The 58,410-nt window shown below is 33.1% G+C and overlaps 4 protein-coding genes and 1 pseudogene across 4 annotated transcripts; 2 read left to right on the top strand and 3 right to left on the bottom strand.

Moving 5' to 3' along the window:
• Positions 1-5,056: 5,056 nt before the first annotated feature.
• On the bottom strand, positions 5,057-7,070 carry LOC11408885 (vicilin-like seed storage protein At2g28490). The gene is made up of 5 exons (XM_003597114.1): positions 6,767-7,070; positions 6,248-6,429; positions 6,076-6,153; positions 5,529-5,957; positions 5,057-5,446 (listed from the first exon to the last, which is right to left on the bottom strand). Exons 1-5 carry the CDS (start codon positions 7,068-7,070, stop codon positions 5,057-5,059), a joined length of 1,383 nt encoding a protein of 460 aa, XP_003597162.1.
• Positions 7,071-17,952: 10,882 nt separating this feature from the next.
• Positions 17,953-20,961, bottom strand: LOC11413242 (LOB domain-containing protein 1). Its single transcript, XM_003597111.3, has 2 exons — positions 20,638-20,961; positions 17,953-18,610 (listed from the first exon to the last, which is right to left on the bottom strand). The coding sequence occupies exons 1-2, from the start codon at positions 20,872-20,874 to the stop codon at positions 18,251-18,253; spliced, it is 597 nt and encodes a 198-aa protein (XP_003597159.1). The 5' UTR covers positions 20,875-20,961; the 3' UTR covers positions 17,953-18,250.
• An 8,739-nt stretch (positions 20,962-29,700) lies between these two features.
• Positions 29,701-35,166, bottom strand: LOC11418051 (carbamoyl-phosphate synthase large chain, chloroplastic). The gene is made up of 4 exons (XM_003597108.4): positions 33,697-35,166; positions 32,705-33,397; positions 30,466-32,027; positions 29,701-30,087 (listed from the first exon to the last, which is right to left on the bottom strand). The coding sequence occupies exons 1-3, from the start codon at positions 34,990-34,992 to the stop codon at positions 30,516-30,518; spliced, it is 3,501 nt and encodes a 1,166-aa protein (XP_003597156.1). The 5' UTR covers positions 34,993-35,166; the 3' UTR covers positions 29,701-30,087; positions 30,466-30,515.
• A 10,044-nt stretch (positions 35,167-45,210) lies between these two features.
• Positions 45,211-48,042, top strand: LOC11418050 (interactor of constitutive active ROPs 3). The gene is made up of 2 exons (XM_024776298.2): positions 45,211-45,485; positions 46,501-48,042. Exon 2 carries the CDS (start codon positions 46,642-46,644, stop codon positions 47,764-47,766), a length of 1,125 nt encoding a protein of 374 aa, XP_024632066.1. The 5' UTR covers positions 45,211-45,485; positions 46,501-46,641; the 3' UTR covers positions 47,767-48,042.
• Positions 48,043-51,082: 3,040 nt separating this feature from the next.
• LOC11416065 (interactor of constitutive active ROPs 3-like) lies at positions 51,083-56,811 on the top strand (annotated as a pseudogene).
• The last annotated feature ends 1,599 nt before the right edge of the window (positions 56,812-58,410 follow it).

The following is a 58,410-nucleotide window of genomic DNA, read 5'->3' as shown; positions in this document are numbered from 1 at the left end:
TATTCATCTACCCCATAACCTCCACTGCATAGACGAGAATCATCATGTAAGATTCCATGACATAACAAGTTATCCTTAGTTGGAATTCTATTGTAAAAAAAAATTCACGCAAAACCGACATTTTCAACGGAGCTCTCTTGTTTCACGTGATTTCTGTAAGAGTAGGGCACCTCCATCAGGATCTAGTTGCCAATCTCAAACATCTCTTCAGTTTTCCTGCAAAAATATATTATACTACAACAAACAACACTCATCTTACTTCTCCTCCTCCCAAGCATGGAGTCTCATACGACACCTTTACCCATCACCTTTGACGCCTACCATAAATCACACATCTTCTCAACTGACACTAAGCTATTATTAGCTATTTCAAACAAGCTCCTAAATCTTAAACATAAAGGTCCTCATTTCAGTCAATGGTCTAATCAAAATAAATTATTAGCTTATTGTCCACCGCCCTTAACAAGTTATCAACTTCTACCTCGACACATCTTCTGACACCCATAATATCTTTCAAATTATATCGAGCCGGTAACACCTTAAACAACAACCCATAATTTTAATATTTCTTTTTTAACAAAAATAAGCAAGAAAATTCATCTTATACACCAAAAATTATACTCCTACCCAATTACAAATCATAAAAAAATTATCAATTTTAAATATTTCCAAAATCACACTCTTTCACCTCATCATGCTTTTCGGAATAGAAAATAGTGAATAAGTTTTCCGAAATATATTGATGTACCAGAAGGGTTAAAGGATATGTTTTTCCGGAATTGTAGTCGCAGTTAAAATAGTGGTTGTTCTCACATATCTCTCAAAGCTCGTTGGTTGCTACTTCATTTTCTCTGTCAAATTCAATGGATACCCATTTTCACTGAAACTCCTCAAGATCATACACATACACTACAAGATCCATAAAACTTTTGATAAGTAGAATGTGAACCATAATTTGTCTATCAATCACTTGATTTCATATCATCGATGGACAATGAAGCAACAAAGTGAAATTTGATGTAGTCGGTTTTATTTCATTTAGTGCATAGTTAAACATTCACCACCTCCACAAGTTATATTCTTCCGATAAAAATGTTGAAATTATTAGGTAGAATGTTTTGATTGGGGTTCAAACTCCGTAGGGATGACAACGGGTACCCTTTGAGCAGGGTACTATAGTGTTCATCCTCATTATCGCCTTTATAAAAAATCCCCGTGCTCGAGCCCATACGTGGGCAACAAGTTTGGTGTTTGTCTCTGTATCCTATGGGCATCTAAGCACCCGTAGTTGCGCTCATTACCTGCACTTTAACAATAAAAAGACAATAAATAACAAAAGAATATCACAACTTAATTAAAATATGATCTAAAATATTTTAAATCAACTTATAAAATATTGCAAATTGTAGTATTTAGCAAAATAACTAATTTTAGTGTTACATCTATACTATATATAAAGAAAATAGTCCCACTTTTTTTTTTGGGAAAAAAAGGGGCCTAAGCCCAAGAAAACTAAACAGAGATGACTCTAGGGGTCGCTATCCCCATAACATTAGTTAACACCGGATAACTAAGCCTAACTAGACACTACTCATACACACGCAACCTAGGAGCATGCTCACAACCCATGTTTGCAAGAGTGTCTGCACACGAATTCGCTTCACGATAAGAATGACAATTTTTCACTTCCCATTCTAGGAAAATAGTCCCTACTTTTGGATTGATTTTTTCTCTTTCCCAAATTACCCTCAACATTAAATATAAATAGCACATATATCAAATAGATAAGAGTAAATTCAAATATTAAAAAAAAAGTGTAACAAATTCAATCTTTATTGTCCACGATATATCAATTTTTTTCTTATCCTTTATTCTTTTAAAAAATAATTGATGGAAGTGAATGCAAAATTAAAAAATATATATATAACAAACACAATATGAATAATTGATGGAAGTAAATTCAAAATTAAAAATAAATGTAACAAACACAATATAAATATATCTCAGTTTTTATTCACTATGCTTTAAAAAGTGAAACAAACATGATTGAATATATATATATATATATATATATATATATATATATATATATATATATATATATATATATATATATATATATATATAACAATAATTAATAATTGTTCTAGTGGTATTAATTGTTTGAAAGCAGGAAGAGAACATGGGTTCGAGTCATCTATTGTACTATATAATTTATTCTTGGGGGATACCGTGGCTCCCGCCGGCCACCAAAGAGATCCGCCACTGAATGCATGTATTTATCCGTCCATCGTTGGTATTTTTGCAGATACTCATTGGGCTTGGGTCTAATCGACATCCCTACTTTTGCTCCTCTACTTATAAAAAAGGACAAAAAAGTTCCAAATTAAAAAAGAAAAATCTTATATTTAGGGATGGGGTAGGACAAGCCGTTACTCAATTATTAATGTTGGATTGGTTCAAGTGCTAAAAGGCTTAGACCCTTAAGCAAATAGTCATAAATTTAATTTCTGACTCTTGTGTAAGAAGAAGATTTAGTTTGAAGAAAAGAATCATGTATGTATGTGTGCGCGCGCACGCACACACATTCAGTAAGCTGCCCCTCGATAAAAAAAAAAAAAAAAAACTCTAATGAATGAACATAATAAGTGATTTGACCATATCCATATGAAGATTTTAAGATAAACATTTATTTTATAAAAAATAAAAATAAAAATTGTTAATGGTATGTTTGGATCAAGGGTTTTAGGAAAGACGACTTACTTTTCTCTTTTAAGTTATGGGCACAGTAAAATGTTTAAATTTAACTAAATGTGATATTGAAGTAATATATAATCATTTATCATATTTTTCATTATTTATATTTTAAATATCAAAAATATTTTTAAGTACAAACTTAGCACTCTAAAGTCATCCCTTTCAAAACTCTACCAAACAAACAGTAAAATAATTTTGGTTTAAATGATTGTTATTTATTTACTTAAATCAAAATTGAAAAATAAATAAATATGAATAAATTTATATGAATATGAGGAACAAATTCATGTTTGGACAAAGCCTCAACAAGGTTGAATCAAATGCAATGTCGACGCGGCCATCTTCAATGGTAATGCGATCTTGGGTTACATAATATGTTTCAGAAACTCCATAGGCAATTTTCTATTTGGTAACTCAGATTTCAACTACTCCTATGTCACTATTTTGGAAGCTGAAACTATTGATCTTTTGGAATCCATCAAAATGGCAATCTCAAAAACTTTTCACCGTGTCATGTTTGAAACAGACAGCGGGATTCTGGTTGACTTACTAAACTCGACAAGTCCTCCAATTAATGAAACTGGTGATTTAGTTTCTAAAAGAAAAACTTTGTTGCTTAGTAATTCCGACTATATAGTGTCATTTGTTATGAGACAAGCTAATAAAGTAGCTCACGGCATTGCTAGAGCCCACATCATGTTTTTCTTGATATACCTACTACTTTGTACTCACTGATTTTGATTGAAACTTACCCTAACCCCATGTTTTTCTTGATGTACCTACTACTTTGCACTCAATGATTTTGATCGAAATGTAGTAAAATTGCCTTAGCTAAAAAAATGAGGGGAGCACTTGAAAATTTTCATAGATAAAATAATTTTACTTTATAATAAAGAATTATGCAATTACATACTCCCTTTGTCCCAGTTTAACCGAGTCAGTTGACCATTTCTCACAGATTAAGAAAAATGTATAAATCAAAGAGAAAGAAAAATGGTTTTGAGTGCCTTTGTGAAGTATTGGTGCATTCTTCTTTATAATAAATATAATGTAATGTAGAATATATTGAATTGGGAGCGATGAAAATAGTATTAGTTAGAATTATAGTTGAAAAAAATAATTAATGTTCTATTAAAAAGTGAAATGGATCAATATTCTTGGGACAATATTTTTATTCTTGGGACAATATTTTTTCACAATTGACTCAGTTATTATACGGAGGGATTAATAGACATTTATTTGTCTCATCAAATAACTAAAGAGGTAACAAAATTGTTTGGGCTCCAGTGGCAAGATGCTCCTTACAAGGACGTACCCGGGGAATACCGGGTTCGATTCCCAAGAGAAACAACGTTTGGCCAGTGCGCATGCCTCTACACACGAGTCGGATTAGTCATCCACCTTTGGTGGTTCATAAACCGGTGCGAAAGTCATAAAAAAATAACTGAAGAGGTTTTTTGGTATCCTCAAAGAGGTATACTCGATCAAATGCAATACCAATGGTGTTGTTAATCACAACCATGGTCCAACTGTTTATAACTCAAAAATTCATGCATAAATTCCAATGTGTAGGGAATAATGGAAATTATCATGCTTCTGAGATTGAAAAACAGGAATTATGCGGCAATCATTCACCTCCGCTTCGCGTCTTGTTCAGCCCTCACTAGAAGCTCGATCGCATCTCATCTCCCTGTCCTCACCAAATCGCGTACGAACAACAACATCCTCCATATCATTTTGTTCTCTTTGAAACTGTAAGAATATGCTTACTCCCTCAACATTGTTTGTTATCGATGAATGATTACAATCATGTTTTGGTTGAAATTTATAACATAATAGTATCAGACTATCAGTTATAATATTGATTTTTGAGCTGAGAATGTCAATTGATGGTTAATTTTATGGCTATTCATTGTGATGGAGAATATCATAAACATTATGTTAATGATCATGATCATGAATCATAGACAACATGGATTTCTTCCTCACTGTAGCTGATAAAATTGAGCCTTGTGTTTCGTTTCATTAATTGCATAATCAAAATGAACACATAATATGAGCCTCTAGATTCAACAACTCTTAAAAGTTGAAGCATCTATCATTCAGTTCATTTATATTTTCCTATCAATAAAAATCACATTGTAATAGAAATTCTCTATCTCTATTCTCTTGCTCCATTTTTAGCAAAAGCAAAACTAATAGTTTTCACATCAAGCACCCATCAACCCTTGTGCATATGAATCATTATTCATTAAGATTTCTTTGTGGTTCAAAGAAATTAGGAATTTTATTGTCCAGCTTATAGTGCAGGTGCAGCCCGTGGGGCAGGTACTATAACAGACTCCTGTTGTGCATTAAGGATGTTTTGCATTGCATCCTCACTCACTCCAAAAGCAGCAGCAAGTTCAGGTCCCATCATGCTCTTCATAAGTGACGTGGCACCGACCAAAAACTGTGGCTTATTCTTCTGAGCTGAAGTTGTGAACCCAAAGAAATCAAGTGGTTCATTGCTTGATGCTATTTGGCAAAATGCGAAGTATCTTGGTACAAAGAAAACATCTCCTTGTTTAATATGTGTGTCCATTGCATTGGTTCCATTTGGAAACACTATTTGAATTCTACCAGAACCTCTTATCACTATGCCATACTCTGTTGCCCTTGGATTTACATGGGGTGTCATCATGGATCCCTGCCATATAAATTGAATTAATGCTGAAGAATTAATTATATGTGTTATGCAGTAAAAATTTAACAATACTAAAATTGCGTACTGGTTTGAGATTGACGTGATAAATGCCAATGCCGGAACTTTTGAGTGGAGAATAGTCAGAACCGTCTAGAGCAACACTCCAACCATAACTATTTTGGAAATCTGGTTTTCTATCATAGAGGTTGCAAGAGTGAGGGGATTTGTGGGTAACTTTGTCGCATTTATTATTTTTTATCTCATTGCCAAATACAGACTCCAATAACTTCCTCCAAGACCACCTTGTTTTTTGCATTACTTCATCTTCTTCTTCTTCTTCTTGCTCTTGGTCTTGATCTTGCATCATTTTCTTCATGTGGTTTAGTTTCTCATCCTCTTTTAGTTGAAGGAATTTTGTCCATATGCTTGAAGAACTTGCATGTGAACGGCCCACATGTACAATTGGACCCTCATTTTTCCTTGTGAAGAATTTCATCAACTTTGATCCTGATACCTGTGATGAGTTAATCATTTAACACATTAGTAAGTTTGCTAGCAATGAAACGCTGACAGAGACAAGGACATCGAACACAATGCCGACACGTAGTGAAGTTGTTTGTTAGTTTCCTTACATTAAATGCAGATTCAAGGATTCGAGGCTCGAATCCGGAAAGTACCGACAGTGGGGCTCCACCTCCAATATAGAAAGACTACAACATATAAACAAGCCATATTAATTTATTAGAAAGATTGATCGTATTATATATAAAGGTATTGATTGATTATACAAATGCATATATATACCTGGAAAATACCAATTCTCAAACTCTCGGATGGGTCAATGCTACAAATAATGTGAAGCTTTTGAGCCTCCCCAGTATTCAACAAATAGAATGCAGAACCAGCAGGAATTTGATACACATCTCCCTTCTTCAAATCCCTCTCTGCCAATTCATCCTCATTTACGAATCCCACCTTTGCTTCTCCTGAAATTCATTTACAAGTTAACTCATAAATTTTCAAAATACATTTATAGCTGGGAATTACATCTTTCACAAGGGATCTTAAGTTTCTATTTTTCACTATCTTAAATTTTAAGTATCTAGCCATGTTACTCCTAAGTTTTTTAGTCATGCAAATTGTACATTTGAATTTTTAGTTCATGCAACCAAAAATACTATCAAGGTTTTTAAATAATGGCAAGGTTTTATAATTTCAAAGGCTGGAAAATGACCAAGATTAAATTAGATGTTTCAATCAACTGCGGTTCTCAGCAATATTAAGAATCACATTGCTATTGTGATTGCATTAATGATATGATACCTGTAAGGACAAATATGATGAGAGTAGAATCAAGATATTGAGGAACAAAAAGTGAGCTTGGTTCCATAGTAATGAAACCAACGTGTAAACGTCTTTCAGATATTCTACCACCATGACTCTTTAACACTCTCATCTCTCCTGCATCAGTCTTCACTACAAGCTTTGAGTTTTGCAACAAGAACAATTTTTTGTTTGGAGTTGAAGGTCCATTTTCTCTATCTTCTACCTCCCACATTCCCATTGTCATGGACACACCATGACAAAGAATCAGAAGCATGATCAAAAGAGGCGCTTTGTTTCCCATGATTTTTGACTATTTTTGTATTGCTTACAATATGAAGCTTGCTTGAGTGATAAGGAAGAACAAGGAGAGTTTATTTATAAAAAAAAAAAAAAAAAAAGATAGTGAGAACATGGTTTTTTTTAGGAGACACTTGTCAGACATGTAGAACTTTAGGATCTTGGTGACCATATATGTTGTGCACTGTTGGTGAGAAACATTCGATCAAGGACAGACAAAGTCTTATGATTGAAAACTTTTACTATTTCAGCATTGGATGCTTTGTGGTTTATATGACTTCCATTCCATTGCAGCATTTTCCTGCTTGCTTTAAAAATGAATTCGTAACCTTACTAAATGAGATAATTTTTACTGTAAATTCGGAAATTTGACGTGTACCGATATTTTTTTTCTTTTAGAAGCCAAAATGAAATGAAATGAAATTAAACAACTATCATCTTATCACAAGATGTGCATATAATAGTAACAAACAAAAGTCATACAAAAGTACCAGAAATCTAAACGGGTTAAACAAAAATTATTGAAGTGCTGAGTGGGCATCTCATAAACTAAGGGATTTATCCATCAGACATGCATGCAAATCAAAAGATAAATTATAAAAATTAGGTTTAAGCCACCAAAAGACTAACATTTTCACATTATCAAGTATATGAATCAAAAGCCCTTTATCACGAAAAAAACAAGCATTTTTCTCCATCCAAATATTTCAAACACTAGCAAGTCAATTAAGACTTGCATGTATCTCTTTAGAGCATAACACCGAGCCACCAAACTGGGTAGCATGATCAGAAACATAATTAGAGAGAATGCTATAAATACTAAACCAATTTAAAACTAGATCCCAAATTTCACCAAACCAATCACAATAAGAAAACAAATGATCAACATATTCTTCTGCCACATGACCTCCAATGCATAGATGAGAACCATCATGTAAGATTCCAGGACGTAACAAGTTATCCTTAATTGGAATTCTATTGTGAAAAAATCGTCAAGCAAACACCGACATTTTCAACAGAGCTCTCTTGTTTCACGTTATTTCCTTAAGAGTAGGGCACCTCCATCAAGATCTAGTTGCCAATCTCAAACATCTCTTTAGTTTTCCTGCAAAAATATATTATACAACAACAAACAACACTCATCCAACTTCTCCTCCTTCCAAGCATGGAGTCTCATACGCCACCTTCACCCATCACCTTTGACGCCTACCATAAATCACACATCTTCTCAACTGACACAAAATGATTATTAGCTAATTCAAACAACCACCTAAATTTTAAACATAAAGGTGCTCATTTCAGTCAATGATCTAATCAAAATAAATTATTAGGTTCTTCGTCCACCGCTCTTACTAAGTTATCATTAAACAAGGTATCAACTTCTACCTCGACACATCTTCTGACACCCATAATATCTTTCTACCACACCGACACACACTGCCCCCCTTCAAACTATATAGAGCCGGCAACCCCTTAAACAACAACCCCCTAATCTACGTACCTCGAAAAGAAAAGAAAAAAACCTAATCTACATGCATATCCAACATCATTATCCTAATAAATAAAGGTTAAACTCCCTAACCTTTGGAACTCCATTTGATATTCAAATTAATAGTTAAATGAGTTTTTGTGTTGAAAAAAAGAATATTTTCTATTTTTTTTAATTATAATAACTAGTAAATATTGTTTATCGAAAGTGCGGTGAGATAAAATTTATTTTATCTTTTTAATTTTAATTACTAATAATATTACTATAAAATGTTTATCAACAAAGAAATAAAAAAAAAATCTTATGAATACATCATTCCTAAAATGCGAAAGTTGACAAATCATTATTTGATTCATAAAAATTAATTGTTAATCTATTGATTTAGAAAACATATATATCAAAACATTTCAATTTGCAAATATATCGTACAAGACGCTTTATTTTAATATTCTTAATTCGACTAGCATAACGAATATCATTAAATAACAACATCTTACATATCTTCATTATTGGAGCCTGCGTTTTTTTAGCAAACAATATATAATTTTAATATTTCTTTTTTTAACAAAAACAAAATTAAGCAGGAAAATTCACCCTATACACCAAAAATTATGCTCCTTCTCAACAAACCGTCAAAAATATCAATTTTAACTATTTCCAAAATCACACTCATTCACCTCATCATACTTTTCGGAATAGAAAATAGTCGATAAGTTTTCCGAAATTTATTGATGTACAAGAAAGGTTAAAGAATATGTTTTCCGGAATTGTAGTCACAGTTAAAATAGTTGTCATTCTCACATTTCTCTCAAAGCTTATCGCTACTTAATTTTCTCTGTCAAATTCAATAGATACCCATTTTCACTGAAACTCCTCAAAATCATACACATACACTACAAATTCCGTAAAACTTTTGATAACTAGAATGTGAACCATAATTTGTCTATCAATCACTTGATTTCATATCATGGATGGAGAATGAGGCAACAAAGTGAAATTTGATTTAGTCCGTTGTATTTCATTCAGTGCATAGTTAAACACACCTTCATAAAAATAATAGATGGGTGTGTTGTAGCATATATATATATATATATATATATATATAGGTATGCCCCCTGTAATTATTGTATTTTAATTCAAAATTATATTTTTCCAAAAAAAATTAATACAAAAGGTCAAAGATCGATAAATTTTGATTTTTGTTTTGATAAAAAAATTGGACTTTATGTGAGTTGAGAAATCGAGCCGAACTGTTTGTGAATCTTAAACGAGCTGAACTCGAGCTGAAAAAAGAGTTCGTGTCGAACTCGAGCCGAATTTCGAGCTGAACTAATTCTTCTCGAGTCGAGCCGAGCTCAGATGAGTTCAACTCGACTCATATCCAGCCTTAGCAATAAGAATAGAGAAAAAGTGATTGTCACAAAGGTTGTACAAAATTGGTTGTACAAATATCACTTCTCTTATAAAAAGCTACTCCCTCCGTCTCAAAATATAAGCAAATTTTAATTGAATGAATTTGCTTATATTTTGAGACGGAGGGAGTAGTAATTTCCTTCACACGCATGTTGAGTGTAAAAAGGTTTTCTGTTTATAGACGAGAAAAAAAATGGAAAACATCAATGAGTTGCCGACAGGTGACATTGTAATTATTGGTTGGTTGCTTCGAAATCCGCTCACGTGGTCAGCACGTGATTTTATTTACTGCCTCCTCCTAAATTTTTTGAGAGAATTGCTGTTCCCACATATAGTATGGCTGTGCCACACGAGTAAAATATCAAAATGCCCTTCGGCAGTTAACTGCCGAAGTTTTGATTAAACCGGCGGCAGCAAACTACCGAGGATTTCCTCGGTAGTAAACTGCCGAGGAAATTCTGCCCTACAAAATCTGGCAGAATCTCCTCTCCTCTCATACATTATCTCAATAATTTCTTCAAATTTCTCTCAAACTCTCTCTAAAAAACACACCCAAATCCAACCAACTTTTTTCAACAAAATCACAAGTAAGTAATTATAATGCTATTAACTTACATTTTAGTTGTTATAAATGTTTTGATTTTTTAGTTTTTGAGTACATTTATTATTTGTTAGTAGATTTACATGTTATAATTAATTTGTAGGGTATATGTTAGTTGATTAATGTTGTTAAAATATTTGCATGATGTTTATGTTATATGATTAATTTTTTTATTTTAGTAAGAGTATATGATTTATAATTTTAGGGTTATTTTTATGAATTTTAGGGTATAATGTGCACATCAAGTGTTTGATGAAATGTTTGAATGAGTTTTTGATTCATTGTTTTTAGTTTCTTATTGTGTAGATTAAAAACAATGGCCGGATGGATCGACGTTCATGCGCAATTCAACGGCGGAGAACCTCAGAGGTTGAAGGTTCGGTGCCTTGGTGTAACGTTAAGAGGTCTCAAGGATAAACTGACTGAATTCAACCAAGGAGTCAACCCCAAAGACACAAGGATGGTGGAACACGTTTGGTATAAACGTCCAACGCTCGACAAGGGGAGAGTATCATTCACTTGGGTGGAATTAACGAACGACGAAAACGTCACGACCATGTTTTGGGAGCACAGCATGTTCCAGTGGATCGATATGCGGGTGAAGTTGGTTGGATCTCCGCCAGAAGATCGTCATTAGTTAGGGTAATGTGCATTCCAACCACAACAATTGTCTTCCTTTGAATGAGATAAATTCAAACCTGCCAAACAACAGGACTCGAGCATTTCGCTCGGCATTCATGTTTTTCCTTTGAAAAGATTAAATTCTTGTTAGGCTGGTTTAGATGTAGGTATTAAGTGTGAAGGAATGAACCTCATTTCGTTGGCACTTGAATACCAGCGTCTAAAGCACGCCTAACAAAAATTTATTCTTTTCAAAGGAAAACATGAATGCCGGGTGAAATGCTTGAGTCCTGTTGTTTTGCAGGTTTGAATTTATCCCATTCAAAGGTAACACAATTGTTGTGGTTGGAATGCACATTCCAACTGCAACAATTGTCTTACCCTGGATGGGGCAATTCAAACTTGTTAATCGGCAGGACTCCAGTATTCGATGAGCATCTTGGACAATGGTATTCAAGTGTCAAGGAATGCACCTCATTCTTTTGACACTTGAATACCATCGTTCAAGATGCTTATCGAATACTGGAGTCCTGCTGCTTAGCAAGTTTGAATTTGCCTCATTCAGTGGTAAGATGATTGTTGCAGCTGGAAGGAAAATTTCAGAATCTAATGTGTAATGCAATGTAATGTGATAACATATATTTTGTTTTGAATGGAACAATAATTATCTTATTTTGTTTTCAAATTTATTTATTCCAAATGCAATTTTATTCTAAATATCATAATGTCAAACAAAATGTGCGCGACAGAAAAATAAAACATAAAAAAATCCAAAACAATTAGGCATTAAAAGCCATTACATTCATTCTTCCTCGTCACACAAATCAATCTGCTTGTCCGCTACAGTTCCTGCGGTACCTTGTTTTGGTTGAGGACCGAAATAGCATGTCCTCCCGCTCCTCCTCAACCGCGAGTGATTGTACACTGGCACCTTCGAACCATTCTTTTTTTCAGAACCATCGCAAACAATTCCATGCCACGTCATAGGAGATTTTTCTTTTTTCTTCTCATCACCATGAACGTTACCCTGATTCTGATTCTGAGACATATCTACATTCAAAATAAAAAGGCGATCAATTCAACCTTTACTAACCTAAACTATCCTAACAATTCTAACCTAAACTATCCATAAAATATCATAAAATCAACAAAATCGAACCTATGTAATCGAAATTTAACAAAAAATAACATACAATTCGACCACAAAGCAACAATGCAATAGGATTCAAAAAACTTACTTGTTTTTGTGATTGAAATTGGCTTGTAATGGCTTAAAATGATTCAAAATCGCAACTTTGATACTCAAAAACGCAACAATGGAGTTTTGAAAACTCCTATGTTGTGTTGTTCTTATAACAATTTCCTCGGCAGTTAACTCCCGAGGATTTCCTCGGCAGTTAACTGCCGCCGGTTGCCTTCAAACTTCGGCAGTTAACTGCCGAGGAAAACTGATTATGCAGACAGTGGGTTCTGCATAATTCTAGACATTTCCAAGCCATTTTTTCGGCCAGTTTTTACCTGTAATTAAACCAGACAATTTCCAAAGGTTAAATAATTCATACAATATTGAAACTCGGTCATAATCAAGATAAATGCAATATCTTTTACAATTGTTCATAATTAAATTAAACCGACATTTTGGTTAACATTAAACAAACGTTTGAAATTCATCAAAACATTACAAAGTCCATAATTAAACTACTCATTACACATCATTAAATTAAATCTCTACTTACATTCAACGCAATTACATATGGAACGAACATACATATATAATATATTATCTTCCACCATATTCCGAAACATAAATCCGACGTCGCCGTCGTCGCGAATAAGCAAAGGCATATAGCTTGCCGTTTTCCATGCGTATTCATCTCTATCTTCTCCTAGGTCTATGCAAGGCATTTGACCAAACAAGTGACGTGTATATTGATTTTCACCAAGATGCTCAAAATAAGTGTTAAGTTGTGCCTTCAAATTGTCAAGAGAGTCCGTCGGCGTTATCATAACCTTAACCGTCTTTTTAAACGTGGAGTACCTAACCCGACCTTCAATTTGTGCAACCTCAGACATGTCTCACTTGAAAATTTTTGTAACAAAAGAATCATATATTAGAACAAAATTAAATGGAATGTAATAACGAATAAATGAAATTCGTAAACATTAAAAAGCTATAAATAAGTATTGCATTATTTTCACCACATAAAAGTCATATTATCATATATATATATATATATATATATATATATATATATATATATATATCAATATAAATTACATAATGTTAGTTATATATTGGGCACCAAAAAATTGGCGTTACAATTTCGACCCCAAAAAATACATCGGTGTAATTTCTACCAAAAAAAAGAACTAACACCGACAAAAAAATTACTCATTAAAGGCCAAGTGATTGGAGAAGATCAAGTGACATAGAATCTTCCTCATCTTCCGCAATAACTTGAAATTGTTGCTTTGGTTTTTCGGGAGTGTCCAACAAAATAGGCGCCGCGTTGTTTGACTCCTTTTGTGGTTTGGACGGTTTGTTTCCACTTTCAATAGCCATGAGCTTTCGGAACAACTCATGTTGATCCAAATACTCATCTTCCCAAGTCACCGCATCTTCTTTCTTGTGATTGTGCCACTCCGTAGATGATGGAGGTAGTGGACAACCATTCTTCAAGGAAATAAGCACAAAATGATTTGGAATTGCCCCAAGGCACAAGATGGGAGTTTTTTGATTACCCGGCGGTGGTGGCCCTCTTAGTGGGAAAAACGATTCCGACTTTCCAACTTCAAGATTTGTCAACACCACCACACACATTTTGTAATAATTAGCAACAAGGTGTCCCATGTCCGGAAAAGTCAACCACTTATCAACAAGATGTGCACAAGTTTTTGTACTTGCGGGAGGATGTAATCCGTTTAAAATGTAGTTATAATGATCCTCACCCGCAAATACTTCAACATAATCATCTCTATGATCCATCAACTCTTGAATAAGATGTGTACGGATCATGAGATGATTTTTTTTCGGTCAAGCCCATGAACTCGGCTATAGCCCGGAATCCGCAATGTCCGTCGCCGATAACATCCACCACTTTTTCAATAAATGGAAGCATGAAGCGTGGCATATAATCAATAGGACGCATAACCGGGATAGCCTTAGGCTTTGGATACCGAGTAGGTGGTGGAAGTGGGGAAAGTGATGTTTTACCAAGACGAGCACCTTTTTTCCTTTTATACGATGATGTTGTTGGTGATGGTGACGGTTGGCTATCCGGATTTTGGGAATCAACAACCTCCCAAGAAGAAGGGATCCGACTAGTCGATGTAATTTTTCCTTTAGACCTCGCAATGTCGACTTTTTTCTTTGCTCCCTTGGTTGGTACTTTTCGTGGTGGTGGAGACATCAAGGTGGTTTCAGGAAATGCCAACTGCCGCAAACCCTCTTTGACCTTAAGCTTCATTTGGAAAGGGAGTTTCTTTAGACGTTCAACAATAGCCTTTAACTCAACCTCGACACAAAAAGCTACTTCATTACTTTCTTCACCCATAGATAACCTAAGCCAATGGTGGTATATCTCATCCAATAAAATTGGCTTCTCTTGAAGGAGTTTAGTAGCAATTTCGCATGCACATGGTAGCCCGTAAGATGTCCTTTGCACACAACCACAAATGTCATTGTCCATGCACAATGTTTCCCTACAACGTGTCTCTTCCAAAGCAATGTTGTCCAAGGCATATCTAGACACATGACCACCTAACCCCGAGTACAAGCTGACATCTTTGAATCTATGTTCCAACACGCAAACACTGTGACCAAAGGATGTTTGTATAGCGGTGAATTGAAGCAACAACATGTCATGTATTTTCTCCCAACAAGTACCCAAATCACCCACACTATTGTCCAAGTATTTCTTCAACAAAGCATGGGCCGATTCGACTCTGTTTGTGGTCCTACAACCAAGATGCAACACATGGTCTGTCCATGCTCTCACAATTTTGTCCTTCACTTCATTCAAGGTGGTCATGGCATAATCTACAAAAATTGGGAAATCACTACATGAATCTTTGAACTCCACTAATGCATTTGCATATAACTATTGAGTGGGCGATTCAACCATAGCTTTCCATGCCTTCATTATCTTCTTCACCACATCGCGATTGCTCACCTCTATCCCATCCTTTTTAAAGCCCAAAGGATATTTACAATCCAAGACACACCTTTGTTTAACATTAGCTTGCACATGAAAATAACAATTCATTGCATAACTTCCCGGAAAAACATGTGCAACCGCTTTCATCAAAGACATATCCCTATCGGTAACAATCACCTTAGGCATATTCATCTTTGACGAAAGAAGTTTACGCAACATCTTTAAAACCCAAACAAAGTTTTCTTCTTTCTCATGTGTCATAAATCCAAACCCAACCGAATATGTCAAATCGGTTGAAGTCACCCCAACTACCTCAAACATTGGCATCCTATACATGTTGGTTTTGTACGTCGAGTCCATAACCAAAACCGTTGGAAAATTGTTAAACAACTTAATGGATGTTGGATGAGCCCAAAAAATATCTTCAATAGTATTACTATCAAGTTGTGTTCTTGAGTAATAAGTATACTTGTGCTCCTCCAACTTCGAGATTAGATATTGCAACGGCTTCTTGTCACCCCTATTTGCCTTCCATATTTGTTGACGTTCATTGTACACTTGCTTCACATTTGTCATGCAATGTGGTCTTTGGTTCTTCAAATGTATCAAAATATTTCTTGGAAGCATCTTGCTTTTTGTCAAGTCACGTACAATCTTCTTGTCGTCCTCCTTTAATCTACCGGCAAGAATGTGCCCTTCTAAAGCCGGCTCCATGGGATGGTTGTGAACTCCATTAAGAATGTTCAATCCCCATTCTTTTGTTTGCTTACTTTGATATCCACTAATCATGAATAAGCAACCGCATTTTCTTGACCCCGTTCCCGCATGCTTCGGTTTTTTTTTCGGAACTATGTGACTTCCACTCCTTTCACACACTAGCCGGAACATTGGATTGATCAAGCTTGATCTTTGTGTGACAATTGTAAATCCCGCCTTATTTGCTTATCGACGCACCCACTCAAGCAATTCATCTCTATTTTTCGACTTAACATCGTCTGAAAAAAACCTAGCCGTGTCGACCTCGTGGGGTTGAAGTGGGAGTACACCGGAGCCGCCAACATACTTTGAAGCTTCAACATGGACGGAAGCTCCATCTATGTTTGTTTTCGCTTCAACATTAGGCGGTTTGACATCTCCGGAATTTTCGACAAAATTTTCTTTTGTCTCTCCCGGAACATCTTTCGCATTCTCTACCATTACTATAATTATACAACATATAAATATGAATTAACAACTACATAATGTATAAACATCAATGCCATGATGAATTAAAACAAAAAAAAGAAAAAAAATTTGAAAATTTGGCAGTAGCTGCCATTTTTTCGTTGTGAAAATTTTTCACAAGAGTTCCTCGGCACCTTGCTACCGAGGTTTTCCTCGGCGCTATACTACCGAAGTTTCCCTCGGCAGTTAACTGCCGAGGATTCCCATGACAGGGTTCTGCGTAACTCACGTAGATACCCATAAAATAATACAAAAATCAATCAACTAAAATGCACAATACCTGTTTTTTTACGTCAAATGTGTGTTGATACCTCCTATGCTTGATGCTTGAATGATTTTGGATCAAGGATTGATGAAAAAAAAATGGATTTTTGGATTGGAATGGAGATGAAAAATGAAGTTGATGAAGAAAATAGAGTGTAGGGGGAGCAGGTGGCTGTTTCATCTGATGAAACATATCCTCGGCAGTTTACTACCGAGGAAATCCTCGGTAGTTTGCTGCCGCCGGTTTAATCAAAACTTCGGCAGTTAACTGCCGAAGGGCATTTTGATATTTTACTCGTGTGGCACAGCCATACTATATGTGGGAACAGCAATTCTCAATTTTTGATTGCACGTGTGCTGATCATTACTCCATTCTCTCTTCAAAATATTGCTCCAATTAGTAAATTGTTTCAAAAGCTTGGTCTCACTTAAACATAATTATAACATAAAATTATAATAGGATCTTTATAATTTGGAACTTTTGGTGCATCAAAAAAGTATTCAACTTTTTTGGAAAAAATAAAATAAAAAAAGTATTCATCTTTTTGGTTTTGATTTTTGATTTTTTTGGTAGAATGACAAAAGAAAAGAAGAAAGGAAAAAAAAACCCTAAAAATAGGGTTCAGTTTTGGATATCAAACTTTAACTCCGATAAAGGAGTCTGCAAAAAAGTCACACCTAATCTTAAAGAGCGTACAAACTTAGCAAAGAAATATGTACTCTATACTACCATAATAATAATTGACTTTTTGGAATTATTTTTTTTAATGCAACTTTTCTAACGTGTGCAAAGCTATACTTGGTTGTTGTTCAATCTCCCATCTTGATGTTGCCTAGATTTGTCTTTTCCATTGACATACTCTATATTGGAATGAAAATTTGTGTTATAGTTGAACTATAATGATCCAAATTCACAAAGTCAAAAGCAACCTTTGAAGAGGAAATTGGGCACACTCATGAGGCCGGGAGAACAATTTTTTTAATATTAGGTGACCAAAAAGAGTTTTAAGATTCAAAATATCACCAAAATAAAATATTTCCCCTTTTAATCTCGAATATTGCAAAGATTACATGGTGTGGAAAATTTTCAAAATTAAAATGATAGAGGGAACTATAACCTACCTACATAAGCTCTCCATAACATTATTGTCTCCATAATATTATTCCTCATAGAGGGAATTAACCTACTACAACATATGTTCTAGCTAACCTAGTTACTTTGATATTAGATCAAAATTGTAATTTTATTCTTTATAAAAATTGGGGAAGGGGAAAATTATTGATGATTAAAATGGTAATAATGGTTATTATACAACTATCTCTGAGAGGATTTGAACTCCATTCTTTAAGGTTATAAGATTAAATTCTTACTGTATCTCGTGAACGATTCTAAATTATAATTGATTTGCTCAACTTCATGTCCAAAGAGGCTCCCACAATGAATTTTGGCTAGTGTTGTCCTCAAAGAAGTTGAGATTATTTTGATAATCACTGCTATAGGCAGGACTTGAAATGAAGTTGTCCATTGATTGTTGTGGAGATTCATTTGGAGTTTCTTTCATTTCCATGCAAATCAAAGCTAGGAGATTGGATTGTTGTAATTGCATGTTAATAAGCTCAGCTTGTGACTTAGCTAGTTGTGCTTGAAGCTCATTGACTTCCTTTTGGAGGTGACAAATTGCACCTGCACATCCATAAACAGGGTCTCTTATCCTTGCACTGGCTTCATAAACCATGCTACTAACTGCATCAGCTCTTTGAGACTCAGGAAGTTCCTGAAAAAAATGGAGGAGAATAATTTTATCATTAATTATGAGTGCTTGAATCAATGCTTGTCTTGAACTCTCAATCGGTCACACTGTATAACTTTCACTCAAGTGGTTAATAACAGTTGTTTGAGAAAATTCGAATTCAAATCAACAAAAATTGGTCACAATATACATTTAATGTCAAAATCATTTTGATTACTACTCCATCCGGTCACTATTACAAGTAACACTTCATATTTTACTTTTTTAAAACACTTCATTTTTTAGATACAATGAATAATTAATGTATCTAATCTATAATAAAAACTAGATACATTAATTATTTAATGAATTATGCTAACAAATGTCTTTAGGACACTTGTTAAGAATTCAAAAAAAGAAATAATTGTAAAATTTTATGTAAAAAACAATTGTTTTTAATCTTTTAATAAATTAAACTTCTTATCAAATGCTCTAAAGATACTTGTTAGTATTTTTTTATTAATGTATTTAAAATGTGAAGTTTTATTTACAACAGTGACCCGAAATATTATCTATGAAATTGAATTTTCAAAGGATAAATTAAATATGTTTAAATGTCAACTATATTGTCTTGAGTATTAAATGGTTTTCTTGTTAGAATTAGTGCAAGAGGCCCACCACACGGTATATGTTAAATTTAGGTTGTTGAAAAATCATTCTCTCAAGTGAAATTGCATTCTTTCTATCGGATATTGACTATCTATAAAAAGAAGACAACCTCCTCCGATCGAGAAAGTCTTAAATAGATATAAGCATAAATAAAATTAGAAAAATGTTAACAAATGTCTTAAAGGTATTGTTTAAGCATATAAAAGTAGCAATTTTTATATTAGAAATTGTACGATAATGACTTTAACAAATGTTTGACTTGTATTTTCAAAACATAATTTCTTTTTGTGGATTCTTTAAACAATACCCTTAGGACACTTGTTAACAAGACCCATAAAATTATTTAGGCACATATATAGCAATGAAAAAAATTAAATGATAAATAAATTAATCACATCATTAAATTAATTTATCTCTTAAAAAATAAGTATTTGTGCGAGTGTGCCCAAACTTTTTACATTTGGGCTTGTCCCTAAGCAAGACTTTCTCTACTAATGAAGAAACTTTAAAACCATTATTGGTTTCATGATTATAGATCAGATAGATTTATGATTCAATAAATCTATCAAGTGATTTTTTTTTTTATAATAATGATGGAAGATAGTACATTTTTTAGATTCAGTTGCTCTAAAGTGATTGGAATGTAAAACAAGCAATTGATAAGTATGCTGTAATGTTTTTTCACAAGAGATTTAGTATAGTAACAGTAGCATTATAAGCTAAATTAAAATAAATTATAGTATAGTAAAGTGTTACTTTAATAGAGGAAATAAAATAAAATACATGCAATTATAATTATATTGATATTGGTGTGTACTATATCTATTGTGAGACTGTATTAAGAGTACCATTCAAAATTAATTAGGAGACTAGTCTTATCATATCTATTCATCCCCATCAACATTCCATATATAGAAAATCATACAATAGTCAACAAATTTTCTACTAGTCTATGCACAGTAATAGTTAAGTTTTTATCCTTTGTTTTCATCATATTGACACAAAAAGGAAAATCACGTGTCATATAAAGAGCATGATTCAGAGCGTTAGCATAGATCATGTTATATACGTGGTCAAATTGTGAAATATATATAACAAGAGTAATGATAAATAAACATAAAATATGTGACACAGATACAACATCATGGATAGTTTGGGTATTTCAACGCCATGCAGTGCATTTTTTATAGATCAAAATAGGTGAATAGTTAGGTGAATTTGACGGAATCATATGTGCTACATTAACTTTGACAAAAATAATAAAACAAAATCTAACATGTCGTTATGATTTTGTCAAATTCGTCATCATTCCAAATTCACAAGATTTTATAAGCCTATATAGCTACTGGATAACACTTGTGTAACTTAGGCTAGTGTGGTCCAGTAATGTAAAGTAAAACTACCTGTAAGAACTTGATGATGTTGCTAGCACCAAATACACGGTGAGCAGTGGTAAATTTGGAAGGTTCCGTGGGAGGGAAATAAGGTGCCAAAACACATTTCTCAGCACATCTTCTTCTTAAAATCTTGCAAGCAGCACAAGGACTCATGACTACTTGAGGAGCCATAGGTGGTTGTGAAGATGTTGGAGATTGAGAAAATGGAAGGGAGGAAATTTGAGTGTTTGTGTCATTCTCCATGTTTTCTTTTGGTGTATAGTTACTTGTTCTTTGGGTGTTTTTATGGGTACAAAAGAGGGGTTTGAGAATTTGAGAGTGAGTGTAGTGTGTGTGGGGTTGGTTTTAGAAGCCAAAAGGAGAGAGGGCTTTAATTTATAGGAAAAAGATGATGATATGTTGGGGAGTTTGGTAGCACCGTCATCTGCAGTGTGCTAAATATCGGAACCAATTAGAAAACTTCTTTTTTATTTTATAAAAATTAATCTCGGTATTCCATGATTTACAACAATCACGCACATTACACAACAACCACTTACGTTAAACATTGATAGTAAATGCAAGTGCAACATGACACTTTTTATCAATAGAAATTGAACTAAATATGATCATACTTGCATATCAATCTCTTGCATTAGACCTCAACGCTGATTTAATTACAGCAAACGACTTTTTTATATTAGAAATTGTGTGTCGCATGATTTACAATGGCTACACACTGCGCACCAATCACTTGCCCTAGATCAGAGTGATAAATGCCACAAGGGACTTTGACATTGCATTTTTACTCAATATTGTAAGGCATTGCACATTTAAGTTATATCTTTTATTTAACTCATTTATAATGGGTGTGACATTACCTAAGAAAAATATGTCACGTTGAAATTGGTTAACTTACGTAGCTGCATATTTCCTCTCTTCGGTTCTCACTTCTACGTTAGGTGTTTTGGATTGTGATGCATCACTTGGCAGCTTGTATGAAAACTCTTCCTAACTTTGAAAAACCTCGTTTTCTTCACTTCACAAATATATGTATTCTACTTGTTCCTTTATTTAATTAAAATTTGGTTTATTTATTTAATTTTAACGTACAACTTATTAATCAATCGAAACAATAACATTATCTTCCAGGGGAAATACTTGCATTATATGCCTAACTTACCAAAGCTAGTAGCTAGGCTAGGCCTAGTAAATTTGACTATTTTTTATTAGAAAATGAAATTCGTGACTATTTATAGTCTATTGAGTTCCATGTCTTGTATTCATCTTCCAGCTTTATTGGACTTAGATCATAGTAATTCCAACTTAGAAAACCACAAAGTCACACTCTTATTAACATGCTTTAAAGACAATAACTTCTAATTTGTGCTAAACAAATGGGTGGATTAGACATTAAAGGCAATACCCATATCCACTTTTGTTTGTGCTCCAATTTTTCTACTCTTATCGTCAAACCTTATCATAGTAAACTAAAATTACACTGTGTATAGCAGCCTACACGAGGATAAAGAATAAATGAAACTATTATCTCTTCTAGAAAATTACTACTAATTATAACAATTATTTTTTAAAATCCATTTTAAATTGAAATCAATTACAGGTTTAACTGATTTGAGTCATATAATTAGTTTAAGTGTGTAGTAATCGATTAATTTACTTGACCAACAAAATGAATTAATTTAGTGAGCAAGACCATTAGTGTATGGTAAAAGTCCATTTATTATTGGGTTTTTCAATTTCTACAAATTAAGAAGTTCTAAATTTGTATGCATTTTATATTTAATATATAACTTTCACCCGATAAAAAAAGTAGGAAAATTTTATGGTGAAGTCATAAGAATGACTTTTCTAGTGAAGTCAAATAGTCAATCATTGAGCATTTGTGTATTTAATCCATGTCCATAAAATGTGTCATTATATTGTTACTTACTGCAATTATGTCTCTGGTTAAATCAAAATTAAACATAGATTCTGATTTGTGCACTAAAATTGAAATTCCCCTTAATATTTCGTATGAGAACTGATTTGTAATAAGGTAAAGTTTATTTTTAGAGTGGTCCACCAGCAGGACACCAATTGACATGACATCGACAGTTATACTATTGACTAAACAAAATACTTTTTCAAAAAAATCAGTTTTCAGACTGCACCGTAGAAGTCCCAAAAAAGTAACCCTTTGAGAATAGCACTCTTCACCCAAAAGTGCATATAGCACTCTTCACCTACTCATACCCCATATGCACTTTCCTTTTTTTTATCCGTACGTGACTTGAATAATATTCTCTTTTAGTTCTTTGAACTTGTCTTCAAAATGCCCGAGTCTTGTGGCTACCTATATCTTCTCTTGTTTTTTAAGTTGTTGTAGAGTCTCGAAATCTAGTTTAAACATTTATTAATTTAAGTTTTTAAGACTAGTAAACCTTACTATGATACTAGTCAAAGACGATTTATTTATTTCTTGTGGGTTGATCCAAAAACTCACCGCCCTAAGTGGAGGAGTTGAGTTCGAACCCCTATCATAAAGTTCGGTCTAACAATTTTGATGTTTATTATTAAATTTAATACTAGTACATAAGTATGTGTACATCTAAAAATGTCGTGATTCTTGAACAACATACTCACAACCTTAGACATATACAAATTAATATTTCAGATGCAGCCCGATGTGGAACTTTTGTGTTAGTTTCAGATAGCTTAGTCTCATGAATATCATGTCACCTAGTGGTTACATTATGAAACTAATTAATCATGGTATGATCCATATGGTTTATCATGCCATGTATACACATTATATCGTACGTGTGTTTTTTTATCTAGTTTTTGAGTTGTGTTAGTTAATTCAATGGAGACAGCAAAAACATGGTCCCAACCTTATTTACCGATTTAATCAAGTATTGAATTAAGTTCAAAAAGATTACAATAATGAAAAGGTGTAAAGATGAGGAATGGCGTACGTGCATGAAGTTCATAAATCATAACCAATGCCGCGTTATGGTCTACACCAAACTATATGCTGTGTGTCAAAGTCATGTGCTTGTCAGTGACAACCGACAAGTGGCAAAGGTTTGAAAATATAAGATGGAAATCGTTTACTTAATAGCTATTTTTCTCACAGAATTTAAAATATAATTGACTATAACATAATATGGATATATGGATTTAAAATATAATTGATTATAACAAAATATGGGACTTAAAAATATATAGGTTAGTTTTTTGTGATGTCATTTTACTTTTGTAGCTACATTTTAAAACTAACGGTGTAATAATATGGGATCTCATATTATATATATATTGGTAGCAAGGATCTCATATTATATTATATTATATGTCGGTGTATAGCCAATATTCATATTAAACGTGTATATGCATTAAACTCATAATATAATAGTAGTAGCGGCTCTTAAAAATAAAAAAAATTAGTAGTAGCCGTAAAAGATAAATGAGTACCAACACATTCCTTTCTTTTTTTTTTTTTTTTTTTTTAGAGAATCCAACACATTCCTATGAATGATAGAAATTCGATTCCGACTCTTGTAAATGGAAAATATCTAATTAGGATGGGAGAACACACCTTATATCTCCTACAAGTTCTTTAACTATAATTAGTCATTGTTAAATGGTGATGAAAATTTTGTACCAATAACATGGTAATCCATCAATGACGAAATATTCAGGAGAAGCTAAATTTGATTTTTAGATTAAACAATTTTTTGTCAGACTTTATTAACCTTCTAGAAGACTTTTCTTCCCTCTGATTAAATAATGTCAAATAGATATTTGTAGAGATATTTTACGGTTTGACTAATAATAAAGGTTGTATTATAGAGTGATTAGATTTGATGTATCATACACTTGTAAAAAAAATTAAATAAGTAAATAGTCTCATAAATATACCAGCATTTAATTTTAGTCCCCCTAAAATATTTTTTAGAATTTTGGTCTTTTCAAATTTTTCATGAAATTAGTTTATGCTCTACATTGAATATTACACTATTGTTTTAATAGCAAAGACTAATTTCATGGAATATTTTTGGAATGACCAAAAGTCTAAGGAAAATTTTAGCGAGACTAAAATCAAATGTTGGTATATTTAATAGGATTATTTACTTATTTAACCCTAAAAAAAATATTAATAATATGTGAGTTATTTTTAAAAAAAATTATAATAATATGAGAGTTATTGGGGTTACTACTACCACCGCTTAGTCGACAGTGCTATGTTTCTACTCACTAACAACCACCTAATGACTATATACATTTTTTTCGAAGGATTAATGACTATATAGATGAAATCATAGAAAAAATAATGGAAGAATTTCAATAGTGAATTGTGTCTTTTAGCAGAAAATTTATATAGATTTTGTGTCTACATATGTGCGACGGAGCTCATTGGCAACGAGGTGGGGCAAGGTTGGTTCATAGTCGTTCAACACGTTGATCACACAATTAAGAAAAGAGGGTCTTATAGCAATGATAGTCTTTTATGCTAAATTGCTTCTTTTCAAAATTCAACTATATCAAACTTGCTTAAATTATCAAGTATCATGATTAGCTAGTTTAATAGATAGTAGTACTAATTAATTCCGTCAAAAAAGTAGTGGTACTAATTAACAAATTTTTCCTTTTGTCAAAAAGTTAACAAATTTTTCACACATTTTTTATTGAAAATTGTAGGTTATATTATACTCCCTCCGTCTCTAAATAATAGTCGTTTAAGGTTGATGCACGGTTATTAAGGAAATGATTAATTGTGTTGATTTTGATGGTAAAATTAGTACTATCATTTACTAAAACACTCTTATTAATTGTAGTTAATGGAGTAGTTAAGTTGGATGAAGTTCAATAAATAAGGGTATTATAATGGGAAAAAATAGTAAATGCTGCATTGGTATTCTAAAGTGACAATTATTTTGAGAAAAAGAAAAATGGGTAAAAAAAACAATTATTGTGAGACGGGGAGAGTACTAAATTTGCAACGGGTATGTCTAACCACTCTTTATTTAAAAAAATTATTAGGTGAAAACGCACCTGACAATTAACTCTTAAAACAATTAATTAAACAAACTCTAACTTGTTAAACTCCAGTTTATATGTTATTCATGACATGCAAGTATGTGGCTTGTTTCTACCGAGACACAACAAACTATGAATTTTTTGAGTTAATCTTAGGCTAACATGGCTCAGCATGAGGAGATTGTTGATTTGGATGGAAATATAAGTTAGTCGTTTCAATGGTTTGTCCCAAGAAAGAAGAAGCAGCATGAGGCGAGCAAAAGTTTCAATGTGGATGCTTCCGGTCGTTCGCCTAACTAGATTCTTTGACGGGAGTTGTTCCTTATGTTTTTTGTTTGTTTTCTATCGATTTTAGTTTTCTTTTTCTTCCTTTATTTTTCTTCAGGGTTTTGGTTTAGTCTCGCATTTTTTTATACCTTTTCTTTTGATTAATATATGTGATAATAGAAATTCATCACTATAACACTTCAAAATAAATGCACCTTTCTAACCGATTCAAATGATCTCTCTTGTATAGAAATTCATTTTAGGGATGTGATAATAATGAAAAGTGGCTTGAATGTTTCATGGATGGAAAACAACCTTCCGACCAAGCCCACGTTTATGTACTACTACTTATAGCATGCGTCCTTGTGAATTTGCAAGATCATTTATTACCATTCATCCTCAATTTTTATTTTGCTATTCCATCAAATTCAACATAACAGTACCCCCTGTCATTTTAAAAAAGTTGACAACGTGCTCAATTTACAAAGAATTAAAGGTTGTCACGTTTGGAAGAGTTAAGCTATTTATTGATTAAAATTAGGACCACGTGAACGTGATTAAGATTTAAGCATAGAAATTACAATGAATTAGAGGATGTTATCATGTCACAAATGGAAGAGTTCGCAGTGCTCTACTAGAAGAATAAAATTAGGTCCACATGATTAAGATTTAGGAGAGAAAAGAGCTGCTCCAAATTCTTGGACCACTGAGTTCTAGTAGTAGTGACCAAAAGCTGATAAAATCACTTAAGCCCATATGCATGCATCTTTTATGAAATCGTGCACCTTCATATTTATCTTTTGGTGTCCTCTTGAAAGAAATTATTGCATTAACATTTATCCCTTGTTAGTTTTCATTTTCTGTCTTTACAAAAAGTACTTTCACTCTTCTCAATTGAGGCAAAGTTATATTTTCTTCTCGACTTTAAATTAGGGGTGACAAAGAAGGCCAACCTTCCTGCATTAGTCCGCCCTATCATCAATCCGTCTAAAAATGGGCACACGGGGAGGCCATCGGTGGCTTGACCTGTTATTAAAAGAAAATTATAAACAAATAAAATTTATTGATTTTCAAACGAATTGGTCCGTTCAAATAGATAAAACTTCAAAATTAATCCACAAAACTTCAAGTTTGTAGAGTTGTAGGAAGAAAATAAGCTAATGGATTGCCAAAAAAATAAATAAAACAAAGATATTTGTTAAATTGACAGGACATGTAAACCCTTGTCACCTTCCCACATTTTTAAAGGGTTAAGCGGAGTGGACAATCTTGAGTCGTAATGTTCAAAACCTCAACTTACTCTAGCCAAATTAACGGATCAATGGGTTAGCCTGTCGATCTTTTTATCAAAGTTTCCTCCTTCATCAAAATATAAAATGCTTAAACCTACTTTCTACTCTTAATTCAACCAAACAACAATTTTAATTTTTCCATTTTAAAATATAGAATTTAGTCCTTCAAATTCACAAGTTTCGGGATTTTTCCCCACAACCTAGTTTGGAGCTTTTTTACATGTCATTTTTTTTATTGGTAGCGTAGAATTACGTCCGAAGATGTGACTTTGGTGAAGTGGACAAGAAACATGGGCCAAAAACTCTATTACAACATTTTGTTCAGTTTCATTGATCAAATTCTGCTTTCGACCAAAAAAAAAATGTAATCATATTCTTTAGAAATCCAATGTTTTCTGTCAAAATCAACAATGTCACACCATTAATTATAATTCAACATACTTAAAAAACATGACACGTTAAAAAAATCTCAAACTGGATTGCGGAAAGAAAAAAAATATTGAAACTTGTGAAATAGGGTGCTAAAAACATAGATTTAAGAAATCTGAGAATAAATTCTCGTTTCAACTAAAATAGAGAGACCAAATCTACATTTAAGCCCGTAGATATATTTTTTGTGTCTCGCAGATTTAACTCGTGGGATAAAAGACTACGTGCACAATAACCATTTTTTTCGCTCTTAGTGTGCAATTCTGGTTATTCCGTTTAATAACTCATTATAAATAATAAATTTCCCTAATTCAATTGTTAATTATTATTGTTATAATGGATTAATGATCAGACACGCTGTTTTGCATAAATCCAAAAGGGAAATGCTTGTTATTACGAGACGAAAGCGAAGAATAATTATCAGTCTGATCATTGTATTTCTAAATGTCCCCATTTATTCGGCCACATCCCACTCTTTTGGTTTTGTTATTTTTATATGTGTAGTTCTTGCGTTTCTTGCACACGATTTTCGTAAGAAATAGCACCACTCAATCCAAAATATGTAGATACATGATCTAGTCATCAATATTTTGCTTTCATTAGAAACTATTGTTGAAATATCAAATAGTTTTAAAATTTTATCCATGAAAAAATAGTCTTAAAATTTTATAAAAACTTGTGAAGTTGATATACTTAATAAGAACTTTTTATTTGACGATTGAATTAGTGTAACTTGTTGTTTATTTATAATGAGTTGTTAAGCAGAGTAGCTATCGAAATTAAGTTGGCCTTAATTTTTTAGACAAAATTCCATCTTTTCTCTAAGTTTCTCTGCTACTATCATGGAAAAGGGGTGGTTTTTGATGATTTTTTACCCGAAATCACCTATTGTGTTATTTTTTCTCATTTAATCAAATGAAAAGGGGTGGTTTATGATGATTTCTTTCGTGACATTTCGGTCTTAATGTAACATTGTTTGATTCCTCGTTTTGATAGGGTGTTCATTTGATTTTTCGTGTTGATGGGGTGTTTGTTTGGTTTAGACATGAGTCTTCATGTCACTTTGAATCTATCACATTATTCGCAAACAATTTAACTTTTAATGCTATTAACTTAAATGTTGTGATTTTATTTATTAGATTCATCCTTTTTCATTTTTATCAAAGTTGAATTTACAATTGTATATGATGAACTATTTAAAAAAAAAAAAAAAAAAAACAGACTAACTCTTGGTTGATGTTGGATTCTTAACCACAGAAATCCATTCTAAATTTCATCAAAAGAAAAAGAGAAATCCATTCTTAAGTGATCACTAGATCATTGACGACTTTGATGGTGTAGCTAAATCAAATTCATTAACACCCGCTTCAATGGATTTTTTTCTACTCTAAAATTTTTTCTTTAAAAACAAAACTACAATGAATCCATAGAAAAAGTATCAAAGAAAATGAAGTAATATTTAACGCCAAATTTTGATATAAATTGTTACACCTTGAACTTCAACGATTACACTATACTATACAAAAGGTTTGCTATTCTAAAGTGGTGGAACCATTGGATGGTGGTGGATTCTTTTGGAGATGATTGAAAGTCAAAAGGAGAAGGAATGCAAGTTGTTCATTTGGTGTGCTAAAACCAACCATTCATTTTTAGTCGATGGTTGAGAATAATTCCTCCCACATCCACACAAATGTTCAATTTTTCAATCTAAAATCAAATCTAGCTAATTTTCTAAAGCCAGATCTCTTAAAATTATTTTTTGTTTACTTATATTTCAGTTTATTAAATTTTCAATAAGTATTAATAGAAATGAACAAATTGAAACTGAAGAATAAAATACCAAGCACCTAAAATTTATTCCAACAACAATCCTGCAAATGATCTTGGCATACCACAGCAGTGATGTATCATGTATGAACAGGTAACAATATGGAGTATTTATGTAAGCCTACTCCAAGATAATGAATTTCTTAAGCCAAAACAAACACATTCATATAAGGATATAATCCTGAATGTGTACCATATCTCCAGCTGTGCATTGCTTCTAAAAAACAATTTTGAAGGCTGATCTTAAGTTAAAACCATAAAATTACCAACTTCAAAGTTCAAACACAATGTTTAGGATAAGCAGACAATTAAACATATAATTATAATGATTGGCATCATTGGTTTGGGATTTCCAAATGAATGAAATGGCTAAGCAGCAAGAATCAAATGGAAGTTGCATGATTTCAAAAATGAAAATAATTATTACGCGGTAGAAATCCACCACACTCCAAAAACTTCTACACGAGCACGAGCGCTTTATCAGGAGTGCTTTATGAGGAGTCTGGACAGAGATTATATGACCATTCATACCTCTTTTGGTCATTTTCCCTTACAAATGAAAAACATCCCATAGAAAATCATCTGCCACTCCCAAATCTAACAAGTTGTACAAGCTCACAATAATCTGCAACAGGCCAAGTTTGAGCACGGTTAGTAATAAAATGAAGGACGTTAAAGATATAATATAGATTAATGGAGTGCAATTCTAAACAGATTATTATGATTTTATTCTAAAGGAATATAAAAATGTAGTTATCAATAACTCAATGCAGTTAATCTTATATACATCATGTATTTGAAATGTTTTAAAGCTATTTAAGCGAGACTACATAAAGCCAAAATTATCCATGAATGCATGTTAAGCTCAAAAAACTGCCACATGACCCAACATATGTCAAATACTTAAACTTCAATAAATGAAAGAATTGATGTTTCAAAGCATTAAAAAAAGGACTTGCAGCATGTATTGTACTGATTCAAGAAGAAAAACAGAGATGCTTACTAGTATCTATCATCTAATCGATTCGGAAAAATCGTTGTCTGCAAAATTTGTCACTCCTGAAGTTCATCAACAATGAAGTCCTGAAGAGCAATCATTTTGATAGAATTGGACTTCAAGCTCTTTATTGCTTCGGCAGTTGCCAGAGCACCATTAACTGTTGTCACAATAGGAACCTTGTAATCCAAAGCCATCCTCCTCAGAGCCAGACCATCTATACGATCAAGTGCGTCATCTGAACTAGTTACAACCATCAGCTGAATGTCTCCATTAGCTATCATGTCACCAGCATGAGGCCTTCCTTCATGTAGCTTCAATACTAGCACAGCAGGGATATTGCAGAATTTAAGAGCAAGAGCTGTTCCAGCAGTAGCAACAATCTGAAATCCAATATCAATAAAAGCCTTTGCAATCTTCTCAAGGTGAGGCTTTGTTAAGTCATTCAAGCTAAGGAACACACTACCAGATAGTGGTAACTTCTGACCAGCAGCAATTTGAGCCTTAGCAAATGCAATATTATATGAAGGGTCAATACCCATGACCTCACCAGTACTACGCATCTCAGGACTTAGAAAGATGTCACAGCCTGGAAACTTTGAAAAGGGAAGAACTGCTTCCTTGACTGACACGTGTTTAGGAATAACCTCTTTTGTAAACTTTATATCATGAAGAGACTTTCCAGACATGACAAGGGAAGCGTATTTAGCCAAGGGGTGGCCAATTGCTTTGGATACAAATGGCACGGTACGAGAGGCTCGAGGGTTGGCCTCAAGCAAAAATACATTCCCAGATGGAGTTATTGCATACTGACAATTCATGAGCCCAACCACATTCAGTTTTTTGGCCAATTTTTCAGTCCATGACCTGATTGTCTCCAAGGAAGAAGATGAAACAGTTCTTGTGGGAATAGAACAGGCAGAGTCACCGGAATGTATCCCAGCCTGTTCGATGTGCTCCATTATCCCACCGATAACTACATTGCCTTGCGAGTCAGCCAGCGCATCAATATCAATCTCACAGGCATCAGACAAATACTTGTCAATAAGGACAGGGCGTTCTGGATCCACCTCAACAGCAGTTTCAAGGTATGTCACAAGTCTTTCGTCGCTATATACAATTTCCATTGCTCGACCACCCAAAACATAAGAAGGGCGAACAACAACCGGGTATCCAATTTCTGCTGCAATGGCAAGTGCATCAGCTTCACTCCTAGCAATTCCTCCTTTTGGGTGTTCAATCTGTAGTTCATGAAGCATCACATTGAACCTCTCTCTATCTTCAGCAACATCAATAGAATCAGGAGATGTTCCCCAAATGCGAACATGACCATCCCCACTGGCGCACGCTGGCTTGTGTTCATCTAGGTATCGTTGTAGAGGGAGAGCTAGTTTCAGTGGTGTTTGACCTCCAAACTGTACAATGATACCATCAGGCCTTTCCAAATCAATAATGTTCAAAACATCTTCAACAGTCAAGGGTTCAAAGTAGAGACGATCACTAGTGTCGTAATCTGTGGATACAGTCTCGGGATTTGAATTCACCATGATTGTCTCATATCCTGCTGCCTGCAAAAGCAATGGACAATGATGACATCTAATAAAAGTAGTAGCACAGCAATAAAATATACGACTTATCAGGCCAAATATCGAGATGAGCGAGAACCAGATTCTAATCAACTTGATGCACAAAACAGAACACTAACAAATTCATCAACTTAAAGTACATAGTACTAAACTGATGGACAGCGCATGAAATTCAAATACTCCCTCCGGTCTTTTTTATTAGAAACAAAAGTGAAAATTTTTTTGGTCCTTTTTATAAGAAATATTGACCAAGTTTCAAGTATGTTTGAAGCTAAATTTCATTTGTGCCCTTATTTATTATGAGAGAGAATATTAAAAGTAAGTAAGTTGGTGGAATAAAGAGTAATTAATTTAAGGGTATTCATGGAATTTTTTTTTAAATGTAGAGGTGTATTAAATGAAGATAACTATTTTCAATGTATTTCCTTGGTCTTGATGTTTTATGTCTTTTATTTCTTGTATAAAGGACCGGAGGGAGTATAATACTTCATCACTGAAGGCTAAAGTCATGGTAGGCACACTATCATAGATAGATGAAAAAGACCAATAACATATTATGTTCATTTGTTTATTGGTATCCTTAAATAAACACACAACTAGTGGAGCATGAATACTTGAATATCTGGAATCTATTTAATAGAAAGGGAAAGATAACGAACCTGGAGAGAAAAGGATGCATGACAGCAACAATAGTCAAACTCAATCCCTTGACCGATTCTATTTGGTCCTCCACCCAAAATCAAAACCTTCTTTCTTGTAGTGGGAGCTGATTCACACTCAAAATCATAAGATGAGTACATATAAGGAGTATTGGCTTCAAACTCTGCAGCACAGGTATCAACTCGCTTATATGCTGGAACAACACCAAGAGATAGCCGTCTACTTCGGACTTCTTTCTCGTTGGACTTGGTTGCAAATGCTATCTGTTTATCACTAAATCCTCTTCTTTTTACCTCATAAAAATCGAGATCCGTCAAATCAGACAGATTATTCGACATCAAGAAATTTTCGACATCAACTAGCTCCTTCAACTGCCTGAGAAACCATCTATCAATAAAACTCAGCTCAAAGATTTCATCAATTTGCATCCCTTTCTTCATTGCAGCATATACAGCATGGATGCGCTCCGGATTAGGAACCCGGAGGTTATACTTCAATTGTTCCCAGTCATAGTCCAACTCCTTCACCGCTCCACAACCCCATCCAGCGTGGCCGTGTTCTAGAGAGCGCACAGCTTTTTGAAAGGACTCCTGGAAGGTTCGCCCCACTGCCATTGACTCTCCAACTGATTTCATCTGTGTTGTTAATATTGGCTGAGAACCGGGAAATTTTTCAAAAGCAAACCGAGGAATCTACAAATCAAACAGAGTAAACACAAGGTAAAAAACACATGTCTTGCTCCATATTAATAAGATTACAAACTAAATAACCAAAATCACATATACAGTCACGTATTAGTGTATAATTAGTTAATTACACATGCATGCAAAACTTAAAAGAAAAATATCAATTTCAAGGACTAAACTGATTGATATTTTTCAAATTTACTGACTCTTACAATTTCCATGACTAAAATGCCTACTTACTCAAAGTGCAACGCAGAAAGATTAAACTTTTAAACAAAAAAATGATAACATGACATGAATTATACCTTAGTAACCACATAATCAATAGAAGGCTCAAAACTAGCAGGTGTCTTTTTAGTTATATCATTCGGAATTTGATCCAAAGAATAACCAACAGACAACTTTGCAGCCATCTTCGCTATTGGAAACCCAGTAGCCTTACTAGCAAGAGCAGAAGACCTAGAAACTCTAGGATTCATCTCAATCACCATAACCTCACCATCCACAGGATTAACAGCAAATTGAACATTAGAACCACCACACTCCACACCAATTTCCCTAATAATTGCAATGGAATAATCTCTCAATCGCTGATACTCCTTATCAGTCAAAGTCTGCGCTGGAGCAACCGTAATGGAATCACCAGTATGAACACCCATAGGATCAATATTCTCAATAGAACAAATAATCACAACATTATCAGCTAAATCTCTCATAACCTCAAGCTCATATTCCTTCCAACCCAACAATGATTTCTCAATCAAAACCTGATTAGTCAAACTAGCAGCTATCCCAGCTTTACAAATCTCCATCAAATCTTCGCGATTATATGCAATCCCACCACCGGTTCCTCCCAGCGTAAAAGCCGGTCTAACAATCAAAGGAAACTCGATTTGATTCGCAATCTGCATACACTCTTCTAATGTACTACAAGTACCAGAAGGTGGTGTTTTTATCCCAATATTCTTCATAGCTTGTTTAAAAAGCTCTCTATCTTCAGCTTTTTTAATAGCTTCCAATTTAGCACCAATTAACTCAACTCCGTATTTCTCCAACGCACCACTCTCGGCCAACGCAACGGCCAAATTAAGAGCGGTTTGGCCGCCCATGGTCGGGAGAAGTGCGTCGGGGCGTTCGGATTCGAGAACCTGTTCGACTAATTCAGGAGTCATGGGTGTGATATAAGTTCTATCAGCAGTTTCTGGATCTGTCATGATTGTTGCTGGATTTGAGTTTATTAGAATAACTTCGTAACCTTCTTCGCGTAATGCTTTGCATGCTTGTGTTCCTGAGTAATCGAATTCGCATGCTTGACCTATTACAATTGGTCCTGCGCCGAGGATAAGGATCTTTTTTATATCGGTTCTTTTTCCGTGTATTGGTTGGGTTTGTGGTTGTTGTGATGGTGGTGGTGCGGTGGTGATGGTTGTTGCGGCGGCGTTGGTGGTGGTGGAAATGGAGAGAGGTTTTTGAGAGGATTTGTTGAGAAGGGAGGGGAATGGGAGGGAAAGATTAGAGGGAAAGCGAGGAATGGGAGAGAAAATTGGAGAGGAATGGAGTGGAAGTTTGTGGAAATGGGTGATGGAATAAGCCATTGACATTGTGAAGGGGTTTTAGGGTTATGGTGAAGGAAGGAGGCGTGGGTTTAGTATAGTATAGTATAGTAGGGTTTGTTTGTTGTTTGTTTTGGGGGTGAACGAAGGAAGAGGAAAGTTAGTGTGGTGGTCCTTTCTTTCCTTTTGTCACCTTTCAGTCACACTGGTAGCTCAGTGATATGTAATATGTATGAGAGAATCGTTGTAAATTATTGGTGTTTTGGACCCGTTGTCACTTTTCTTTTTTGTTATTCTTTATTTCTTTTAAGTAAGGAAGAGATCTTCACATCATTTTTAACGTCAAAGACTATTATAACTAATACTCTGTATAATTAGAGATTAAATTATCATTTTAATATATTGAAAGAGTATTGTTACTACTTATTACACGTTCATGGACGAACATGATTATTTGCCGAATTTAAAATGAGATAGTTTATTGGATAACTAGTATAAAAATACATCATTTATAAAGAGAAAAATTTAGCCACGAAAATGCCTCGTGGCAAAGTATTTTTTTATGATTTTCATTCATTTGGATTCTAAAATTCAAATAGAAAACATGTGTTTATACACATTTGAATTTTAGGATTTGAATGCCCTAGATTACATCGATCGAAACCGTTTTGTGTTGAAATTAAATTTCATATTTTTACTATTATTTTTTGGCACAACAAGGGTTTAAAGCAAATAAAAGAGGTGTTTGGATCCTAAAATTTGAATTACTTGTATGACCACTAACTAAGTCGTATTTTTATTTAACATGTTGTAAGCACGAGGTTTTGTTTTTTTCTGACCATTTTTTACTCTGGGTATGGACGGTGAGGTCTACGTTACCCTCTCTTTTTTAGGGGGTAATTACCCTCATGATATCAACCAATCAAAATGTAATATACACATATGCAACATTAAATATCAAATAAATGAGTCCATTTTTTCTAAAAATAAAAGAGTTAATCTTAATCATTAGGTAACTTTTAATACTTTTAATTTTTATTTAATTATATTAAGGTGCTCAAATATCTTAATTAATTTACACTGCAAGACTTATAACAAATAAAATTTTACATCAAATTTTTCATCTGGATGTCCTTAAATTCATCACTTACATTCATAAAATTTCTTCCATTCCAAAACCCCGAACGTGAGAACAAAAACATCTCTTTCATTCAAATTTCTTCTTATTTATTCTTCCTTATTGATCAATTCTTTTTTCTTTTTCATTCTTCTTCCCATTTTGATTGTTCAATTTTGTTGTACCAAACTGCCGTAGTTTTCAATTATAGTGAGAATTGTCGTTGTTTCTAGAACCGCACTATCAGCCAAAACCTTTAAGTCCAAACAAAAGAACAAAAGCCTCATGACATAACCATTTCAGCAGTAACCGGAAAAGAAAGAAAAAAAGCTAGCAAACTCCCACAACATCACAGCGGCAACACCTGCTAACAGTCCTCAAAGTACAACAGATGACTTACTCAATTGTTATAATTAACTAACTCACAACCAAGAAAAATCAAGTCACCATACTTGACGTGGTTCTGGAAATAACGACAATTCTCACGATACTTGGAATCAAACGAACGACGACGATTCTCACGAAAATTGAAAAATGCGGCAGTTTGGAACGACAAAATTGAGCAATCAAAATGGGAACAAGAAATTTTATGAATGTAAATTATAAACTTAAGGACATTAAGATAGAAATTTGATGTGAAATTTTATTTGTTCTAAGTCAGTCCTGTAGTGTAAATTAATTAAGATTGAACACCTAAATATAATTAAGGCAAGATTACATTAGGGGTCCATTATCTTATTTATTTGTAACACTTTAGCCCTTTATCTTTATTTTTTTCTGTTTAGGTCATTTATCTCTCTTAAAAGCACATATACATATTTTTTTTCTCATTTTTTATTAAAAAATACATAATTTTATTTTTAAAAATATATTTTTATTAAAAATGAAAAAAATTCAGAAATATGATGAAGATGTTCGTCATCTTCTTTAAATAAATAAAAAATCTACTAAAATATATCTCTAAATATCATGAATTAATGTTATATTCAACTCAAACCTTCTTTTAAACACAAAAATCAAAACCACAATTTCACAAATGTTGCAAGGCGGATGGTGGAGGCTAAGTCACTAACGGAAGGGTTAGGCTTTACGAAAGTTAAGATTGTCCCGAAAACAACAAAATTGATGTGCAAAACTGCTCTCAATTTTGGGGTTATTTTTATGCCGAGTTTGAATATTGAGTTAGAAAATAATAATAATAATAACAATATAAGGTGTGAAAATTTATATAACTAATTTATGTTTTTGTGATGAAACTAAATCTCTTTTTTTATAGGGTTTTGATTTTTGTGTTTAAAAGAAGATTGAAGATGAACATAACATTAATTCGTGATATTTGTAGATATAGTAGTGTAGGATTTTTTTTTTATTCAATGAAGATTATGAAGATTCAAAGGAAGAAGATGAAGATGATGAACATCTTCATCATATTTCTGGATTTTTTTTAATAAAAAAAAAATGAGAAAAATGAGTATATGTGCTTTTATAAGAGATAAAAGACTTAAACGAAAAAAATAAAGATAAAAGACAAAGTGTTACAAATAAAGGACCTCTAATGTAATCTTGTCTATAATTAAATAAAAATTAAAAGTATTAAAAGTTACCTTATGAATAAAATTGATTTTTTTTTTAGAAAAAAATTGACTCATTTATTGACATTTAATGTTGCCAATGTATATTACATTTGATTGATATCATGAGAGGGTAAATACCCCTAAACAAGAGAAGTTAATCCGGAAAAAACAAGTATGGACCTGACGTTTGTGTACTTTTTTCCTTTGCAAGACAACCACGTATAAAATGAAATTTATCCATCTTTTGCAATTTTCCTTTTCCATTTGGGTCTTGTCACAATCACAATTAAGCTCTATAATTGTTTTTTTTATTTTTTTGAGATAGTTGTAAGAAAAAATTGAAGATAGTTGTTTTTTTATTGTTTCTCTTATATATAGATGAAGATAGTTGTAAGAAATACGCAATAACCTGCAATTAAAGGTTAGGACAACATTTTTTTGTTTTTATGTTATAAGCTTTAATAATTGTATTAGCCTAATTCTTTCGAGCATGGATTACGATTTATAACATATATGTGCGGACAAGGAATTGGTGAATTCTAATTTTTTGTGTGAATATGCATGCTACTTTCTTAATCTAGAAATTGAAGCAAAATCATTATGGTAAAATATAAAATAAGGAATTGGATCAAATCAGACTATGCATCTTAAAAGTTTAATTAATTAAAGTCCGTGGGGCTCTGGTTTGGTAAAGATTAAGTGATCAGGCTGAGGAGACGCATTCAATAATCCACAACTTGCTATACATGGCATATATATTTAGCTATACCGAAAGAGTATATTTGTAAAAAAAAAAAAAAAAGTAGAAATAGAAAATTCAAAATATATCCACATCTTTGATAGATGTATTTCGTATTATTTTGACTCCTTTGAACTCTTAAACAACTACAACGAAAACTTAATTAGCAATAAGAATTGTCAAAAAGCAGTTAAAATATATTTTATTTCATTTATTTAGCTTTGGCCCCCTCGTGAAAAAAATAGCTAGCTTCGCCGATGGAAAGATCACGGGTAAAAGTAAGGGTAAAAAGAATACAAGATGTTTGACATTTTGAAAGATTTGGGTTGTAAATTAAAATCGAAAGTTTCAACGACTAAAATTGAACATTTTGAAAACAAAATAATTTGTTTGAATATTTAAACCGGAAGTTTCAAAATACCCAAACATCTTATTCATATATTTTACCAAAAATTTTAAATTTTGAAAGACCCGTTTTGAATATTCAAACCGGATGTTTTGAGTCTAAAACTTAGGGTTTGAACATTTCAAAATTTGAAATTATTGGTACTTTTCTAAAATTTCTGATAGATCATAGGATCCTCCTTGAAAGATAAGATGATCCTGTGAGGCATAATCCTGATCATCTCCTCCCTCGTGCCAATGCTCATAATGTTGATGCCATCTGAACCTCATACTACTCAATCAAAGACTCACATTGATGTCCTACATCATGCATCACATGTTGCAAAGCAGCTGCTGAAGGAGCTTCAACAACTCTATTACAAAGAGAAGCTTGCAGTCGAACTCAATAATTAGGATTTCTAATGTGATTATAAATTAGAGATAAAATCATAATCACATACTTGATCTTGATCTTAAAGTTCACTTACTTGATTAATGCGAGCTCGCTTACTTGATCTTGAAGTTCAACCACATTCACATACACGTTAATTAGCTTAGTAACTCACATGGAAAATAATCTCTTTTTACGTTTCCTTTGTGGATTAATTGCTAATTTTTTTTTTCTGTACTTTTAACTGGATTGTAACTTATCGCTTATATCTCTACTAAAAAACTGCATTGTACATACTTTGTTTGTTGTAAATAGGTCAAGGAAAAAAGAAAAATGCTAATAAGTACCGACGATGTTAACAAACCAAAACATAATAAATGTATCTTTAAATTTGTATAGTAATTTTTTTTTTTGAAAGGTGTTGTATAGTAAATTTTCTGAATGTCTTAAAAAAAAAGCTTTTTTTTTTAATCTTTAACAAGTGTCCTAACTCTTTAAAAAATGGAGTAATGGCTAAATGGCCTGCGGTTCCTTTATTCTTATTTTTTAATTTCTTCTAAAAATTACTCATGTAAACAATCATGTTTGTTATAGTCATTGAAAAATCAATTATGGGAAAATGTAAATGAGTAAGAGCCAAGTCATCATTTGGTTTTCCCTTTTGGGGAGACAAAACTCAATGGATGGGGCATGGGGCCCTTCGTTCTTTTTACAATGCACAATGGTACTATATCAAAATTTGTATTTGAGCATTTATATAGTGTACTGTCCATAGATCATTGTCCAGTTAAATTTTTTTAGTATGGTTTCTTAAATTTTAGATTTCTATTTGAGTATGTTAAAAAGGAAAGAATAAATGAGAGGTACATCAATTTTGCATGAACACATTTATTGTATCCCTAACTTCGCTCACCTTTTCATTGGATTCCTTGTTTCATCAGTTGATGATATTTTTCTGAACGGTAACAGTTGTGGGTCAGGGAGGGACCATTCAATTTTAAGAAATTGTGAGGTCCTAATCTATAATCATGCAGACCCCTAAGACAAGGTAATCTTGAAATGCTTGGCCTATTGCACTCTTATATTATGGGCGGAAGAATTGAAGTTCAAATTCCATTTGAAGTAATCTTTGTCTAGATTTTACTTACCGCTCGATTTAACCTATCAGCAGCTCTATAAAAATTGAAAGGTTATGACCGAAAAAAAGTCTTATATCATCTTGAAAATTTTATAATCACTTCACTTACATCAACTATATATAAGTTGAACTAATTTTGTGGTGCATTTCTAAATTGTTTGCATTTGTTTCAAAGTGTTAGCTATCTATCCCCGTGAACTTAGCTCAACTGGTAAGGACAATGCATAATATATGTAAGGTTATGAGTTCGAATCCCGGCCACCACAAAAAAAAAAGTATTAGTTATCTTATCCCCTAAACAAGTTTGGGTTGATTTGTGCTTGCATCACAAAAGAATGGTAAGCTTAATTATTGCCAACCTTTTTCTTTTCCTCAATCCTTTTATGCTTTTTTTTTTAATCAGCAAATTTTATTAAACTAGGTTAGTACAAGATGCACTATACCCGCAAAGGAGGAAAAAGAGTACAATAGTGCCCGAAAACGAAAGCACCTAACCACAAAATTGCCTCATTATGCTTTTTATGGTTAAATATATCTCTAATCCTACTAACATAGTAAGATTAAATTTTAGTCTCTGTAATTTTATTTTTTTTACTTATTTTTGCCCATACAAAATCAGATTCAATTATTTTTGGTTGATCTTGTTAACATCAATTATAGATTTACATTATCCCAGTTATACAATAGAAATCTATTCGTAGAGTTATACTACTCAGGGTGGCGCTGCTGAGCATGAAATCCATTCATGGAGTTATACTACCAGGGATATCAAAATTAGAAATACATTAAGAGTTATAGTATGAGACATCAAAATTATTAGTTTTACTTAGTAGGTAATAGTATATACATATATACTTTTATTCCATTTAATTAGTTATATTGAAAATATTTTTGTAGAGAACATTATTTATGAGCGAATCTTTTACAACAAAAAAATATAAGAAGAATGACATTTGAATAATTAAAAGAGCATAACTTCATTGATTCAAGTCTTAGAACCGACCCAATGCTACTCAATACTAATTGTAGCAACACACATGTCAAAATGTGTTTAAGCACATGTGCAAAATTGAAGTCAAAGTTAGTTAAACTTGATCAAAGTTAGGTATTCCACGCTTTCACCATGTTGTTAGATTAAGAGTTTTCACCATCTTGTACAGATAGGAAACTCTACCGCAAAATCAGATGTGCCAACACAAATTGGGATTTATATGGTTTGTTTGGTACGCGAGAGTGGAGAAATACGTTCTTTCTCGTGTTTGGAGCATCGGAAAAATGTGTGTAACATAGTCAAGGTTTCTGTCCGAGAGTTTAAAAGGAAGGGTTTTGGAGGTGAAAATATAGGAAAAATTGGGGAAATCTTTCACAATTTTTAAAAGAGTTTATTTAGAGAATCATAAATCAATATGCTTATAATAAATGTTTTTTTTTTGAAGAAAAATATGTTTTTAACTTTAAGAATATTATAATAATGTATATTAAATTTTAAAAAAATCATATCAAATGAGTTTTCTTGAGACCAATCCAATCTTATCTTGTGCATCATCTCATTCATATTAAACTTATATCATACCGATTTTAAGGTCGAATTCATGTCTAAATAATTGGCTCGATTTAAGTTAAGACCGGATTTAGATCTAGTAAAATCCGACCTAACCCATTTTTGAACAACCCTAATGGGGAAATTAAAATTGATGGGTCCCACGCACTTCTCAATTCTTCGTAGATATATTTGAAGAAAGTGGAGACACACTGTTATTCTCAGTACTAATATGTTTCACTCTCTCCTTGCATTTCATATTTTTTATTACACTGTTGTTACGGTATCCAGAAATTGGTAGGGGTTGAGTTATTAAACATTAAAAAAATGTGGTGTGTTAGGTGTTTTAATAAACCTATTAATTAAATCAAAATATAAAATAAAATAATTTATTTACTTATACAATGATTTTTTTAACAAGGCAAAATAAGATATATAATAACAATAAAACAGTTTTGCTCCCTAGCATAAGGAATGTCTAAAGAAACAAAATAAAGTTAAATCAAACAGTCCATAAGAACAAAGTTATAAGTGAAAAATAAAAACATCAGTCAATCCCCAAACAGACAAGAGGATGCTGCCACCACATATGATAACTAAAAGGAAAGCAAACATTTTTAGCTTTCAATCACCGAAAAGATGTAATCTTAACCTTTTTCAAGAGCTGCAAGATCGAGTTGGCTTTATTAGCAAAGAGTTTATGGTTCCTTTCATTCCAAAGAACCCAAATACTACAAAGCCAAATCACATGTAAGAAAGACCGGCACAGACCGTAACCACCTGAAGAGTAAACAAATTGATTACAATGACCTGTAACATGTTGGGGATCCACAAAATACACACCAAGCCAAGACTTAATAAGCTGCCAGAGATTGCCAAAAAGAGGACAATGAATTATTATATGATCTATTGTTTCATTTTGGCCACATTGTGAAACACACAATTGGTTGTCAATAGTAAAAACACCTAGTCGCACTAAGTTATCCTTTGTCGATCATCTATTACGAAAGAGACACCACGCGCAAATATGGACTTTCAAAGGAACACTTTTATGCCAAGAAGTCTTGGAAACAACATCGTGGTTGTGCATATCCTGCCTCATGGGCATTTGATACACACCACAGACTGTGTAGCCAATAATTTAATTTATTACCTTTTTTTGAGAGGATTTTAATTGATGATTATCTTCTGAAATAAATTTAACCAATAAGTAATGATTTTATTTTAGGGAAGTAGTAATTTTCAAGTTCAAGGATATATTCCTTGTAAAAAAAATTCAAGGATATTTTGATGACCGCTTATGTTAATTTGGTGATGTTGACTTAAAACTTTTCGAGCTCTTAAATTTGACTCTTTCCGATAACAATAACTTTATATGCTAGTTTGGATTGTTAATCAATTCACATAAGGGGGGTTGGTCACGTGGTGTTGGGACAAGTAGCCATAAGTATGAGTGCCTCAAGCAGTCATAAGTATATATACATATATTTCTTCAAAAAGCCCCTAAAAAAAAATATTTCTTCAAAAAGAATATGTACACACTGACACATAATATTTTTAAATTTAAAACAAACACTGGAAAATTATTTCAAATGAATATTATCAATAATATTAATTTGTTAATAATATACTCATATATCAAATTATGAATTTGTTGACCACACTTTTTTTGAAGTTCAAATCTCATTGTACCAAAGTTCAAATTCTGTGTTCCCATTAGGTGATATTCAGTTTATACACAAAAAGAAATTCTATGATATAACAAGCAAAATTAAACAAAAAAAATGCAAAACTTGTGGTTGGAGAGAGTCATAAATTTCAAGTTAAAATGGTTGTTAAAAATTAAAATATAACGTTTACATTCTGACACAAATTCATTCTATTTACCCAATATTTTTTTTATTAAAAGCATTTTCATTAGGGATGGCAAATAGTACCATTCCCCATACCCGCGTTTGTAAAAATTCTCGTACCCGAGCTCGTACTCTTGTAGGAAACAACTTTAGTACTCTTCCTCATACCCTATAGGCACCTAAGTGCTCATACCTGTACCCATTACCCACACTTTAATTATAAAAATACAATAAAAAATATCGCAATTGAAATAAAACTATGATCCAATTTTTTTAAAGCAACTCATAAAATAGTAGAAATCGTAGTATTTAGCCAAATAAAAAAACATCCAAAATATTCCTCGAAAATTAAAATAAAAAATTCAAAATACATATAAAAAAGTGCATGCTAAAATAAACATCAAATTGATTTAAATCATAAATTTGTAGCTCGTGAGTTTATAACAGCACCAATGGAACGATTACCATATTAGTTTTTATGTTTAGGTTTATATTTAAATAGTTAAATAAATTAAATAACTGTACACCAAAAATAAATTAAATATTTACTATATTATATAAATATGTATATGCGGGTTGCGGGGCTGGGTAGTATAGTGCCCTTACCCGCACCCATACCCAAATAAATTTACGGGTAATTACCCGAACCCAAACCCATATCCAAAATGCGTGGTTTTACCCTACCCGTTGCGGGTGCCCATCGAACCTGGGTCCAATTACCATCTCTAATTTTCATAGAAAAATATACTCAAGCATTTTATAATCTACTACTTAAATAAAAGTCTGCAACTACGATATAAACTGCAACATCTTTTCTTATGTTTTCTAATAGTATAGAATTCTGTCCGATGGTTTTCTCATTATACTGTAAACAATATATACAATGATATTGAGTCATGGTTAACTCATCAAGATGATTTCCTAATCAATATACATTGATGTGTCACTAATATATAATCTCTAATAATAACTAATAATAAATATGTTTCTATTCTAATTTTTAAAAAAAATATCTTTCTATTCTAATACTATCGAAATTGCAAAGTGTATCTGATGTGATTGTGATCACATCGGCCACATTTGACTGCAATTCTCCACAATATTAAGATTTTGATGCGATCGCAATCGCCATGGCTAGAGTTATTTAAAACTCTTCTCAAAGGTACAACATTAGGTGCCTCTTGTAATTTGGGTGGGTTTAAAATTAAATTGTTGGTAACCTACTCTATGCTCTCTACCCATCCATATATGCTCTCTATATTGAAATCTGATCATCTGCATTGGAAAATTCCCCGCATTCACGTAGTCAGAATATCCTCATCCGTCTGATTAAGATCAAACGGTCCATTAAAATGTACATTTTCATTTTTGTTTTATGATATAAAATATTGAGCTTGAATATATATAATCTGATCTTGATCGAACGACTACCGACATCCTGAATGCAGAAAACATAAAAGCCTCTGTATTGAGTAAGGAGGTTCAAATTTCAAAGTGATTTAAAGACAGTACTGCTTTTGCTTTAATATAAATGGTGAACCACTTATTACAGGTCTTTATTGTTGCTACTAGTAGAAGAATACTGTACTTGTGTTTCCGTTATTCACCGAAAAAATTTCTTTTGTTCACATTACATCACATACTTTGATTATTTCAGAACAAAATCATCTAAAGTGCCTCAAACTCAGAGGGTATGCCATCATCTAGACACTAACTCTGCACTGAACCAATTTCATAAAACATCATCAAACGACAAAAGCTCCAAAGTCACTGACCGTAGATCACCCAGAAACACGGCACCTGAGGTATAGTGTTTCCTCGTATCATTGTTTTTTTTCAACTTCTCTTATATTTTTATTTCAATTTTTTTTAAGTATATTTATCATGATTCATGAAACAATGAGGAACATGATTTCCCTTGTTTATAAATGTGAAACGTGATTTATTTGTATATTCTTTTTTGCTGTCTATATCTTTTAATTTTAGAGTGAGTGTAATTTTGAAAATTGAATTTTTGTGCTGACATGTACCGTTAACACTTTTCACATGAGTTCATCATGTCATAATATTGAAAACAGCATTGCTATACAACGAACTATTTGTTTGCAAAAACATCACAAAATGCCTTATGTGTTAAAGCCAAACGCTTTAATCTTTGACTTTGGCGGAAAACACCGCAGATTGTTGTTAGGTAGCCAATCGCGTTACTTGGTGATGTTATAAATTGCCGTCTCTTAACATTTCAAGGACTAAAAACTGAGTTTATTTTTGTGAAGATCAAATTGAGTCTTAGATTTTTTCTCAGGGGTTTGTGGTTAATTTAAAAGTTTTTTTTTTAAAAAAGCTAAATTAGCCCAGCTAAATTGACACTAGAGGGAATCGAACCTGAGACCTCAAGCCAATACCACTAGGTCAACCCAAATGGGTTTGATTAATTTAAAAGTTACTTTGTTTTAGGTCAATTTATAAGTACTTAACATTAGTATAATTAGGAGTCGTTTGTGCCTGATGGGACATGCTTTTATTTTTCCTTTGATTCCTCATTGGGATTACAGACTATTTTCATATATTTGGTCATTCTAGAAATCCTATGGACTAATACATGCTTTGATACTTGATCACTCTGAGTTTTTTCTTCTGTTACATTTCAACCGAATAGAGGTCTTTCCCTATATGTAGTGCAGCCAACTCCAAAATTTATTCAAATTATGATTTAGATATCAAAGTTTTTCATTTAAGTTTAAAAGGACTCTGTAACAATAATCCAAATTCTTGAAATTTGTTCAGAATTCTAATCCATTTATGATTGTGTTGCTTTAGAGAAAACGCCCTAGAAGCAGCAGAATACATGAATTGATAGTTAATAGTGAGAAAGCACGTACTCAAATAGCAGAATCACCAGACACAGAACTACAAAACTTGAGGCACAAGTTATCAAAATCACTTTCTCTTGTGAAAAACATGGAAAACCAGCTCCGAGATTGCAAAGAGTCAAATCAGGCTCAACCTTTGGTGAACGAGACTTTGCGACAACTTGAGGCAGCGAAAAGAACTGTCGAGCTGTTAAGAGCTGATGCTGCAAAATCTGTGCATGTAAGCAAACTTGAGTCCAGCCTTGCACATGACAGAAATTTGGAAATGGAATCTGAAAGATTGGAAAAGAATGATAGTACTAATCACATTGAAATCGAGTTTCGTTCTTTGAGGTCTGAGGTTGAACTACTTAGGTCTGCGATTGAGATTGCCGAAATTAAATTCCAAGAAGAACAGATTCAGAACACGGTGAAGATTAGGAATGCCTATGAGTTGATCGAACGGGTAAAATCAGAATTGAGTCAGAGGGAGTCCGAATTGGAAAGAAAGAAAGCCGAAATTGAGGAGTTGAAAGAGAAACTGATGGATAAGGAAAATGAGTTGCAAGGTATTGTGAATGAGAATGAGAGGTTGAATTTGAAGCTTGAAAAAAGTGTGTCACTGTCATCGAAAAAAGAACTAGAATTTAAGAAGGAACTTAAAAGGTTAGACGAATATGTAGTGGCATTGAAGGGTGAAATGATGGATAAGGAGACAACACTGCAAAACATATCAGAAGAAAATGAAATGTTGAAGTGGGAAATCAATAAGAGGTTCACATTCACACATGATGGCATAATGAAAGAGGAAGTTGCAGCCGAAATAGGGGCGGCTAAGGCTGCAGAACGTGATGCTATTGCTAAATTGAAGATAATGAAGGAGGAGGCAGAGAAGAGCAGTAGTAAGGCGGCGAGGGTGGCTGAGCAGTTGGAAGCTGCACAAGTGGCGAATATGGAAAAAGAAGATGAATTGAAAAGAATCAAAGTGCAATGTGATCAGTGGAGGAAGGCTGCAGAAGCAGCAGCTGCTATGTTTTCAGCAGGGAACAACGGAAAGATCGCTGAGAGATCGATGTCTATGGACAACAATTACAACAATAATGTGATGAAGAATAAGCACTTGAACTTTTATGATGAGACTGATGATTGGAGTGATCTGCAAGGAAAGAAAAATGGGAATGTGTTGAAGAAGATTGGTGTCTTGTGGAAGAAGCCTCAGAAAACCACTGGTTGATTCGTAAGAGCTTTTGAATTCAGTCTAGTAATACTGTGTTATTACTGGAAATTTTTTGTTGTGCAATTCCTTCTTGCTATGCAAGTGGAACCCTTAGATATGGAACTGTTTTGTGAACAATATTTAATAAGTTGGCATTAAGTTCTTGAATTGAAATAGACCTTTCTACATAGTTTGATTCACACTTTTGACTTTTGGCTATATATATCGTTCTACCTTAGCTTGAAGCCATACATTTCATAAATATAATACCTTTGTATCACTTTTTGTTGAACACAAACATTCTTATGATATTAGTAGAGATAAAAGAGATATTTTCCATAATTTTATAATTATTTGTTGATGGAGCTCAATCATTATTGATACTTTTTCTATTAGATTTTTTTTTTCTTCTCATTGATGTATATGTTCAGGAGTTTTTTTTTTTGAAGAAATATATGTTCATTAGTTTGTTTCAATTTCATGGAAAAGATAGAAGTAGGTTTTGTTTGTTTGATTTTTTGTTTATTTTACAAAACTTCCTCATAAAATTTGAACCAAACCACCGAAGAAGAACGAGTATGGTTTAATTTGGTTCAATCAGATTAAGCATTATTAAAAGGAGTTTAAGGCTGTCTATGTAATTTTTTTTTACATGGTTAACACATATACATGACTTCAAAAATAATTAGTAAACAATTTTGAAAATGAGATTAAAGAATATGCATTGTGTAAGTGTAAAATTATTTTACATTAACATCCAATCAAATGTCACCAACGTGTCATATCATATGTTTGAATTTTTTTTTTTAAATTAAGAAACTTATTTTATGAAATCATCAAAAAAAAAATTATTTTTTACGGGTAATTTATGAAATCATTAAAAATTACTTTAATTTTTTTAAGGGAAAAATTACTTTTATCTAAATACTAATTACTTTTCATACTATTAAAACATTAAAGTTCTTTTGAAAAAACATTAAAGTTTTCAATGAGAAAAATAATAATGAAGAAAACACCTAAATAGTGTTAGATATTTTTCACTCCAAAATTTATTTTTTAAGTTTAATACATTAATGTGCGTTTTCAACATCAGCAATTCGTTCCTTAAAAAAAAAAAAAACATCAGCAATTCGTTGTTTATAGCCATCAAAAATCAAGTTTGATGAATTTATTTTAGTGGCCCTATTAGATATTAGAGTGACTATGTTAATCATGCCAGCTGTTGCAGTTAGTTGTTTAACATTTTTTTATTATTCATTTTATTTAATCTCAGCGCAGAAACTGAGTTAATACATAAGGATAGAAGTCAGACGCCCTCTTTATAAGATTGATTCATTATAGTGAGAATATTCAACATAGTTTTAAAATTCGGTTCGGTCATTGATTCGATAGACGTATTAGGTCATTGGGATAATGGTCGAACCACTGAGTCATTGGTCGAAATGCATTACAAAATTGGATCAATTCGGATAACTCGGTTAGATAACTCGGCCTTGAGATTATATTTATGTAGCTATTTAACCGGATTAAATCGGATTGAATCGGTGACTCGATCACTTAAAAGAAAAAAAAAAAAAAACTGACATGTAATATGTATATATTAATATTTGGTTGACAGAAAATAGATTTTGTTTTGCATTTTTTTTTTGTGGTAATAACTCGGCCTTGAGATTATATTTATGTAATTATTTAACCGGATTAAATCGGTGACTCGATCACTTAAAAAAAAAAAAAAAAAAAAACTGACATGTAATATGTATATTAATATTTGGTTGACAAAAAATAGATTTTGTTTTACATTTTTTTTTGTGCTGTCCGGGGTTCAAACCCAGACCTTGCATATATTATGCATTGTCCTTATCAACTGAGCTAAACTCACGGGGACGCATATATATCAATATTAATATAACATGTAGATTTTCTTAAAAATATATGATGGGTATATTATTATTATTGTGTAAATATTATATTTAACAATAATGTGCTCTTTTTAAAAGAAAAAAAAATGATGTGTTCTTTCCTCTTATAAAATAACATATATAATATATTTCAACTTATAACAAAGATTAGAAGATGCTGCAGTGGTTAAGCTTTCAACTATTCATTTTAATGTACTTTTCATATTTCAGATTTTTCTACAAAAGTCCAAGCGTTGAAGCATTAATCGGTATTAATTAGTACATAAATGGAGCATTAATCGGCATTAACGACTAATTATGAGAATAAATATTAAAAAATTATTATTAAACCGGATTGGCTCCGAAAACCGACCGAGCCACCGGTTTTTAGCGAGTCAAAACGGTTTCCACCGGCTTAAATACATAACCGTCTGATATGTGACTTGAACCGGAATACCCACCGGTTCCCAGTCGGGTCCAAGCATTGAAGCATTAATCGGTATTAATCAGTACATAAATGGAGCATTAATCGGAATTAACGACTAATTATGAGAAATAATTTTTAAAAATTATTATTAAACCGGATTGGCTCTGAAAACCGGCCGAGTCACCGGTTTTAACTGGTTTTTAGCGAGTCAAAACGGTTTCCACCGGTTTAAATACATAACCGTTCTAATATGTGACTCCAACCGGAATACCCACCGGTTCCCAATCGAACCGGTTCGACCGGATGGTCCGAGCCGGTTTTTAAAACTATGATATTCAGTTTAGGATTTAGTTATTATGTTTCTTATTTCTCTCTCACTTTCTCGTACTTTCTACTCATGGAAACTAACAATGAATAAACTCAATGGGTGCATCTAATTATTTTTTGGATCATGCTAACAAATGTCATAAGGATATTGTTTAAGGAATCCATTATCAGATTTTTTTTTGAGTAAACCATTAAATTGGTCTCTATCTTTGTAAGTGATTCTCAAATTAGTCCATGACTATATTAATATTTCAAAATAGTTCATATCTTTGTCAAAAATCTCTCAATTAAGTCCCTCGTCATGTGGAGAGAAAAAAACTCAGAAACATGAGTCTATTTGAGAAACTTTTAACAAAGACAATGACTATTTTAAAATATTGCCAAAAGTTTCTCAATAAGACTCATGTTTCTATGTTTATTCACATGACGAATGATTTAATTGAGAAACTTTTGATAAAAACATAGACTATTTTGAAATATTAATAGAGTTGAGAACTAATTTAAAAATCACTTAAATGGAATGTTATTGAGATTTTTTCTCTCTCTCTGTTTCATTTCACTTTGTTAATATTCAAACTCTTGTTCTATCTAGCATTGCTTCTTCATCACACTAAGATGAATTTTCATCATGTTCAATGGTGGTCCTGAGCACGTTTAAGATGGGATAAAGGGCCCCATATGTATGAGGAAGACTGTTTCACCAGATGATCATCATCATCACGCTCCTGTTGCTAGACAACAGAAAAGAAACATGGGTAAGAAACGACAAAAGTGGGTCTTTATATCTTGAAGCAAATACTCATTAACAAAGAAATTGAAATGGGAAATTTGAGTGGTTGTGTCTTGGGTGGAAATTTGAAATGAAAAATAAAATAAAATAATGAAGAAATTGATGATATACTAGAAGGTTTCTCAGATTCATAATTCTCGATTCAAAGGCAGGTTATTGGATTGATTCTTGGTCTTTCTTTGGGTTCTTCTCGTTTCTTTTGCTTTTCCTTTTCCTTTTTGTTTGTTTTGCTTTTTTTTTATTGGATTTTTCTAGGTTTGTCTTTTGTCTTGCGTTTGTTTTATCTTGTATCGTTTTAGAAGGTTTTGGTCTAGCCCCCTTCTCTTGTGTTCTTGTTTCCTTTTTATTTTTATATATATAGAGTGTTGCAGTTGGTTCACCTTCTACACCCCATTTGTCAATAAAAAAAAAAAAGATAGAAGTTTCAAAGTCACCGACATTAGATCACCCAGAAGCACGGTACCTGAGGTATATTGTTAGTTTTTTTTTTTTAAAAAATTCCATTCTCTTTTTCTCATCTTCTATTTTTTATATACTTCACATGAAACATGAGAATTGAGAACTACATTTCATTTCTCAGTTCCATTAGGCGTATCTGGAAAGTTGCTGTCACGAGTTTCCAACTAGGTTAGGTTTTTTTTTTTTTGTAGATAGACGTGACAATAACCACTTGAAAACTCATAACACACAAACGAGGGATCTCCAGTTTGAACACGGCCACGCGTCCAACCTAGCAATTTTCGCATTTCTGAACTACTGGAAAGTCTAACAATAAGTTCGCTTAAAATGTTGGTACCAATAATCTCAAATTAAAAAAGAAAAGAAAAAACAAATTTTGTATAAATAGACATCGGCAGTAAGATATCAATCTTTTTTTTAAAGGATCCTGTTATCTAACATCTAGCTCCTTTTGAAATAAACCTGAGATTTCACTAGTCTTGGCATTGAGACATATCTTAGATTGATCGGCTTCTAAGCCTATCTTGTAGTCTTATTTACTCTGCATTTTCCTACTTGGTGTTTTCTTGTAGAGGATTTGAAGAAGGTGAAGGACCAGCTAAATCCATCTGAATTGTGCGAGAAGAAGCAACCTCAGCAAGAAGCCAAGGTTACTCTTGAATTGATAGCTAACTGTGAGAAGGCATATACCCGAATAGCAGAATCAACGGACGCAAAGAGTCAGTTCAGGCTCGACCTTTGGTGAATGAGACTTTGCGACAACTCGAGGCCGCGGAAAGAACTATAGAGTTGTCATGAACCAATGCTGGAAAATCCGTGCAAAGATACAACTCCTCCGCTTTAGACTCAAACCATTCTAGAACACACGCGAAATCGAGCCGTGCACATGATGGTAATTTGGAAATTGAAGCTGAAAGATTGGAAAAGAATGATAGTACGAATCACATTGAAATCGAGTTTCATTCTTTGAGGTTTGAGGTTGAACTACTTAGGTCTGCAATTGAGATTGGTGAAACTAAATTACAGGAGGAAAAGATTCAGAACACAATGAAGATAATGAATGCTTACGAGTTGATTGAAAGGATGAAATCAGAATCGAATCAGAGGGAATCCGAATTGGATAGAAAGAAATCCAAAATTGAGGAGTTGAAGGAGAAATTGATGGATAAGGAAAATGAATTGCAAGGCATTGTGGATGAGAATGAGACGTTGAATTTGAAGCTTGAAAAGAGCATGTCGTTGGCATCGAAAAAAGAAAATGAACTTGTTATCGCGATTTTCGGGTGTCAAGTCATTAATTAGGCTTGAACCTTTCAATCTTTGATATTCTCTATTTTTTCTTGGGAAGGGCAAAATTGAGAAAAAACCCTTAGATTCGGAGTTCGGGGGTCGTTTTCACTACGGGAAGGTGTTAGGCACCCGCGGTGACTATAGTACTCTATAGGAGCCGTTTTCTTATTTTATGTCTACGCTTTAGTTTAAATGCTACTTATGAAAAAGAAAATTTACTTATATTAAGAATGGGAGGGAGAAAGTGTTTGAGGTTTTATTTTAGTGGACTTGGAGAGGTTTTGACCTCATGCCTACATACCCATTTAAGGGATCAAACTCCATGTAGTTCTCTCTCAAAAAAGTTTTTTGTGTGTTTGGTTGATTTTAGTTTTTGTTGGAAAATGGTTTTGAAGAAAAGAAAGAGGCCTTAAAGGCATAAGAGAAGGAAATGGTGAATGGTTGGTCCAATTGTTATTAAAAAAGTCTAAGTAGGGATTAGGATTCGTTTGGATTTGATTAAGAAAGTAAAGGAAAAAATTCAATGGAGTTTTGACTCCAAGGTTTGTTTGGAAAAATTTGAGTGATGGAATTGGTTTATTATTTTTTTTGAAAATTGACATTTGTCTAAAAATCGTGTTTCCTAAACATACATCTAAACGGTAATCATGCAACGTGTGTGCGTGTCGGTGCTTGTGTCGGTGTACATCCCTTATAGTGTCCATAGTCCTTTACATTGAGTCCTAGATACATGCTATGGTCTTGCAAAGAATTTAAAAAGGAACTAATCTATCTAAAATTATTACAAACCCAATTGATATAGAAATGAATAGAAAAATGATGCCAAAACTATGGGATGAATGAAATGTGAGATGAAATGGTTAGTATCATAAGGTATAAAAATAGTAGAAAGGTAAACAAAATTGAATAGAATAGCAAGAGAGAAAAAAAAAAAAGTAATGAAATGAAATAAAGTGGTAAAATATACCTAAAATTGGTTATGACACTTAGACAATACACATGACCTATAATCCCCTCATTGTAGCAATGTTAAAAGGGTTTGATTTTTGAGCCATAATGTGGGAACAAATAGGACATATTCAAGCCAAGAATCATGACACATTTTCAAAGATATTTTGCACTTTATTTCTTGATAAAAACACACATTGCTTGCAAAACAAGAAAGACATGAAAATCTACATCCACAATCAGCAAGATATACACATGATCAGCAACATATTCATCATAAAATTACACACCAATCATCCACATCACATGCCAACATTTTATGAGAAAATATACCACAAAAAATGCACAAACTTAGATCAAACACAAAATTAATCAAGAAAAATAACACACACATTTTTATCATTTTTTAAACCACTGGAAAATACCACAAAAGTGTTAAAATGTATTAAGAAACATATAACAATTTTTTTGGAATTTTTAGAGAAAAATTATGAGCAAACAGGGGTTCAATTGGCAAAAAAAACAGGGTGCAGATAGCAGGAAAAGAGCAAAAACGTACAAGAACCTTAGGCCCAAACCCAAAGTCCAACACCAAATCACAGGAAAGTACAAGGACCGTTGGATTGATCCAGGAGATGGAAACCTAGATCCAACGGTCTAGATTGAGGGAAAACGAACCGGAATTGGACCGGTTCGGTTCAGTTGGTTATAAAAAGGTTGGGGGACCGGTCCAGTTCATTCTTTCTTCTCCTCTCTCTCTCTCTAACCTAAACCTAGTGAGAGAAGCTCTCACCTCTCTCCTCTCTTCCGGTCGTCTTCTCCGGCATGGTTCAAGCCTTCCGGCGCGGTGGCCGGCGGTGGCACCACCGCGCCGGAGTTCGAAACTCCTCCGATTCAAAAACTTTTTACACTTTCAAATATCCTTTTTCTTCTACTTCTCGAATCCGAGCTTAGATTTTTAAAATAAAGTTCCAATCGGAGTAGATCTAAGTTTGAACCTTGCGAAACTTTTTGGAAACGAAAGGAAAGGAAAAGTGAAGAAAGCGAAGGATTACCTCTTCGCTGTTGATGCCTCTGTTTTACGGTCTGGAGTCGCGCGCGCTCTGCGTGTTTCACGGTTCCGATCCGGTTTCTTCACCCTCCTTCTCTTCTCTTTCTTTTCACGTCTTCTTCGTGATCGTGCTTGAGTCTGTCACCTAATGGTGATGGATTCGCGCTTGTATTGCGAAGAGGCTGATTCGGTGATGATGATTCCGTATTGGATCTCTGAGAATCGCGAGAGATCTTGTTGATTCTTTGTTGATTTTTGCGCTGATTTGTGATGTTTGTGTTGATTTGTGTTGATCTGTGATGGTTTGTGATGATTTGCGGTGATTCTGGTGGAATTTGGAAACGGTTAGGGTTTGATTGTTCTTCGTGATTTCTGGAAATTGTTGAGTTTTTGATCTTTGAGGGCAGAGAGAGAAAGTTGGAAAGTGTTTGTTGAGGTGGCGTGGAATGAATGGATCTTTTTGACTTGTACAGTAAATACGCCTTTTATAGGCTGCCATGTGTAATTTTGGACCAATGAGGCGCTGCCATCTGGACTTGGACCTTTCTGCAAAAAAAGTGAAATTGAGGACTAAATTGCAATATAAAAAAAGGACTAAAAAGTAATTTTAAGAATTTTTGGACTAAAATGCAATTTATAAACTGTTTGGGACTGAAATGCAATTTTAGAAACTGTTCAGGGACTAAAATGCAACTAAAAATAAAATTGGACTAAAATTGGCAATTTGAAAAAAACGTAAAGTGAAACCAAAAATAAAATCAACAAAAGGACTAAAACGAACCAATTACTGACATGAGGTATTTTAAAATACCCCCCTGCCGAAATTTTGACAGGAAAAGACCAAAATGCCCCTAGGGACTAAACTGACTCAAACTGACTCAGATGCAATTTTTGAAATGACTTTTTAAACAAAGACTCAACAGTGATTTGTACAGACAAATTGAAAAGGCTCAGAGGCAAACACAGGGACTAAAATGGGTTCCACTGCAGGAAATGACCAAAATACCCTTTTGTATGATTTTTGAAATAGAAATGCAAGAAAAGTAATGCGACGTTTCAGAGAGTTCTTAAATGACTTGTAATGTCAGAAAAGACAGACGGAGGCAGTAAAATATGTTTTAAAAAGAGAGTAAAGATTCAGAGAAAAATAACAGAGAATTGACAAATATCAGTGTTAAAAAAAAAAGAAATTTGAACGAATATTTTTAGGTCCAAAATCAGGGTATAACAGAACTTAACAAGGAGCTTAAAAGGTTGGACAAATATGTGGCGGTATTGAAGGGTGAATTGATGGATAAGGAGACCACATTGCAAAGCATATAACAGGTTCACATTCACACATGCTGATATGGTGAGGGAAGAAGTTGTGGCCGAAATAGGGGCGGTTAAGGCTGCAGAACGCGATGCTTTCTTGCAACTATTCAGATAATGAAGGAGGAGGCAGAGAAGAGCAATAGTAAGGTGGTGAGGGTGGCTGAGCAGTTGGAAGCTGCACAGGTGGCGAATACGGAAAAAGAAGATGAATTGAAAAGAATCAAAGTGCAATGTGATCAGTGGAGAAAGGCTTGCAGAGGCAACTGCTGCTGTGTTTTCGGCAGGGGAACAGTGGCAAGATCGCCGAGAGATCGATGTCTACGGATAAGAACAACAACAATGTGATGAAGAATAAGCATTTTTGTGATGAGGTTGGTGACTGAAATGATTTGAAAAGAAGGAAAAATGGGAATGTGTTGAAGAAGATTGGTGTCTTGTGGAAGAAGTCTCAGAAAATCAGTGGTTGATTCATAAAGTGCTTTGAATTCACAGTCAGGTAATATTGTGTTGTTCAATGAGATAGACTTTTCTACATAGTTTGATACAATATTTTAGCTATGTATGTTGTTCTACCTTAGCTTGAAGCCATAAATTTCTTAGACATAATATTTTTTTTAAAAGTCAAACTAACTCATCGAAATTGTCATAGGGGAAAATCAAACAGAGATTTTAAGAAGAGCATGCCCCAAGGTGACATGTCAACACCTACAAACCAACTCTTAAACATAATAATTAGTTAAGGCTTTGTATAATGAATAGAAGCATTCTTATGATATATACTATAGTAGAGATAGAAGAGTTCTTTTACTATATATTTTACATATTTTATGAATTCATCTTGATGGAGGTCGGTCATTATTGAAATATTTTAGTTTAACTACACTTTTGATCTTTCTATTTTCACTAATTTATATAATTGGTCTATCCATTTAAAATTACTCAGTTTTGGTTCTTCATCAGTTTCTTATATTTAAAAATTGGTGTAACTGAAGTTTTTAATAAGTTTTCTTGTAGTTTCATAAGTGTTGATCACTACACGTTATCTGGTCATGTGTTATTTCTTTTTATAATATATCAAATCATCATTTTTAAATACAACAAACATGAAGAGATAAAAATTGGATGATTTTAAAATAAGGGGAATGAGCAAAATAGGGAGATCAAAACTGTGATTAAGCCTACTTTTTTTCTATTATTTTCTTTCGCATTGATGTATTTTTTTTTTTACAAGTCATAACTCGCATTGATGTATATGTGTTCATTAGTTTGTTTCAATTTTACAGAAAAGATAAAACCAATTAAAATCGGTTGAGTTTGTTTGTTTGTTTTTTTAATTAATTTATTTTATTTTACCAAACCGAGTGAGCTTGATTTAGTTCAGTTCAATCAAATTAGTATTTTTTTTTTTAAAATAAAATAAAATAAGCATTTTAAAAGAATTTAATAGTGATATATTGTCTATGTAAAAAGTTTTATGTTGTTAACGCATCATAATCATATATGTGATATCAAAAGTAGTTATATGAGTTAAATCATTTTAAAAATGAGATTAAAGGATAAGTATTGTCACGGAAGGGTAAGGTCAGTAAGACCCTCGTTTTAAGTCAAACAACAAAAAATTATTTTCCATTTCATTTTAAAAGCAAAAATATTTGATATTTTAACCAAAAAAAACTTACATTCAACCTTATTTTAGCCTTCACTTACTATTAAAAATTATTTGGCCGAGAATTTAATACAGGTGGTGGATGATGGGGTCAAAACATTCATTTAGCTAGCCAGTGGTTGGAAGGCAATTGTGAGATGTGTTCAAAGATAGGGTGTTGGAGAAGATGGGTGGAAGTGACGGAGGAGGTTATTAGTTTACGAGGATGAGCATGGGGTTTGTAGTCAATTGTTGCATAACGTTTTCTTCTTCACCATATTTGTCCCGATTGGAAAAAGATTCCCATTGGAGCAGGCCGATCGTTATGACACATATTATCTGGAATAAAGCTGCCCTTTTGAAGGTTTCTTTGTTTGCTTGATGGTTATTGCACAATCGCATAACAACTAAGGACAATTTGCTTAAGTGTGAAATTCTTATGTCTAACTCTAAATATGTGTTCGAGTGGATGTGGGGTGGAGGAAAACGTCAATTTTTTTTTTTTTTTGTAAT

This window comes from Medicago truncatula, chromosome 2 (assembly GCF_003473485.1).
Source record: "Medicago truncatula cultivar Jemalong A17 chromosome 2, MtrunA17r5.0-ANR, whole genome shotgun sequence".
Lineage (NCBI taxonomy): Eukaryota > Viridiplantae > Streptophyta > Magnoliopsida > Fabales > Fabaceae > Medicago > Medicago truncatula.
This window is presented reverse-complemented; position numbering and strand designations above follow the sequence as displayed.

What these genes read in the sequence shown, in the direction of transcription:
- LOC11408885 (XM_003597114.1), bottom strand. Translation starts at nt 7,070, where the DNA reads ATGGGAAACAAAGCGCCTCTTTTGATCATGCTTCTGATTCTTTGTCAT. An exon ending in CATCATATTTGTCCTTACAG is followed by an intron (nt 6,430 to 6,766) that starts GTATCATATCAT and finishes AATGAATTTCAG; the next exon opens with GAGAAGCAAAGGTGGGATTC. An exon ending in ATCACGTCAATCTCAAACCA is followed by an intron (nt 5,447 to 5,528) that starts GTACGCAATTTT and finishes TTTATATGGCAG; the next exon opens with GGATCCATGATGACACCCCA.
- LOC11418050 (XM_024776298.2), top strand. Translation starts at nt 46,642, where the DNA reads ATGGAAAACCAGCTCCGAGATTGCAAAGAGTCAAATCAGGCTCAACCT.
- LOC11413242 (XM_003597111.3), bottom strand. Translation starts at nt 20,874, where the DNA reads ATGGAGAATGACACAAACACTCAAATTTCCTCCCTTCCATTTTCTCAA. An exon ending in ACATCATCAAGTTCTTACAG is followed by an intron (nt 18,611 to 20,637) that starts GTAGTTTTACTT and finishes CATTTTTTTCAG; the next exon opens with GAACTTCCTGAGTCTCAAAG.
- LOC11418051 (XM_003597108.4), bottom strand. Translation starts at nt 34,992, where the DNA reads ATGTCAATGGCTTATTCCATCACCCATTTCCACAAACTTCCACTCCAT. An exon ending in TTGATTATGTGGTTACTAAG is followed by an intron (nt 33,398 to 33,696) that starts GTATAATTCATG and finishes TTTGATTTGTAG; the next exon opens with ATTCCTCGGTTTGCTTTTGA. An exon ending in ATGCATCCTTTTCTCTCCAG is followed by an intron (nt 32,028 to 32,704) that starts GTTCGTTATCTT and finishes TTGCTTTTGCAG; the next exon opens with GCAGCAGGATATGAGACAAT.